Source organism: Arachis ipaensis, chromosome B6 (genome assembly GCF_059453495.1).
Source record: "Arachis ipaensis isolate K30076 ecotype BB chromosome B6, ASM5945349v1, whole genome shotgun sequence".
In the NCBI taxonomy this organism is placed as follows: Eukaryota; Viridiplantae; Streptophyta; class Magnoliopsida; order Fabales; family Fabaceae; genus Arachis; species Arachis ipaensis.
The window spans coordinates 59,479,523-59,551,611 of record NC_142441.1 but is presented as its reverse complement, the minus strand read 5'-3'; the positions used below and the strand labels follow the sequence as shown (position 1 = coordinate 59,551,611).

The 72,089-nt window shown below is 37.2% G+C and overlaps 1 protein-coding gene across 9 annotated transcripts; it reads left to right on the top strand.

Annotated features, from left to right (window-relative positions):
- Positions 1-22,633: 22,633 nt before the first annotated feature.
- Positions 22,634-48,102, top strand: LOC107648729 (ARM repeat superfamily protein). 9 transcript variants are annotated; one of them, XR_001622040.3, is made up of 51 exons: positions 22,634-22,811; positions 22,926-23,016; positions 23,093-23,147; positions 23,290-23,421; positions 25,962-26,033; positions 26,624-26,714; positions 26,838-26,933; positions 27,213-27,291; positions 27,389-27,452; positions 27,951-28,054; positions 28,207-28,312; positions 30,510-30,599; positions 30,710-30,787; positions 31,154-31,221; positions 31,604-31,703; positions 31,808-31,942; positions 32,102-32,191; positions 32,322-32,387; positions 32,500-32,595; positions 32,736-32,810; positions 33,340-33,399; positions 33,666-33,755; positions 34,113-34,234; positions 35,139-35,268; positions 35,362-35,441; positions 35,818-35,953; positions 36,312-36,393; positions 37,154-37,296; positions 37,405-37,485; positions 37,564-37,664; positions 38,023-38,261; positions 38,349-38,458; positions 38,832-38,963; positions 39,076-39,150; positions 39,233-39,366; positions 39,473-39,545; positions 39,726-39,857; positions 40,333-40,508; positions 40,588-40,710; positions 41,778-41,838; positions 41,925-42,020; positions 42,636-42,736; positions 43,456-43,550; positions 43,982-44,095; positions 44,171-44,245; positions 45,783-45,881; positions 46,731-46,802; positions 46,900-46,985; positions 47,074-47,167; positions 47,254-47,361; positions 47,449-48,102. XR_001622040.3 is itself a non-coding variant. In XM_021104492.2 (51 exons), the coding sequence occupies exons 1-51, from the start codon at positions 22,781-22,783 to the stop codon at positions 47,647-47,649; spliced, it is 5,148 nt and encodes a 1,715-aa protein (XP_020960151.1). In that variant the 5' UTR covers positions 22,634-22,780; the 3' UTR covers positions 47,650-48,102. The 9 variants fall into 9 exon arrangements, 6 of the variants coding, with proteins under 6 accessions (XP_020960151.1, XP_016208039.1, XP_020960152.1 ...); XR_002348769.2 differs by having other exon boundaries at positions 43,456-43,561; positions 44,171-44,267; XM_021104492.2 differs by having other exon boundaries at positions 43,456-43,561; positions 47,077-47,167.
- The last annotated feature ends 23,987 nt before the right edge of the window (positions 48,103-72,089 follow it).

Sequence of the window (72,089 nt, the reverse complement as noted above, 5' to 3'; positions counted from 1 at the left end):
AAATGCGTACCGACCTCCAACACCAGGGAAGTCATGGAAGAAGTACACAGTGGCATGTGTGGCAACCACTTGGGGACACGAGCTCTTTCCAAAAAGGTACTACGAGCTGGATTCTTCTGGCCAACCTTACAAAAAGAAGTGACAGAATTCGTTAAAACATGCCCACCATGTCAGAAGCATGCTAACTTCCACATCGCCCCACCAGAAGAGCTCATCAGTGTAACGTCACCCTGGCCGTTCGCAAAATGAGGGCTAGACCTCCTCGGACCCTTTCCCCAAGGATCGGGACAAGTCAAATTCCTTATTGTAGGAGTAGACTATTTCACAAAATGGATTGAGGCAGAGCCCCTAGCCAATGCCACTGCTCAAAGAAGTCAAAAATTTCTATACAGGAATATTATTACAAGGTTTGGAGTCCCTTGCTCCAGTACCACAGATAATGGTACTCAATTTACTGATACAGGCTTTAGGAACTTGGTAGCCGACTTGAAAATAAAGCACCAATTCGCATCCGTAGAACACCCACAAGCTAACGGACAGGCAGAAGCCGCCAACAAAGTCATACTAGCCAGGTTAAAACGGAGACTATAGGACGCAAAGGGAGCTTGGGCAGAAGAGCTTCCACAAGTCCTATGGGTATATCAGACAACTCTGCACTCCACCACAGGAGAATCACCCTTCCGACTTACTTACGGAATGGAGGCAATGATCCCAGTGGAGATAGAGGAAGGATCCCCAAGAATAATCCTCTACCATGAAAAAGCCAACTCCCAAAATCAAAGGGAAGAGCTCGATCTACTACCCGAGGTCCGAGAAAGAGCTCGGATTATAGAGGAAGCGCTAAAATGTGGAATGACTTCAAGGTATAATCAGAGGGTAATCCAGCAAAGCTTCACCAACAACGATCTCGTCCTAATCCAAAATTACATCGGAGCAGGTCGATCAAGAAAGGGAAAGCTAGCAGCAAACTGGAAAGGACCTTACCGAGTTATAGAGGTACTGAGAAAAGGCTACTACAAGGTGTCCGATCTTGAGGGGCGAGAGCTACCAAGGTCATGGCATGCCTGTAACCTAAGAAGGTACTATAGTTAGAAGTGATAAAGATCTTAGGTCAAGGTGCACTCTTTTTCCTGAAAAGGTTTTTTAATGAGGCGCCAAGCCAAGATCTACAAAATTACCCGACAAGGTAAGCACTTATATGTATATATTCTTGTCTATTTTATATATCCTACTTGAATAAAGTTTTTCAGATTTCATAAAAAAGTTACCGACCAAGACGCATTAATCTGAGTGTAAGAATTCATCGCCCGATTACAAAAAGGTCGGCAAGGTGAAAGCAACAAAAACATATTAATGCAAGAAGTTATAAAAAGTAATCCATAAAAAGTGGCATGACGAGGTCTTACTAAAAATGGACTACTAAAAATAACTTAAGAAGGACTGACAAAGAAGAAGTCGGACCAAATCGATCAACGCAAAAAGTTATCAAAAGTAACCCATAAAAAGCGGCCTGACGAGGTCTTACTAAAAATGGATTACTAAAAATAACTTAGGAAAGGACCAACAAGAGAAGTCGAACCAACAAAGCTATAGCTCAGACCGACAAGAGAAGTTGGACCAATGAAAAGCGTGCGCTAAAAGGGACATAGCTTTGCCCAAAAAGCCACGACTCCATAGCAAGGCTATTAAAATTGTTCAAGATAAACTAAAAAAGGTTCCCAAAGAACACTAAAAAGTTGCTGGACAAATTAGCCCCAAATATCACTTCGACCAACCAAGCGGACAAAACGGGAGCTAATCAGAAGAGGTCGAACAACAAAGTACCAACACTCTATAAAACTCCACAAAAGTTGCAAAAGGCATATCAGAAAAAACATATCCATCAAAATAGAAACATTTAAAGACTCAAAAAGGCTACCTAAACGGCAACCTCAAGAGTTCAAAAGTGTTTTGTTTCAAAGTAAAGATGCACAGAGGCAACTAAAAGTCAAGAAGTCCACCACACCAAAAAATTACAAAAGCCAGAGTTTAAAAAACCCACAAGCTGGGCTGAAGAAATAAAACAAAGAAATCATAAGGGGTGCAAAGTGTCCCCAGTAGTAGCATCAGTAGCCGAAGGAGGAGGAATAATATTCACAGGAGTAGCGTCAACAGTTCCGTCCTCCCGATTAAGAATTTCACAATCCAGATCAGGTTGAGAATGGTTGACCTCAGCAGAAGGATTTGAAGAAGTCGTGGCTGCAGAAGCTTTGGCTGGTGGTGCAGGAGGAGGAGGCTCATCATCCTCGTCATCTGGGGCGGGCACTATTTTACCATCCTCCACCACATTGTCCAGGCTAAAGAGAGTCAGGTCGAGTTCAGGAGCAAGAACTTGGACCTGTGCCTTTAAATTCTCATAAGCACCCGTCACACTATCTACCAGATGACCCTGGAGACCGGCGTAATTCACAAGAGTAGATTCAAGCCTCTCCCTCAACTCTAACACCTCGGTATAAGTGCGGGTATAGCTCTCCTTGTATTTTTTGCCGTTTCCCCAACCAGATTGGCAGCAGCCTCAGCAGCAGTAGCCCGCAACTTCTCCTTCTCCAAATCAAGCTCTAATTTGGCCACCCTAGCATCAAGCTCATCCTTCGAACCCTTAATTCTATTGAAATCCAACTTGGCATCCTCAAGAAAAGCTTTCATAGCATGAATTAGGGAGCCCCAAACAGTACGGAATAGAGCTGCTCCCATATGGGCCATCCGAATACTGTTACTGGTGATAAAATTCAAGTGGTGAATGATGGACACATCATCCATTGGAAGTTGACCAAAGGGGGCAATCTGATTATCAACAAATCCCACAGCATCAAAATCTGGGGCATCCAAGTCATAAGGTTCAGCAGTTTTTTGTTTTTTAGGAGGAGGGCCAGCAGTAGAAGAAGTGGCAGCACCAGTAGATGGTCGAACTGGGTCAGAAGGAATAATTCGGACCTGAGGGGTTGGAATAACCTTCCTCGTCCCAGAAGCACTCGATGTTGGTTTCTTTGGAGGAACCTGAGAAGACTCTTTCTCCGCAGTCTTGGCCGAGATATTGGAGGCAGCTGTCGCCTTCTTAGCCCGACGATAGGCCTTCATGGAATCTGCAGACTTCACCATTTCTGAAAAAGAAAAAACAGCAAAATTAAATCACCAATAAGAAAGGTATAGATCGGCAAACAAATACAGAAAAGCTAAAAGGATGTCAACAACTACCCAATTCGGCCTTAAGAAGAGAAGGATCTCCTAGAAACTTTTTCGTGTCAAGGTGGGGAGGCTCTCCCTAATTTTCCTCCAGCACATTCACAAAGGTCTGCTCAACCTCTTCCAGACTTTCCCAAGAGTACCTAGCTACAACTACATTCTTCTGCTAGCAAAGAGGGAAGGTAGGCTCATCATTTTCATCCAAAAAGAAGGGTCGAGCTCCCTCAATAGCTCGGACCTTGAAATAATAGTTTTTAAAGTCCCTAAAGTACTCGTCATACATAGAGAAAACTTTCTTTTCTTGAGTAGCTCGGAAAGAAACCCAGGAGGCTTTCTTCTTCGCTGCCCCAGGCTTCGTCAACACAAAAGGTAAATGAAGAGAGTTTGGGTAGGTCGGATATCCAGTTCTTGGCACAGCAATTGGAAGATCTTTATGAAGCCCCATGAATTCGGATGGAGCTGAGAAGGAGCTACGTTGCAAGACATCAACTCGATCTCAAAAGGGGTAAAAAGAATGGTAATATTCAATTGACTAAAAAAGTAGTCGTAAGCGTAGAAAAAGGGACATTCCCCTTGAGTCAAAGAGGGAAAACTAACCCCCTCCTCAGGGTCAGGTGACACTAACTCATAGTTCCTCTCTTGATCCCTATCACTACAAATCCTATGGTACCTCCTAAGTCCCACACAATACTCAAAGTCAGCAACTGTAACACACATCAACACAATGGAGTCCAGCCAGTCAGACATGCCATACGGGATCTTAGTAGACATCTCAACAATGTTTTTGCGAGAAGACATAGGCCAACTATTCCTACAGGAAGAAAAAGAAAAATGGGTTACTACCAAACAACTCGGACAAATATGAAAACAATTCAGACAATAATATATAGAATTAGACACGGCAGCAGAAGGGAAACCCCGGGATTCACACTAAAATCCAGGGGCACCCTTTGGAGGCAGTAACAAGGTAGGAGCCAGGAAAGAAAGAAATCGACAGTCTATCCCCTAATATTTCTCAACAAGAAAACAAAAATCCTTTTCTGACAATGACACTCCACACAAAACAGTAAGAAAGCCATCATCATCAAACAGACCACGCAAAAATCATCAAAAGCTACAAACCTTCTCTAGCAGCAAGCCACTATCTTTCTCTACCAACAAGATCAAACAAAATAGTGAACCCAGAGATGAGGACATGCAAAGACAAAAGAAACAGAAACAATGATAAAACCCTAAGGAAGCACGCATCGCAGCAAAAGAATGTAGGGATCACCACAAAAAAAGCAAGCTTTTTCAGAAAGACACAATCTTTTTCAAAGAAAGTCAAGATTCTTGGAAAAATCACATGCAACAGTACGATGGAAACATACGAGAAGCGACATAAAAAGGAAAAGAAAAATACTAACCTGTCGAGGAAGAAGAAGCAAGCGTGAAGGAAGAAGTAAACGATCAAAAACTTTCGAGCCGAAGAAAACAGAGAAACTCCAAAGCATGAAAACAACGGACGGAATGAAGAAATTTTCAGGGAAAAACAAAGCAAAGGGAAAAGAAGAAACTGAAAGCAAGTCTTTGAAATTCAAAAATGAAGTAGCAAAGGGGGAAAAAGGAAACGGCAAAGGGATATTTATGAGCTATAAAAAAACACCCTCGCATGTTTCCAAGAAAAGTGCAACGCACGCTACAAATAAAAAGAAGAGAAAACGCTTCGCATTCAAGGAGCCTCAACCAGAGATTGACAAAAGACAAAATGCTCGAGCTCGACTTCTCCAAAAGGGTCGAAGTCTGAAAACGCGGCCCCAAAGAGTAAAAAGACGAACTCGAGCAGGGGCACTGTTCATACCCTAGGTCGAGCTATCCGACTTGGGCTGATTGAAGACAAAGCGATCGACCTCTTCAGATGGGTCTTCCCGACCTCCTCTCAAAAGAGGTCAGCCAAACTGCCACGAGAGGCCCAAACAGGCCCAAACGAAGGGACACAGCCCAATCTAAAGGCAGCTAAAGCCTAGAAAGATAACGGCGGTTTCCCTTAAACATAAGATGACTTCACTAGAAGATAAGATAAGATAACTAACTTATCTTATCCAGAAAGGTAAGCTTACACCACTATAAATACACTGGAGCACCCAGGTATAACTCATACTCTGATTCTACGAAAAACCTGCTTAAAGCCCATGCTAACTTAAGCATCGAAGTCTCTTGCAGGTACCACCACCCTCCGGTGACAAAGGATCAGCAGCATCTCTAGCTCCACCAAATCCAACAAGTCGGACACGACAGCTCCGGCCACCACAGCAGATCTCATCCGAGATCAACCTTCAATTTCAGGTAACCCTCGGAACACTCCCCTCCTAATAAAATTTTCACACTCAAAAATTCGAATCACGTGATATACATATATATATATATATATTCTCCACGAAGCATTCTACTATCAACGTTGTCAACCCAACAAGTTGCCAAGGCATCTCATTCACCATCACCCTACCGTGTCAATGTTCTCTCTTGCCTTCCGCTGCGTCACTCTGATTATCGTCATTAAGAATCCAAAAATTTTCTTAAACTAAATACCGATTTTGTAATATTTTTCGAAACCTTTAAAAGAAGTTCAATCTAAATGAGTCCATTGTTAAAACCTTCTCAAAAGAGTCAAAAATCATTTATTTGTAAATCAATCACTTTAAAGCATGATTTTCCTAGATTCATTGAAATCCTTAAATCAGAACCTTTCAATTTGAATCCCTTTCAATAAGTTACATTACAAATCAAATTCACAAGTTAACCAAATCATAGAACTCACTTTTCTTTTTAAATCGTATCATTTAATCAAAAAGTTCCAATCCTAGTTTCAAAACCAATTTATTTAAACCAAAGTTCCAAACCAAAATTAAAAATCATTCTAAGCTTTAAAACTTTTTCAACAAGAATGGCGATAGTCTATACTATGAAAATAAGTTAAGGTTTGGCTACCGGCTTCATAATTACCTCAACCCTGCTGTTGTGATCGACCCGGCTCATGTGTTCCTCGGTGTGGACAATCTCTAACCAAATGTCCCGGTGCACCACACATATAACATAGTTTCATACCCAACCGACATGGCTTATTCAGATGGTAGATCCCACACTCCTGACATTTCATATCAGGGGAGTAAGCTATTGACCGCTTTCCTTCACCATTTCTCTTGAAATTTTGTCCCCTTGGTCCAAGGTAATCGTCATGTTCCCTATTCGCGTTTCCTCTATGAGTGTCCCTTGACGAGTCTACCATCTTTGTATATTCCTCAACCACTCTCGCCTTGTTCACAAGATCGGAGAAGGTCCGAATCTCCAAAGGAGCCACAGCAGTCATGATGTTATCCTTCAAGCCCCTTTGATACTTGATGCACTTCCAACTTTCATAGGTTTCCGGGGCACCCTGACACACCCTAGAGAACCTACAGAGCTCCTCGAATCGGCTAGTATAGTCCGCCACAGACAAGGAACCTTGCTTCAGTTGCATAAGTTCCATCTCCTTTGCTTCCCTTGCAGATTCAGGAAAGTACTTCTTGTAGAAGGCCGTTTGAAACGCATCCTAAGAGATTTCTGCATTTGGAAGTCGCATCAACTGGCACTCTCCTTGCCACCAATGTTGTGCCTCTCCTAACAGTTGATAAGCCGCAAACTCCACGTATTGGTTAGCCGGGACATGTTGAGCCTGTAGGGCGCGCTCCATAGCTCGGAACCAATTTTCGGCTTCAGTTGAGTTGGTCAAACCTCTGAAAGTTGGTAGATGAACCTTTAGAAACGAAGCCAAAGTCATTGGAGCACCTCACAAGTCATTACCGTCTCCTTCCCCATTATCGTTCCCGCTTCCATCTCCGTTTCTGTTTCCAGTCGGTTGGCCTAACCTCTATATAGCTTGCAGAGTTGCAGCAGTATTTACCTCTGTGGAGTTTGCAAGATTCGCCATTGCCGACATGAACTCGGCATGTTATCGGCCGGTTGCTCGTTTCTACTCTCTCCTCGTGAACATGTACGACCTCGTCCGCAAGTAGCCATTAGGGTTTCTGTCTACACCAAACATTCGATATCAAGGTGATCAGTCTCAATATCAAAAGCCTAGTGCTTCAATTATCCCAAAAAGGCACTCACAAACAAGCATGCTATACATATATCAAGCAGATAACCTAAATAGCATGAAAGAAAAAGACACAGAGTATGCATCGAAGCACAATCGGTCCATCCCTCAAGCTCACGAGGACGAACCGCTCTGATACCACTAAATGTAACACCCTAATTACCCTAAGCCTTACCTCGCATCATAAATCAAAGGTTAATTAAATGTTACGACAGTTCTAAGCTCATACATATAATATATAAAAAATACAAAGTATGCATAGAAGCACAATCGGTCCATCCCTCAAGCTCACGAGGACGAACCGCTCTGATACCACTAAATGTAACACCCTAATTACCCTAAGCCTTACCTCGCGTTGTAAAGAAAAGGTTAATTAAATGTTACGATAGTTCTAAGATCATACATATAATATATAGAAGAAATAATATATTCTAGAAGCCCGATGAAGGATATAGCTCAAAAACAGGATTTGAAAAGCGCAAAACGTACTCAAGAAGCTACAAACTTAACGCACAAGATATATATGTAATATAACAAAATAGAAGAGTATAATAATCTAAAGATCTAGCCACAGCTCGCAGAGTTTAAGCCGGCTAGCTAAAAATAGACCATATAAAAATCTGAATATTAAAACAGCTTATACAAATTTTTCTCTCAAAGTAAGCCTCTAGGCCAAAGTAAGATACAAAAGTGAGAGATATAAACAAAATAAGCCTACTAACAACAAAATAGAATAAGATCCTCTGCTCCACTACCATCAAGCAACTCACTGAGGTAGGTTGCGACTTGCATATGAAAAACAACAACAACGTATGGAATGAGAATCGGAGGTTCTCAGTATGGTAACAGTACCCAGTAACGTAAGATGTAAGTACCTGGGACACTAGATAAATAACTTAAACCATAAATAATAAACAAGGTATCTAATCTTAGGAGATTTCTAACTAAAATAAGTCACCGCTGTCTCACAGCCTTCACCGACCTACCCTCCGTGTGATCCCTTCACCACCGCCTACCTAACCTCCTCAGCACCAGACAAACACAGATAATGCAAGCAAGTAAAACACATATAGTATTCAGATATATAACAAGTAATTCAAGAAGCAAGTAGGCATGTTATACAATTAGACAAACTTAAGTAATCAAAGCAAGCAAGCATATAGAAGATGCATATGATGAATGTCTGTCCTATTAGCTGTGATATCACATGTCAGTTATAGTGTCAAACCCGACACAAAATCTGGATGACAACTCCCAGATTAGTCTCTCTGTTGCGCATACTCAAGAGGAATAATTCTCAGGGATAAGTGTCCTACCACATTCTCCTTTCAGAGGGAAACGTTTCGAGGGAGAGTGCCCTACCACCTTCCTCTGGATGCCTCATGATTCCGTGGGTTAGTGCCCTACCACCTTGCAACCAGAGAGAAACCCATGCTCAGGAGAAAAAATTTCGAGGGATGAGTGCCCTACCACCTTCTCCTTTCAGAGGAAAACATTCCGAGGGAGAGTGCCCTACATACTTTCTCTTGAGTGAAAAATATGAGTAAGAAACCCAGCTTCAAGCCTCACATCCGAACGAAGGAGGGAGACTGCCACAACCCCTCCGACGGAGAACAATGCATATCATAATCACATATTCAATCTCAGAGGCCACTCCTCATAGCATATTTCTGCTCATACTCATTCCATTAACCATAATCATTCATTTCAAAGTTCTCATCTCATCACAATCATCATCAATTCATAACTTTCCATTCCGAACTCATTAGTTCATCAGTTCCTCAATTTGTTGTCAGTAATCACCAAGTTCACTACTCTTCCTTCTCTCTCAACCCAACTCATCATCAATACATCAGAAACTTAAACCTCTGTTCTCTAACTTTTTAAAGTAAAACCCAACTTAAATCTCCTAGGACCTTTCTATTGTTTTGGTACCCAAAAATAAGCCAAAGAGTCTTAAATAGGTGTCACAGAAGTTTACAAGCTTGTTGGGAAGCTGAAACAGTTAAAAACAAGATTTTGGTTGAAAACAGGGCATGTGCGTATGCACAGGGGAGTGCGTGTGCACGCCCAAGGAGATTTTAAAAAGTGTGCGTACGCATAGAGGTGTGCGTACGCACAAGTACAAAATTTTACAATTCTGTTCGCTCGCACAAGGCATGCTAGCGCCTTCAACAGAATGCCCTTCCCAACCTGTGCGTGTGCACAGGGCTGTGCGTGCGCACAGCTTGCAGAACTTCATTGGTTATGTGCGCGCACAGAGCGTGCTAGCGCTCTCATCAGTAGCCATGTCCCCAAGTGTGCATGCGCACAAGGCTGTGTGTGAGCACAGGTTTAAAAATTCACGGGGTGTGCGTGCGCACAAGGCTGTGCGTGCGCACACAAACCAAAAATCATAAAATTCTGCAATATTGTAGAATTCTGATTTTGATACCAAACTTTGAATAATCATAACTTTCTCTACAAAAATCCAAATTTTACATACTTTATATCAATTTGAAGATTTTTCAATGAACTTCAATTCTAAACAATTTTCAACAAATTTTGAAAACTGAGGCACAAGTTATAATCCGTCAAAGTTCACCAAAAATCTGTTTTTACCAAAAATCTCAAAACCTCAATTTTAACCAACTCTCAATTCAAAACTAAAACAAAACCTGCTCAATCATTATAAAACACTATCACATTCAACATCTTACCATTTCATATCATTCCCTTTAATTTCACACCTAAATTACTCAACAATTACACCATATCTCACTACCAATGCATAATTTCCCATTCAATCATAAGTCCACACTCATAATCATCATCAATCAACAACAACCTCAACAACCAAAACAAATCATCATCAATTCCAATAATCATTACCAAACAATATCTAACATTAACCAAATCCATCATAAAACTCATCAACACCAATAATACTCAACAATCATCATCAACTACAATAACCAACAATAAAAAATCATCATCAACATACATCTTCAAATCTCAATACCCACCAAAACAATTCATCAATATTCATCATCTAACAATATGTATATCATCACATTCAAACCCATTCATCCTACATCCAAACCATCATTAAGCATACATTTATATACAATTAATCATACAATCACATCTTTCAACCTATTTTAAGGTCAACTAGTCTAAGTGTCTAGTGATATTACATATTACATAGAGGAGGCCGAAACCATACATTGGCTGCTCCCCAAAATGCACACCACACAAAGATTGGAGTCCAACAAGCTTTCGACTCACCAACAAGCCACCAAAGCTCAAACTAACATCATATGTATATCAAATCCAAACCTAAGATACACAAAATAACTAAACACAAGGGTTTAGTGAAACCTTACCTTATCTAACGAGATTAGGGGTAAAATCCAATAATTACCCGCTACTAGAGATCACCTAAACAAGCAAAACCACAAAATCTACTCAAAACTATAACCCCAAAAATACAAAATTCTAGGGCTGAAAACGGGAGATTGAGACGCAATTTTTTACCAAGTTTGCTTTGATATAAATGTAGAGCTTGACGAGAGCTTCGCGTGGCCATAAACGGCTCGTCAATCGGAGTTCCGTAGCTCAAGTTATGGCCAAAAGAAGGAGGAGGTAAATAGAATCATCCTCTCTCTCTCTCTCTCTCTCTCTCTCTCTCTCTCTCTCTCTCTCTCTCTCTCTCTCTCTCTCTCTCTCTCTCTCTCTCTCTCTCTCTCTCTCTCTCTCTCTCTCTCTCTCTCTCTCTGTGTGTGTGTGTGTGTGTTGAAATGAACTTCTTTGGCTCATTTACTCACTTATAAATGTTGGGCTTTGGGTCTAACCCGAACCAAACCAATGGCTTTTGTTAGTGATTGGTTCGAGTATCGGTTTTGGGGGTGCGAAACCCGAACCAACCCGCGAACCCGATCATATATTAATTAAATAAAAAAATAAAAAAATATATATGGCTTTTTCATTAGACAATGATTATTCATTATTAATATGTTTGGATTTTAATGAGTTTAGTTTTTAATGTATTTGGTGTTTAATATGTTTGGATTATTTCTATTGATGTTAGATGTTTATTGTACTTGTTGAATTTTTAAGATAAAAATTTGGTTTTTTTATGAATTTCAAAGTCATCGGGTACCCAATTATCCGAACCGAACCAATTCGTTCTTAATCGGTTTGGTTTGGTTCGGGTACATGTACAAAAAAATACAAATTCAAACCAAACCAAACCAATTATATTTTAATCGGTTCGGTTCTAATTTTACCATAAACCCAAACCAAACCGACCCGTGCTCATCCTTAAATTGTATACTACCTTAATCTATAATAAAAAAGTTAATGAAAATATGTAACTAATAATTATGATTTGTATATTAAAATTTAGTTATTAAATTAATTATTCGTATATATTACATGTTACAATGTGAAATATTTATTGAAAAATGAGTTAAATAACACATATATTAATATACAAATTTATAATAACTAATTTGACGTTTAATTTGTAATACGTACGTTGCATTTTTGTTAATTAAAAAATAAAAGAGAAAATAATGGCTTTAATGGATTCTTAAAGTGAACTTCGGGTGTATTTATTTTGTGATTTTACAATTTGAATTTTTATATTCAATTTGATTATTTTAAAAATATTTGTAAACTATGTCAAAGTTAGTCTTTTAGTGAAAAAGTTTTGTTTTTTTTTTTCCCCGAAAACTTAAATAAACACATAGTTTCATTATTATGTTATGCCAGCCAGGACAGTTTTTGAACATAATGTTATGAGATTGAGATTTGAGTTGCACTTTCTCTAGGATAGGTATTTTTGTTGATTCACTTGTTTAATAGACCTTTTTTTATCAAAAGATAGTACCATTTGAGTTATACGTCGTAGATTATTGTAATCAAATATATATAAAAGATCAACTGCCTTTAATTTGGACAAAGAAGATGAACAAGGTTTGGCAGTGAAGCATTATCCATCAATGATGAAACGAACTTGACTCCTCAACCACTTGAATCTGTATTATTGGGATTTCACTGCTTTCAGTGCTGTAAATGATTTGCCAAATATTCAGTCTCATATGTTCGTCGTATTCAATTTGGTTCATACTGTAGCATGGCTACCAGTGGTGGAGCTTAGTTCAGACAAGGGGTGGCCATGGCCCCCCCAAACTTTTTATAAAAAACTTAGTAGTACTTTTTCAAAAGATAAAAAATAATTCAATTGACTTAAATACTTTATTATGACTTAAAGTATCTAATAAGTTCAATAAACAACACTCTCTCTATCTTTAGGTTCAAATATAAAAAATTAGATATCTTTTATTTATTTAATTTAATATTATTTTATATTTTATTATTTATTTAATTTAATTTTTTATATGATAAAAAATAATAGAATATTCAAAAAGTATTAATATTATTGTATTTGTATAAATTGATAAAAAAAATTCAATAAATATTATAAATTTTAATATTTGTCCTTCTAACTTCTTCTTTATATATTTTACAAGATATATATTCAAATTTTTATATAAAATAATAATGAAAAATTAAAAAATTGATATATTTTTTAAGAGGAAGGCTAATATTTAAGAAAGAGAACATATAACTTTTACAATATCAACACATGTAGATAGTTCTTCTACTTTAATGAATCACGAAGAAAGCGAGATATAACCTTCAAAATTTCAAAAAGTTATATCTGATGACTTTAATTTTAACTTTTTGGAACGAGATCTTAAAAAAGGGCTTTAAATTTGGCAGTATCACCCAAATCAAAGAGATGAGATTAGACGAGCTTATCTTAAATGAGGTCCATATAAAAAAATATTTTGACAATTATTTTCTATTTGGCCCCCCCAAAATTTTGTTTCAAGTTCCGCCACTGATTGGCTACTAATACAAACATAATAGAGAGACCAAAAATGATAAACACGGGCTTGAATCAGCCAAGAGAGTAAAATAAACAAGAACGAGACGAAAGGGAACATGAGATACTATTGAGGATTGATGTACCTAAAGGATAACTTGATATTATTCACCCACACCCCCACCAAAAAAAGTGGGAGGGCCTTTCAAGTTATTTAAATTCTGGAAAAAGTTTTAATATTTTTTTTAAGTTTAACAAATGTATTGAAAAATTAAATTTTTGTAAATTTTTTAGTTGATAACTTTAATATATTAGATAAATTTTCATTCTTTAGCAACGGAAGATGCAGCTCCAGTTGTTTTTTTTTTTTACACCTAATTAATAAATGACCCAACTGAATAAATAATAATTAATTAAATACTTAATTTATGAATAGACCACTAATCTGACGAACAAAAGTTGAAGTTGAGAGTTAGTGGATTCACATACTTTAATCGATATACTTATCAATTATCATAGCCAACCAAATTTCAGATTACCTATCATTGTATGTAATCTTATGTCTTGTAATTATTATCATCCCAATTCTGAGAGTAAATCTTTTCAATTTTTTTAATTGTTTGATAAAATATAATTTATAATTATTTAATATTTTTTTATATATATATTTTTTGGTTCACTTGAAAAATATAGGATAAAATATTATACTTTATTAAATAATTGTTAAAAAAAGATTAAGAGAATCCATTTCCTACAATTCATTATAGACTACATGACTATAATAAATTTTTAGATTATATTAATCAAATTTTTAATAATAAATTCAAATATTTATAAAACACACAAACATTGTTACATCAAGTACTCAAATACTTTTATTCATACCTTACTTTTAAATTTTAAATTTTAAATATATATATATACCAAGTAAAGTAAGTATATTTTTTATATGATTAAACTATTTACCGTGATTAATTTATAACTAATTTGAAATAAAAGTCCAATCATTCACAACCGAGAATAAGTACCTTTCTTGAACCACAACTCATATAATAAATAGGTATATTTTATCAAACATAAAATTCATTTAACAAACTAATGTTTTACATGTTCTTCCTTCTATTCCTTTTTATATTATACAAAATTGCTCTTTTATCTGTTATTACTAGTAATTTAATTGACCAAAAATATAAAAATTTCTTATGGGATGAAACTAAACATTTTAAGAAGATTTATGGTGCGTTTGGTTTATATTTTTATTTTTTAAATTTTGTAAAAGAAAAAATAAAAATAATAAAAATAATAAAATTTTATTTTTTATTTTCATCTCCTATTTTCATTTTTACTTTCACAAAATTTAAAAAATAGAAAACACTAAAAATAAAAATAGAAAATAAAAACACAAACTAAACGCACCCTTATTTACTCAATTGAAAATATGTTAGTAAACCCAAACCTACAGGAAGGTTAGAGCTTAAAAACATATTAAGAATGTTAACCTGAACTTTTGTGATAAAAATTAGATGCATGAGATTTAGTTAAGAAGAAAAACTCTTTGTAGACAAAAGTTCTCATAGCAAAGTACAATTATGGGAGCAATATTCTTCCTCTGGTTGAGAGAAAAGCTATTTTTTTCTAACCTTTGAAAAGAAATCTGATCCACTTGGCCAAGTATTGAGAAAAATGCTAGCATATTGGTAATTGATTTCGTATCAATTTTTGACAGCACAAATGGATGCACAATGCCAATCGTTCGGCTAACTAAACATTTCAAGTAATTTAAGGCAATTGTGCACAACTATTATGAACTTTTTTTCACTTTAGGTGCATGAGATTAGAGGTGGGGGTCCTAAATTTTAGTTTTTCTTTATAAATTATATAAAAAATTTAATTTAGTTTTCTTAAAATATTTAATTTAATCTCTTCTATATTACAAAATTAATTCTTGTCCTTCCCTAAAGTTTAGTCTAATTTTTTTTGTATGGGATGAAGAAAAACTTTAAAAATGGCTGTAGAATTCCATGTCCTCTGAAATTGCTTTTTTGTACCCCAAATTTGGCAAATTTTTCGACCTGTTGATTATATCCAAGGTTTCTTTTCTCTAAATCTTAGGGAATGGTTTGCTAAGAATCTCTCTAATAATGATAATTGGACTTGCTTGTCTGGAGTAGCAATTTCTTCTCTTTTTTCTACTAAACACTTTGGTCTTTGAAAGAAAGCACACTTTCCTTATAACGACTTCTGTGGCTATAAATGTCTGAAGTGAGGATATTCTGAATGCCTTGAAAAATAAGCTTCTTTTGCAAGCACTGAAGACTATGACAAACAGGTTAATCCGGTGACAACCTCCCCTAGAGTCATACATCAAGTTAAATGTTGATGGTTCATTCTTTTCTCTCTACAACAATCTAGCCTGTGGTAGAATATTTCGCAATCACCTAGGACATTTTATTATAGGCTTCTTGTGTAATTTGGGGAGTTGCACGATCATGCATGCTGACGTATGGGGTATGCTAAAGGATATTTGATGCATGAGCATCTTTAGTTGCTTTTAATTATCATTTCTTTGAATAAAGTTTGTGATTTCTTTGTTTCTACCAAGATTTTTATGCCTTAATCAATGTTTTGTGGGGTTGCTATGAACTTTGATGATTGTAGGAAAATATGAGAAAAAGAGAAGCAAAAGCACTATCAAAGGATCAAGAGAAGCAAAGAGGAAGCTTATGACAAAAAGGAATCATGCTTATGCAAAACTGTAGCAGAAAAGGATGTCATGCGTATGCATCTAATGTGCGTACACACGTTTGTAGTTTGGTGTCCAACACCATTATCATGGTGTACAACACCAAAAGGGAACAGAGGCCACATACTCAGCATGAAGGATCTCATGCATACGCATTTCATGCACGTATGCATGTTTTCAGCTAAAAAGGTCTTAATGCGTACGCATCCCACATGTGTACGCACGATACCCAGTTCGCGTCTAACACCATTATTTTGGAATGAAACGCGAAAATGGAACAGAGGCACATTTTTAATTTGGCTCTCCATGCCATTAGTTTGGCATGCAACGCTACAATGGGCCTAACTCCCAGTGTTCCAAATTCTTCACTAATTCTTCAATTCTTTAAGATTCTAAGCAGTTAAATCAGGATTAGCACAAGCCCATGAGATCAAACTCAATTAAGTTCTGAATTTAATATGAATTGAATTTGAATTTGCATTTGAATTTGTAATATGTTATAAATAGGGAGTGAGAGAACACTGTGGGGCGGCACATACACAGACTATAGACGCTTTTCTTTTCACTTTCATTTTTTTTCGTTTTTTGTATTTTAGTTTGTGTTCTCAGTTATGAGGCACTAATTCTCCTTTATTGAGGAGAAGAGCTCTGTTATCTCTAATGGATTAATTGTTCTTTCATCTCTATCTTTGATTTATGCATTATTGCTTCTTAGGGAATAGTTTTCGTTCTTCATTTTAAGGATTCAAATCTATTGAAAAATAGTTTGAATCTGACTTGAATTATATGAGATACTTGAAAAAGTGATCATACTAATTGAGCTTGAAAATTCTCTCCCCCTGTTCTTGTTATTTTAAATTTGGAGTTGATAAGTGACATATAATCACCTAATATCTAGATCCATAGATTTGTGTGTGCTAAGTCAGAGAATGTGCTTCATCTTTTTTCATGAGCAATTGATCAAAAAATTGGTAATTGATTATGTTAAGAGAAATTAAATCACCAAAAAATTGAGATTCAATTACCTATGATTTGTCAGAGATCTATAATTACATGGTTGGAAAAGAGGTGAAACTCATTGATCTGGAGGATTTAACATATTTGATTCTCAACATTCTATCTCATCTTATCTTCTTAGTTGATTATTATTGATTGTCTTTAATTCCTTTATGAACTTTATTCTTATTTCATTTTCATTTTCAGTCATTTACTTTACTACCAAGTCATTTAGTTTTCTGTTTATGTTTCTTGATTAATCATCATCCAAATTTGAATCGTCTAACTAGAATAATTAGTTAATCATTGCTTGCTTAATTTGTTAATCCTCGTGGGAATGATAATCCAATCACCATGGTATTACTTGATGCAATTTGGTGCACATGCCGATAAAATTGATATCAAGTTTTTAGCGCCATTGTCGGGGAGTAATTGTGATTAACAACTACCACATTATTTGATTACCTAGATTAGACACTTTTTGTTTTTGTTATTTACTTGTTTTTCTTATTCTTTTAGTTTTGGTTATCTACCTATTTGTGTTATTGCCTCATTCGAAATTTTTTTCACTGTGACATGGGGAATCCCAATTTCTCTTTCTCTTGGTGTTGTGTTTTTGTAGAATAATCAAAGAATGATGGAGTTTGAATCACCCATAGAACAAGAACACTATATGGGATATTCCTCAGGACCACAAAATGATGCATATTTTTATGAATTGAGGAATTATTCAGATTCTGATTGAAAAACAAGGCCACAGAATGATTCATATTCCCAAGGGTGGAGCAATTATAAGGAATTTGGTTGGGGAAGTTAAGAACAAAGAATGATGAAGTTTGAGCAAGTAAGCTACATGGGATACTTTCCACCACCACAAAATGATTCACATTTCCATGAACTATCTAGATTGTGGTTGAAAAAGTCAAGAACAAGGAAACTTCAGTATTCCATATCTCATCCATAAAGAACCATCATCTCTTGATCTTGCCTGGAAAGACTACAGCAAATAGCTACTACATTTACACAAGAATTTTCACCCTCACCTCCTGATTATTTATATAAAAAACCTTCACCACTTGAGCTTGCCTTAGGACAACTCTCCCAAACCACATCCACATTCATACAACAAACCCAAAATTTTATGCAAGAAACCATGGCCAACTTTAAGAACCAGGAAGCCTCCATTAGGAATCTAAAAGTTCAAATGGGGCAAATTACAAAACAACTTGCTGAGAGATCTACTAATGCTTTTCCAATTCCTAACCCAACAAATGCAAAATCTTTTCTAAGAGAAATAATTCAATATCCTACAAAAGAATATGAGAAAATCAATCAAAGGAGTTCGTCATCTAGTGAATTAGAGAACACTCCACCCTCACATATCGATAAAAAGAGTGCTTATTGGGAGGCAACCCAATATTTGGTAACTTTTTTTCTTACTCTTTTCTTTAATGTTCAACTAATCTTGATGTGTATTGCATGGAATAAGTTTGGTGTTAGCACACAATAACATGAGTTTTTATCCTCACTGGGTGCTTGGCACAAATTCAAGTTGAATGTGCATCACTATGTTTGGTGTCACCACACCAAGTTTGGTGTTGCCACCTTTTCTTCATGCAAAGTATTCCATATTTATGCACTTCTATTCCATACAATCACATTGAGTAGTTGCATCTTTTGTTTTCATTTAATTTTTTTTGGTAGTCTCTAATATGCCATAGCATGCATCATAATTGTTTCTTAAATTTTCATGCATACAAGGCTCTCATAAGCTTGGTGTTTTTATATATATGCATGCATACAAGGCCTGCATTTGTTTTTAGTGTTTATATATGTTCATGCATGCAAGGCTCTCATGATTATTTGCTCTGTTTTTGCATGTATGAATGCATTTACATATTTGCTAAGGCACACTCACTTTGGTGGCATGCATAGATAAATTCTCATCCATTTTCCTATATTCATATATCACATGCACAAAAAGCAATGAGGTTTAGTTAGCAAAATCCCAAAATGAGTAAGGTACTAAGTTTGGTGCACACTCTAAGTCTACTGGGACTTGGCATACTATTGTACACATTCACACTTATGCATGCATCTTAGTCTAGTTTAGTTGTTTCTTTAGCTAATCCACTTCATGCATCTTACTTGCACCATGCACATTGTGACAATAAGTTTGGTTTTTCCGTGCAAAAAAAAATCTTTAGTTTTTTTTTCACATTTAATTAAGCTCTTGAATCATTCAATGACTTTGACTAGATAATCATGACTATTCATAATTTCATTACTACTATTGTTCTTTGTTGCTTGAAGACAAGCAACTACTCTAAGTTTAGTGTTACTAGAAGGACAAAACAGGAGGTAACTTTGTTTTGAGCTTTAATTCTTTATATATGCTTTTGTCTTTGGTTGATAATCATGACTCATTTCTTTTTAGTTCATCCTACTTTTGAGATTTCTTGCACCCACTATTTTTAAGCAAATGCAACAAAGGGTTTTTGAAAGGAAAAAGTTGAAATTTTTTTTTTAAAATTTGGGACAAGTAAGATTAAAAAAAGTGGAGGTTCTGATAGTGTGATTGTGTAATAAGGCTTCATGCTTGTGAAAACTTGCAAGGAAGCTCTGAGACATGAAATGAAGTTTAGAGAAGTATTATGAAGGTTCTCAAAAATCTATAACACTAAGAAGCAGTAAGAAAAGAAAAAGAGATTGAAAAAAAAAATAAAGGACAAGGCCCAAGGTTCTGAGCACCAATGATTAGGAAGATGAAAAAGAAATAAGACTCAAAGAATTATTCTCCTAATTAAGTGCTTGTGATGTTGCTGTGTCAAGGAAAGAGGCTTAAGTAAGTAAATCTTAAGGGTGCTTCAACACCCAATACCTTGAACCAACTGGTTCGGGAGTGTCGATTGAAATCTCATCTTAAAAAGTCACCTTGAGATAGAGCATTTATAGTCAAAGTCAAGTATCCCAAAAAGAGCTGAAGAAAAAAAAATAACGATCACAAAAGGAGAAAGAAAAGAGAATGATGTCTTCAAGGTGACAATCTATAAAAAGACTTCCATAATATTATCCGAATAAAATTTCTAAGTTCAAAGACTTCCAAATGTAAGGACTAATAAGCACTGGAATCCTTACATGAGTATACAATTTGGAGTTCACCCCACTATCACTTGATCACTTCATCCACTGAGATACCACGAGCAAGTCTTCAACCCATTCCAATCAAGGGAATCTTTTATGCATAGTTTTTTTCCTTACTTGGGGATAAGCAAGATCTTAAGTTTGGTGTTGTGATGCATGAACATCTTTGATAAAGTTAGTGATTTCCTTATTTCTACCAAGATTCTTATGATTTTATCGGCAAGTGCACCGAATCGAATCAAGTAATACCACGGTGAGTGGGTTATCATTTCCATGATGATTAACGGATTAAGCAAGCAATGATTAATTGATTATTATAGTTAGACAATTCATAATTAAGTGATGATTAATCAAGAAACATAAACAGAAAATTAAATGACTTGGCAATAAAGTAAATGAACTTAAAGTAAATTACTGAAAATGAAAATGAAATAACAATTAAAGCTCATAATACAGTACGGCTCTGAAATCACATATTGTTTCGGGACAACAACCCTACAATGCTTGGAGCAACCTCGACACTTTATTGTATGACTCTTTCCAATCTCTGTATATTTGCACAATTGCCTTTTGCTTCACCATCTAGACCTTTCTATACGAGGGTTTAAAGTGATAGCTTTGCCTAACTGCACCTTGTAGAATAGAGATACTGACGGATGGGCTGGACTGTAGTAAGGCCGTGATGACACTACAGATGAGATTGCTGTCCAACTGTCGATGGTGTTGAGACATGGTGGGTGCTAGACACGTATGCGCACCTCCAAACTTACGCACCTTCCTAACGAAATAAAATATACATGGTAGGCATTTATAACAAATATAATCATGATAAATAAGAAACTACACCCAATTAAATTTGAACTCACCAATAACCGAGATTCTGTTAGAGAACAACACGGAGACTCCAAGGACATCCTGCTGCAAATTGCCGACAATGCACATGGTACTTTAATTGATCCAACTCCACGACTCGGTACTCAACACTTTTACGAATGCTGTAATTCTTCACACCATACATTACTACCTCTTTGTTTTTGAATCTGTGGCCAATCCTAAACTCCACACCACCGTCTAGGTTGTAGTAATCTCTACCCATGTTGGAAAATGGAATTTTCTCATGCATCACATTCAGATCCATTATATGATAGTGTCTGGGTACGGCTAATAAGGCCAGAATTAGGTGAGGAGCAGGTAGAAGATACCGAACTGATGCGTCAACTGGCGTCTCTGGTAGAAACTCTTCCTCCCCATCTTCTTCAGAAGAACAACTATCATTGTTATTGGCAACATATTCCTTATCGGACTCCTCACCATCCACGTCCATGTCTTCCACTGGACTAGTACAGTGTAGCGGTGGTGGTGCAAGAGGTGGGTCATCCTATATGAAATTCGAGTAGCCAAATCCACCACCGCCGACGTCACAAACCTCCATAGAAAGCTCTATCACTTGTTCCGCCATGATTCTTCCACGGATGTCAAACATGAGGCACATATGTTTGTCGCCATGAAGCCAAAACAAACGAAACCAAGAAACTCTATTTTCCATCGGTGCTAGCAACCTATGTCCAACCTATTTGCTTCTGCTAGCACAAACGCTCCTCAATATCAGACTCTTTAGCTCGGACAAAGAACTTACTCGCCGAGTGCGCAACAGAATGGAATTATCACACTCAAATATCACCTAGTGTCACTGTTTCTCATATGACAATTGGGATACACACTTACAACTATAAATCCACTATTACTAGACATTTTTTCTTAATTTTTGGAAGAAAAATGGAAGAGAAAAAGAAGTGAAATGTTTGTGGAAAATACAAATAGTTGCAGTTAATTTGTCGTACTGTATCTCGTTTACACTATAACATTGTGTATATCTCTTTTACATTGTAAACAAGATATATATGTTTCACATAGCGTATCCTATCTCGTTTATAGTGTAAACGAAATACACATAATCTTATTTCATTTACACTATAAATGAGATAGGACATAGAATTCAAATCGGTAAAAACGTTAAAAATTACATATTTTCATAATTAAAAAATTTATTTTATTTATTTAAAAAAATCCGTGTTAACCCTTCTTTTTTCACAAAAAAAATTGATTTTTTTCAACTATACTAAAAATATATTAAAATTAACTACTAAAATTTGTAATTAATATAAATTATATATTGAGATATGAAATACTCATTAAATATAAATTAAATTATATATATATTTATCTATAAATACATAAATATATAATAACAAATTTAATAATTGAATTTTTGTGTGCTCATTTATTTCACGGTATTTAACTTACTAATAATAATTATTAATTAATAATAATATGAAAACAATTCCGTTATGTCTAGTAGTCTATAACTCTATATCATTCATACTAGACATTTTTTATATTAGTATTTTTAATAATTAACATACTTTTTTTTTTGTTTTATTAAGTGAAAAATAATTTATTACTGTATTTCTATAAAGAATGTTAAAAGTTTGGCGTACAAATCATATTTAAGTGTTGTTAAAAAAAAGGAGCCTTTTCCCTGGCAATTGTACACAAAACCAGCGCAGCAAGGTGGTGAAAGTCCCAACCGAAAGGGGGCTCGGAGTTGCTTCCTCCTTTTATATAAATTCACATTGGTCACTTTCTTTTCCTATCAATTCTTCTTCTGATAATAATAATAATTCCAATGGCCTCTTCAGCCTCTATTCCCGCTCCTGGTAACAATAAGCTCCTGCTGCGATCTTTTCATTCATTTTCGCTCTCGATCTCTCACACTCTCACTCTCTATCTTCTTTTCGCGATTGTTCCTTTCTTTCTTATCGTTGTTACAGAGGCCGTTCAGGTTCTGGTCTCCTTGCTCGCCGATGATTCCTCCGCCGTCAGAACCGCCTCCATGTCCTCTCTCAAGGACATTGCTGCACTGTAATTCTCTCTCACTGTTCTTCCTTGAATATCCGGTTGAATTTCGGAACTCATGGATGCTTGAACTGTTCTGTAGGAATCCTCTTCTTGTACTCGAGTCTTGCGCCACTGTTTCGCGCGGAGGACGGAGGGTACTCGCCGTTGCTGAGCTCGAATTTACTTATTGAGTTATTAATTTATTCTTTGACAGTGGTGTTTTTGTAACTCTTCCTCTTTATTGTATTCTTTCTTTTTTGCTTGCTTAATTTCTTATTTATATATATATTTTTTCAGCGATTTGGTAACATGGCGGGAGTTTTTAAGGTGATGGCGTTTGGTGTTCATGCTCTTGACAAGGACGACATTGATCCTGCCTTCATGGCTAAGCTTGCTAAGATTGCTACCGCAGAGTTGATTTCTTCTAAGGTGATTTTGTTTTATTTTTTTGTTTGTGTTTTACTTTGGACCTGCAGTAATAGTTGTGTAGCTTGATTTCACTTTGCATCGAATGGTAGTTAATGCTTTCATAGGATGTTCAGCTGCTGCTTAGTTCATCGGAATTAAATGACTTCGGTAAGGTCGGTCCGCATCTACTTAGTAGTTAGTACTAGCTACTAGAAATGAAGTGAGCACATGGATTTGCCTCATGGTCATTTGGAATAAATCTATCAGTTGGTGGATTGCTCTTAATCGTGTCAAGACTCTTAATTGCGGGGAGATACTCCCCCTCCCCCACTCCTTTCTTGAGCTTTCACTAAAACATAAGTACACAACTTCAACAACATTTTACTTTTTAGTAGAGAAGTGTAAGGAGTAAACATGAGCCTATAGCCCAATTAATTAATTCTCACTAGGAGTAGAATTTATTATAAATAGAATAGTAGTAATAGAGTCATGTAACCATGAATTGAGTAATTTGTATCTTTTCTTCTTTGGAATTCCATCAATAGAATTATCTTCTCTCTATTCTCTCCCTCTTCATTCTTCCTAATTTCCCTCTAATTGATTAATTCTTTCCTTATTCAAATTCTTCCCCTTACAAGAAGTTCGATTTATATGATGATAAGACCTATAGAAGTCTCGGTACCATACAGACATAGCAATGTTGGAACACGATAATCTTGTTTGATTTATTGTTTTGCAACTGACTTATATAAGTGGGCAAGATACTGTGTTGTTTGTAAGAGCAATGCTTAACAACATATTACATGATGAAATACAAAAAAAGAAACTAGTCACCATGCTACTATGAATAAGGTAACTAAGAGACTAGGGAAATCAAAAAAGCAAAGCTCATCCATCATGCTGCATTTCGCTAGAAGAGAGCCATAAAGACATCAAGCGGGAAACTTTATCCCATGAATATGGTAGTGGCCAGAATTAAATCCATATATGTATTTACATGTGATTACCATGTAAAATTGATGTATTTTCTTATTTTGAGTCAAATTAATTGCCAAACCAGAGGGTTTGAGAGTTTGGAAGGTATAATAATTTTACCTTGATGCTTTAGTTTATCAAATTTCTTTAATTGCTGTATTAGAAAAGGTAAAGAAGATAAAGGTTTTTCACAATCATTTGTTGATGAAAATTTGAATTTTGGAAGATTATTTCCTGATAAGTAACCATCTAACTCAGGCAATAGTGATTTTAGGTCTCAATTTGGTTGTTCCGTATATATGAGAAAACTGCTTACAGGTATTTCTTTCATTTCCTATTTAAGAAAATAGTGCTGGGGAATCAAGGGGGTAGTAAGTGTGCAAAGGAAGAAATACAAAGACTTGCTTTAAAATGACAGAAGGATTTTTGGGGTCAAACTGAGGTTAAAAGTTACAGGTTTAGGGAAATTTGTGTTACATGCAGGGAATGTTATTGATGGTTTAGGGCTGGTCATGGGTAGATTATTATAATATACATAGGTGGTTAAATAACCCAGAGTTTAGTCACCATGAAATTCACAGAATATGTTACTGAATTTAACATTGGAACTTGCATGGATGGACAAAGGAGTTGTTCTTGGTCTCTGATTACTCATACATACCTTTGAATATGTTTGCATCATTGGTAATGACATTGGACATTAAATATTGTATGTATCAAAGGAATGGGTGTATGCCTAGGCTTGTTAGGATCTAGCTTGACAGCTTTTTGTTGTGAGTGAAACTAATTAAATTGCTCAAGAAGAAGGATGGGGAAAATTTTAAGATACTTCCATTTATGAGTTTGTATTAACGTTTGAGAAAGTGAGATAAGACAGAGGAAATCAGAGAGTGTAACGTGAACATTGTTCATTCTGAATTTTTTGTTTCAGCAAAGCCCTGAATCTGTGCTTATATACCTAGAGGAGAAGCTTGTTCAGCAAGCTAGTGTAAAGGGTCGAAGAGTCCTTACATGCATAAGTTAGTTAGGGGAATATAAAATGTATCCTAGCTGGCACCTGCTCTAACTGCTTGACAGATCAGCTTAACTGTTTATAACTGTTTCTAACTCTTCTAGACTCTTACTCAGCTAACTCTCTAATTGACTAATGCATCAAAGCATATAAGGTATCTAGATCATGAGCATTTGGTTTATGATTGTGTATGGACTAATATGGTGAATTGTGTGGCCCAAATGCATTTTAGCTGTTTCTTATAGTGTGACTCATGACTACGTTGCTTGTTATGATAAATTTAATTTTGAAGACATGAAATTTGGATGTTGAATAAGTAAATGTCGAAGTTGAATTTCCTTCCGAATAGCTGTAAATCCTTATGAGCATTTCCCACCAATTACTGTAATGTCTGTTACATTTAGTAAAATCAGCATACAGGCTGATGGAGGGTAGGTCCACTATAATTGATGAATTTCTGTCTTCCGGGTCATTATTGGTACTTTTTCTGTTCATCTTGAGATATAGTTGATAAGATGTTGTTTCTTACTTTATTGCTTATGCTTTATTGATTCACAGTGATTGCCTTCTGCAGGAATTCAATTCAGATTGGCAACGAGCAGCAACAAGCTTACTTGTTGCAATAGGCTCACATTTACCTGATCTTGTGAGTTATATTTTTCTTTCGAACTTTGACAGTAATTTTATATTATAAAATTGTTAAGTTCAATAAAGAAAGGAAAAGTGAAGTTACATGGTTAAAATGGAGTCCTACTGCCTCTTTGATTGCCTACCAACAAGATAAATTAAGCAGAAAACCTTTTCTTTTTGTTCTATAATTTTTTTATGTTTTGATTTTATTTTTTTAGATTGCCATTGCATAATTTATCAAGTGTTGATTCTTGAAATATTCCAAACTTGGAATATAGCGATATTTTTCTATCTTGCCAAAGTATTATCTCCAAAAAAAATCCTTGGGGTAATGGTTGTGATTTCTTGAGGTCACAGGTTCAACCTATGGAATTAGCCACCGATGCATTTATTATTTTAGGCTACTTACATTATACAGCTTGTGCACCAGGCTGCCAAAGTATTATCACCATTTCTTTTCAACTTCATTTAGCATGCTGCCCTGCATCATGATGATTATTATTATTATTATTATTATTATTATTATTTGCACTGTAGCTAGTTTTCCTGGATGCTGAGCTCAGTTCACAGCCTTCTACCTTAATCTCTTTTAATTTGGTGTTACAGATGATGGAAGAAATCTTTCTTCATTTATCTGGCACAAATTCAGCATTACCAGCTATGGTTCAAATACTTGCAGAATTTGCTTCAACTGATCGTTAGTAATCAAATTTTACTATGTGCTTCAGCTTTTGTTATGAAATTTTCATTAGCTTCTTTCCAGGGGAAGGATCTTGTGGGAAAAAACTGATGTATTTTCTTTCTTTTAAATCTTACACAGCCTTGCAGTTCATTCCACGTTGGAAAGGTGTACTTTCACGAATTTTGCCAATTCTTGGAAATGTGCGCGATACGCAGAGGCCAATTTTCGCAAATGGTGTGGTGATTTTTCGGTTCCTTTGTTTATGATTTCATTATATGTGGTTTCAACGTTGATATCTTTTGATGATTTATCTAAAATTGTTCAATGTTGCACACATAGCACTTGTCTTAATTTTGTGGCCAATTCAATTGCATTTGCAATTACTGCATAGCACTTGTCTTAATTTTGTGGCCAATTCAATTGCATTTGCAATTACTGACTGATGTAAAATTGGTTATCTGTATATAATATATTATATTCTCTAATCTAACCAATAATTTGTATTCTTTACAGCATTTAAGTGTTGGTGTCAAGCTGCTTGGCAACATAGTATAGATTCTCCTTCACATTTTCCCTTGGGTGGTGATGTCATGTGAGATCAATACATAATCTTCCAGTTTGTTTTTAGTCTCTACGTATGCTTATCTTATTTCTTGTCTAAAGGTGAGGGATGTGTCCATGTAGTGCAGGTCATATCTAAATTCCGCTTTTGAACTTCTATTGAGAGTTTGGGCAGCTTCACGGGACTTAAAGGTTTGCTCCTAATCTTTTGTTCTTTTGTTTGTGTCTTTTGCAATGCATGTACAGATTTCTGTATTGATCATGGAAAAGTTTTTATTTGGTTTGCTTGTGATATCTAACTCCGTGTTTATACTAAGTAAATGTTTAATCTGGTCTTTTGATTTAGAAAATTATCCTTAGTAGAAGAAAATTATATATACTTTTTCAATATATTTTCTTGCTTGGATGACAGTGGCATGTTGTATGCCTTTCCCCCTAAAATTGATTGGATCCATTATGGATGTTCCTATTGCATTGCATAATATCCAAAAACAAATTTTGAAAATAATGTGATTTTAACTGTTGATATGTAGTATTGCCTCAGACCACTGTAAATTTTGCATTTCGGAACACATATTATGTTCTGCAGATGAGTTGACCGTACATAAGTAATTTAATGCATCATTTACATGGTCTGATTGTAATGTATCGTTTTCTTATGTGTTTGCTTATTTCAATATTTAAATTTAGGTTCGTGTGGCGTCTGTGGAAGCACTGGGCCAGATGGTTGGTCTCATAACACGGACACAATTAAAGGCAGCTTTACCAAGGCTTGTTCCTACGATATTGGACTTGTAAGATTGATCTGCATAGTACTTTTCAGCCAACGGCCTTATTATTACTGTTCTCTATGGAAAAAACGTTAAGCATTCTATAATATATAAAGAAGGCTCATAATGTCAACATATGTATAGTATAGATTCATGTTCATCTTTTCTGCTATCAGGTACAAAAAGGATCAAGAAATCGCTTTTCTAGCAACGTGTAGTCTCCACAATCTCTTGAATGCCTCTTTGCTGTCAGAAACTGGCCCTCCTATGCTTGATTTTGAGGTAATGATAACATAATGCCATTGTCTATGTCTACAATGCCTACTAATTTTTGTATAGCAATCTGTAATTAGTAGTCACAACTTACCATTTGAACCTGATTTCTTTTTGTATCATTTCATTGTTGGGACTGTAAAGTGCTGAGGTTAATCACGTAGCTCTTACAGATTCTTAAAGGAGTGCAACTTCTTAGTGCTTCTTGTTCTACTAAGAAGTAGGCAAGTGTTGAAGCACAATTTTTTGTCTACATCCCATTAGGGAGAGTGGACAGTTTATAGGCATAGAATATACTACGTCTGTTTGTTTACAGTTGCTTGTCATTCTATAGTTGCCCCTGGATGCCACACTGAAGTCAATGTGTCACATTGGTTTTTACTGGTGTAGCTGTCACTAATTATAGCTGTTGTAGTCAGTAGAATCAATGGTGCAGTATCCCCTTCCCATTCATAGGTTCTGTTCTGGCCAAATTTCAGTAGCCCGAGATCTTCCAGCCATATTCCGTTATCCACTATTGTTCTAGCCAGGTCCTGCTGTGGTTGTTCTGATTTGTTTGGGCATTGCAACCTCTTTTTCTTTGATAAAACTTTTAATTTAAGAGTATGTTTGGTTGGGATTGAATTGGATGGAGTTTTATTTATATATTTGTACTGTAATTGGGGTGGAAATTTTCATCAATGAGATATATGTTTAAACACACACACACACACACACACACACAGAGCATGCACCAGTTGTGGTTTCTTTTAAGTTGCTGCTCTATTCTCCACAAGTGAAATGTGAGAACTAGGTCCTATGAGAAAGATACTTTTTGTGTTGTGCCTTAAACTCTGATGTCCCCATCTTGTTTCTTCCCCCCAAACTAGACTAAGACCTATGCGATATGCGGGGGCTAAATTAATTATGCTATATAGTATAAATTATAATGTGCTATATTGTTTTTTAATAGGTAAAGTGTTATGTTGTCTAGAGATTGATTAGATAGTATGTAAATTAACTTGAACTTGAAGGCTGGTTTGTAAAAAATATTGTACAGAGCATTGATTTAGCAATTTGTATATAATCCAATATAATTATACAACAAAATTTAAATGAGAGGAAATATATTTTATCTTTTAGGGATGTAAATTTATTAATTTTTAAGAAGACATTTTTCTTTTTATATTGTATTTGTACAAAGCTACATCTTTGTTTCTTGTTTCCATCTTTACCTTTTGTTTTGTTTACAGACTTAGTCTTATGTTGTTTTTTTCTCCTTTTTTTATTTTGGCTTCCTGTTGGAGTAGTTTCTTTTCCTTCCTTTGATATGTTCCAATATGGTCTTGTTTGTGTTTTGTAGTGTCTTTTTTGCTCTACATTAAATGCAAGTTCTTCATCTGAAAATGTCTCTTGGATTTGTTTATACTTCTTTCTCCTTCAAGTTTTGATTGGTGTGTTATCTTTGTCTGATGATATTAGTATCGGTGAAGTTGGTTCTTATACTTTTCTAAAGAAAATGTTAGTAATATAGGAACTTTATTTTAAATCAACAATATAAATAATGTTTTGAGGAAGAGGTAGTATGCATTCTTAACATTTGTAACTGAAAATTGTTAGTATTATCAAAGTTTTAATGTAGATGTTAATTGCAGTTAACCGTTACTTTTTAATTCAATTGAGTAATGATTCATATTCTTTGTATTGTTAATATGTAGAAATCCAATTCTCTTTTTATTGCATTGATTCTTAGTTAATTGTTGCCACCTATGCAAAATTGCTGACATAGCACAACTACAAAAGCAATATGGCAGAAGCTTATTTTGTAATAAGTTGGTATCGACTTTTATATAATATAAATAGATAGATAAATAGATTTGCATGCTTGTAGATTGCAATAGATTTGTTCTGTATATATGTGTGTGTTGTGTGCACCGGTGCACGCATGTGCAGAAACATATCCTGTGTTTTTTTTTTTTTTTGTGTTTAGTTGATTCTGCATCGTTTTACTGTATTGTTATAGGTTATATGTTCCTCTTCTGTTAGTTGGATTAGTTATATTTACTGCAACTTTTGGCATTTGTAAATGTTTCTAATTTAAATTGTATGCTTTTCTTTCTGTCGGTGGGTTTGTTATCTGTATTTATTGTTTCTAATTACTTCAGAGATTTAAAACAAAACACCCTTTTCATAAATAAAGTTAAAAATAAACACTCGTTATTTGCAGGATTTGACGCTTACTCTGTCAACACTTCTACCTGTAGTTTCTATAAATAATGACAGCAAAGATCAATCAGATTTCTCAATTGGACTTAAGGTAACACTATCTGTTCTTACTGTAAGATTCCAACCTTATTGAATATTTATGACACTGATTGTTGATGAAAAAGGTTAAATGTTCTTTTTTAATTCAATAATGTTTGGCAGATGTATAATGAGGTGCAACGTTGCTTTCTCACAGTTGGCTTGGTGTATCCAGATGATTTGTTTCTGTTTCTTGTAACTGTAAGTTGTTGAAAATCTAGTTGAAGTGAATTTTCTATTCTGTTGACTTGATAAAAAAGGAAAAGAATAGTAAGCTGAAGGGAGATTAAGTTATACCATGTAAAGCTAAATAACTTGCTAGAAGAAGTTAGACCCAGACTAAATATTAGATGAAGGAAGGCGATCAGTTGAACTAGTTTCTGGTTTGATTTATAGTTGAATCATGTCCTATTTCTTTTACGTATTTTTGTTAGCCTGTGTGTTATGTTGAGGAAGGTGCCTTATTTGCACTGATGTTTCTTCCTTTTCCAAGGAGAAAATTATTTTGTTTCTCCTAATATGATATAAAAGTGTTGCCTTTTTGGCCTACTTTTCTTTTTCTTTCAGAAATGCAGGGTGAAGGAAGAACCATTGACCTTTGGTGGACTTTGTGTTTTGAAGCATCTTTTACCAAGGTTCTTGCTTTTCTGTTGCTGGTGATAATTGTCATGAATCATATTTTCAGAAAGCTTAATTTGTTCGGTAGATACATGAATAGCTTTATACCTTCAAATCGCATCAGGCAATAACATTTTTTTGGGGCTGCAGCCCTGACAATGCTTGGGCCCACTGTATCTTCTACTGAAATTCAGCTTTTATTTGGAAGATTGAGTCGTAAACAAGGATTGAACTCTTGGCCGCATTTGGTTATAGGAACTCTAATACCACCAGGCCATGAACTACCTTACCAAAAAGCTTAGACTATATTTGGGTTGAGGGATATGACTAATTTGGTACCTTTAACAGTTACTGTGTGTAATTATCTTGTGTAAACTGACCTACAATTCTTATCTGAAGGTTATTTGAAGCTTGGCATAGTAAAATACCTCTACTTGTTGAAGCTGTAAAGTCCTTGCTAGAGGAGCCGAGTTTAGGTGTTCGGAAAGCACTTTCTGAGGTAATCCATTATGAACCATGTTCATGTAATTTACTTCTGAACTAACACAGTTTCTTACCCTTCACTTTCTTTTGGTTTTTTCTGCCTTCCTTCTTTTCTTGTAGTTAATTGTGGTTATGGCTTCACATTGTTACTTGGTTGGTTCATCTGGAGAGTTGTTCATTGAGTATCTTGTACGGCACTGTGCTTTAACTGACAATAATCGCAGTGATCTTGACATCCTGAGTAAGAGAGTGGAGGTAAAATTTCTCCCCAATCCTTGCTTCTCAATAAACAAGTGCCACTTGTGTACATATAGCCAACTTTACCTAGTCGGCCAAGGCTTAGTTGTTCTTAATTTTTAGTTTGTGTCATGTTTTTATCTTCTGTCATACCCATAAATTTTGGATTTTTGACAGATGAAAATTAGGGTTGTCACTCCAGGGGAGTTAAGGACAGTATGTGAAAAAGGCCTCCTTCTAGTAACTATCACAATTCCTGAAATGGAGGTTTTTCATTCATTCCTTATCTATCCATTTTGTGCTAGTGATTTCACTTATTTCCTGGGCCTACTGTTTCTGTCAGTTATTTTACGTTGTTGCCTTAGAAAACCTTCTGAATCCATATTGGCTTTCACAGCACGTTCTTTGGCCTTTTTTGTTGCGAATGATTATTCCACGGAGCTACACTGGCGCTGTTGCCACGGTAAAAATTCTTTTACGACTTTTTGTAGGGATATGTGCATATGGGGTGAAAATGAAGGTTAACTGTCGCACGCTTTTCTCAGAATCAGAAGCCATTATCATTATTATTACAGGTTTGCAGGTGTATCTCAGAATTGTGGCGGCACAGATCTTATGGCAATGATATGTTGAGTGAGTGTAAAACACATCCTGATATACCAACTGCTGAGGTAGGATCTCTGGTTGATCTTATTCAAACCCCCTCCCCCCCAAACACAACACACACACCTCCTTCTATATTTATAATTTCATGTAATCTTGGTGAAAATTGTTCACTATATTCAGATCATATTGGTTGACATGTGTATAGGAACTTCTTGCTCGTTTGGTGGTGCTTTTGCATGATCCTCTAGCAAGGGAGCAGTTGCCTACCCAGATTTTAACGGTTAGTATATCAAGTCCATGTGCATCACGCATTTTTCCGTGTGGATTATTCTTTGATGCAAACTAAAACGCAAACTTTTAGCGTGTCATGTGACTAGAGAAATTCTGGTGGTATTGGGAAGGTGATTGTTTTACAATGTTCTAAGCTGTGAACATCAACATTTATCAATCCTGTTTGAGTTTTCAGATGAAACTAAATATATTTACTTGTTTGTTCAGTTTCCTTCCTGGTTTCCAGTACTTTTTTTCTTTCCTTTTTTCCTTTGTTTTTTCAGAACAAATACTAAAACCAAGTGAGAAAGTTGAGGTTTTTTGTAGGATAAGAGGTAACATGTACTTAAAAAGGTTAAAAGATCTGACTAGGTAGGTTCAACTTTAAGATGTATATAAACTATCCTTTTCATAATACTTCCGATATGATCTGATATATTTACTCATCTTACACTCAATATTGTACAATATATTTACTCTTCTTATCACTTGATCTAAAATTCTTGCATTTCCTTGTATGACATACTTTTTGTTTGTAGGTTCTGTGTCTTCTAGCACCCCTGTTTCCGAAAAATGTCAATTTGTTTTGGCAAGATGAGGTAATATTTTATGCGAAACTTGTTGATAGATTGGAACTTAGCTCTTCTTTTGTTTGTTTGTTTTCTTTTAAAAGCCTTAACACGGCAAAGAACAATTTAACATCCCCAGAACAACAACTTTATAAATCAGCAAAAATCCTAAGAAACCATTTTTCATTCTGTATCTTTTTGTAACATAATTTGTCATGGTACTTGTTAAAACTTGCAATTCTTAGATAGCCATTATAGATTAAAGTGCAATTAATTGTGTTTTTGGTAAGCTCTAGATTCCGAAGATGAAGGCCTATGTTAGTGATACAGAAGACTTGAAACAGGATCCATCTTGTCAAGACACTTGGGATGACATGATAATAAATGTGAGTGTCAATCTACTCAGACCCGTTATTATTATGTTACAGTTTTACAATTTGAAAGAAGTGTAAGCAATGTAGTGAAACTTTTGGTTCATTGTATGAGTCTTATAATTTGGGGGACTTGGATCCTTTCATTTGTTCCATATCTCCTCAATTAGTTAAAAGCAAGCAACAAAATAATTTTGTTCTTGAAATGGTCAAACAAGCTTCTGAAATTAACCTGGTTGTAAAAAATTCGCACTGGCTGATAAGTATATTTGATAAGGTTATGTTATGTAAAGCTAATTCAGCTCAATATGATGTCCTAGACTTTCCTTTCGTTATGAAATTTTAATATCATTTATTTAATTTGGATGGCAGTTTCTTGCAGAATCATTGGATTTCATTCAAGATGCAGATTGGGTTATGTCTCTTGGAAATGTGTTCGCTAAGCATTATGAGCTCTACACTTCTGATGATGAACATGCTGCTCTTCTTCACCGGTATAAATGCCCCAGAAACATGCCATGCAAAATATTGCTTTTTATTTGTATTAAAAATTGGTTTCTCCTTATAACAAAGCAAAACAGAAATGGAATCATGTGGTAGTAGATTTTCAACAAAACCTCATGTTATATAACTTAAGGTTCAAATTTTCTATAGTAATAGAATATTATATCCCATTAGTCTTGTTTAGGCAGTTTTTAACCCTTTACTCAAGTCTCAAGGGCATTTCCCGTTCAAGAAAAGGATATTTGTTAGAATCTATGTCTAGTTTAGTTAAACCAGAGAGAACTCGGAAGGTTGGTAGTTCATGGTTGAACTCAGGCCAGTTCTACTGGTTGAAGTTTTCCAGTTTTGGGGTGAGTATTTCTAGTTTGACCCATACGCTTGTAGGGCTCTGGATGCAATTGTGTCAGTTCAATTGTCGTGTACTGGTTTTGGAACACTGAAATCTGTTGCTTTTGATTTATTTACAACTGAAAAGAAGAAATCTGTTGCTTTTGATTTATTTACAACTGAAAAGTAATCTAGTGGATCCTAATTGGTGAGACAAGGTTTTGTTGTTGTTGAAAGCCAATCTAAAGTTGGCATTCAGTCCTTACTGTTTACTTCATTTTCCCTCTTTGTATTCCACTTCCCTCTTTTTGTATAGGAACCTCTGCTGTGTGTCTGTTAGTCATCATGATAAGATTTGGGTTTATGTCAATTGCCAACAATAAGCTGAATTTGCATCAGAAATGGTTGATTCTCTTGCTTATTCTGATGCCACCATTATTTTAGTGTGCATTTATTGGCACTATGGATTTTCCAATCTGGTTCCCTCTATATCTGTGCTGTGAAAAATCTTAGTTGGCATTATCCAGCACTTAAGGGGGTGAAAAATGACATTGATCTTGACCACAGGTGCTTGGGGATTCTGCTTCAAAAGGTTAATGACAGAGCTTATGTCAGTGATAAAATAGATTTGATGTATAAGAAAGCAAACATCGCAATTCCTACAAATAGGCTAGGGTTGGCCAAAGCAATGGGTCTGGTAATTCATTTTTTTTTTTTTCCATTCTTTTGGATTTGTTTCTTTTCCCATTTCCTGTTGTTTCTAAGCTGATTTTCTTTTCTATGTTTTAAGGTTGCTGCTTCTCACTTGGATACAGTGTTGGAGAAGCTAAAGGATATTCTAGACAATGTTGGACAAAGCATATTTCAGAGGTTTATGTCAGACTTATAGGATTGAGTGTATACACTTTCTTTATAGGCTTGCACTAACCTGTTCTTCTGCAGACGAATATAATTTCTTGACCTTCTACAATTCTACCGTGTGTCATGCAAAATGTTCATTGATGGTGTTATAAAATTTTTGTTTCTTACTGGATACAAATATAATCCACTTTTACAACTCTTTTATGTTGTCCCTTCCCAAATCTGTAAGTAATCACTCAGTAGTCTGCATCTGAAAAAATAACAACAGTGCATTATTAACATTTGACATGCTTTTAGAATATTTCTTCTTTTCTCTTCCTTTTAAAATGATTAATTAATTTGAGAATTTGTCTGACCTGACCTGTTTGAAGCTTTCATATTGCAGGATTATGGCATTGTTCTCAGATAGTTTCAGAACAGAAGATTCGGATGATATACATGCTGCTTTGGCTCTAATGTATGGATATGCTGCGAAGTATGCACCATCAACTGTCATTGAAGCTAGAATAAATGCCCTTGTTGTAGGTCATCTTTTCTCTCTGCTTCAGATTTGGTATTCGTTTGAGTAGATCCTTTGTTTCCTTTATTTTTGACCATTCAAAGTGGAAAGAATGTCTTAAGAACCATTCTGGATTTTGTTTTTTGAAGTCAGTTTTAATAATAATGCAGTAAAATAGATTTTAAGACACAAAAAACAAAGAAACATATCTCTTTTGAAATTAAGATGGGAAAAACTAGGGTTTTCTCATGTCCCCCTGAGAAAGTATGTTAATAAAAAATAAAATTACTTAACAGAGTGAAATGCTATGCTTTAGTGTGTTTGTGCTATTATTACAATCAGATAAAGTTGATTTGATTGTACTGTACATTTGTGGACAGGGCACCAACATGCTTTCAAGGCTTCTTAACGTCCATCATCCCAGAGCAAAGCAAGCTGTAATAACTGCAATTGATTTACTAGGTCTGTAATGATCTCATCTGAACTTGAGTATTATTGGATATCATTATCCTTCTTGTCGCTGTAAGCCTGTAACTGTGTCCTTACTACTCTTTTCCTTTTTCTTTTTTATTTATTGTTTTTCAATTATTATTTTTACCTAAAATTGTTGCTTATGGGTTTTCAAAAATCTTCAGAAAGTAAAATTTGGGAAAGTTGCATTTATTTTCCCCTACAGAGGTCTGTAACTCTTCAGAACTTAATTGTTATCAGATCTCATTATCCTTCTTGTTGCTGCAGCTGTGTTATTAGAACTCCTTTTTTTATTTTTTACTTTTTATTTCTTATCTTATCTAACATTGTTGGTTATAATGGCTTTCCAAAAGGATCTTATTTAATGCCCAGTTTTCATGTATAAAGAAACTGGGACGCTTTGTTTCATTTCTTAGCTATTTTTGCTGCCTATTTCATTTTTGTTTTTAATAATTTTTTGGCTGACAAGTATTGCCATCAGAGTGTCATTTCAAGATGTATCTGTGTAATATTTGAGTTGCTTTCAAATTATCTAGTCCTTTCACGGTTTTAAAATTAAAGAAAAGCCCTCGGACAATCATTCATCGCAAGGAACATTTCCAGTATGTTAATGCTCTCTCATTGTCTGTTGAATAGAAGCTGATTTCCAGATCTGTACAACGTTTACTTGAAGTTCAACAGTCAATAATCAAATATCAATTTGATATTGCCTGATATGTTTGTGAGCATGATGTGATTTTCGATGATATAGGTAGTGCTGTCATTAATGCTGCTGAAACTGGTGCACCATTTCCACTGAAAAGGAGGGATGTATTGCTTGATTATATCTTAACTTTAATGGGACGGGATGATAACGATGGCTTTGCTGATTACAATGAACTTCTGCGTACTCAGGTCTATAAAATGATGTTCAGTGATTTCTCCTAAGGTGAAGTCACTTGTGAATTTAACCTGGGAATGTTTTCTTTTTTTAATTTATGTTTTCTATTATATTTTATTTAGGCCATCGCAATAAGTGCCTGCACTACGTTGGTGTCTGTAGAGCCAAAACTTACAGTTGAAACTAGAAACCATGTATTGAAGGTATGGACTTTCATTTGATTTTGTGAACGTACTGTTGGCAATTTTGCTGCCATCTGAGTTTGATGATGAATTTGGCAGGCTACGTTAGGGTTTTTTGCAGTACCAAATGATCCAGTTGATGTTGTCAATCCCCTGATAGAAAACCTGATAACACTCTTATGTGCAATTCTTCTTACTAGGTAATTTAAGTTAAAAACCCTATTTGATATAATTTTCTGGTCTTCTTGTCATTGTTTGATATCCTCTGCTTCATTTTATTTTCATCGTTCCCATAGTTTTCTTTTTCAAAAAAAATAAAAAATAAGAACTTCAGCAGTACTTATTCTTAGATCTGTTTAATTGTACTGTGAGCACTTTTGTCTTGCATTTTAACAAAATGATCTCGGTTGCCTCTCACTCTGTGTCTCTATATGTCATATGACACATGCTCATTCAATGAATCATTGAAAAGTTGATGTTTGCCCATGATATCTCTTTTGTGTAAACTTGTTTTTCGTTTGTGCAAATTAATAATAACAACAAAATCCATATTTTTAGTGGAGAAGATGGAAGAAGTCGAGCAGAGCTGCTACTTCTTATGTTGAGGCAAATTGATCAATTCGTCTCTTCTCCTATTGAGTACCAAAGGAAAAGAGGTTGTCTTGCAGTCCATGAGATGCTTCTCAAGTTTCGGATGATTTGTGTTAGCGGGCATTGTGCACTGGGATGCCAGGGGAGTTGTGCACATAACAAGCAAATTGACCGAATTGTATTTGGGAATTTTTCAAAGCTACCATGTAAATATATTCCTTTAAACCACTTTGAAGTGTTTCATTGATATGCACTCTAGTATATACTTAATTGTATCGCTTCTGAACTGGCAGCTGCATTTGTATTGCCAAGTCGTGAAGCTTTATGTTTGGGAGATAGGGTAATTGTGTATCTTCCACGATGTGCAGACGTGAATTCTGAAGTCAGAAAAATATCTGCAGAAGTAAGCAACTGAGGCTTTTGTCTCTTATGTGAAAAGGCACAGCCTCTCATTAAATTTTTGTGTAGCTTCTGGATTAATATAATATTTATATGAAATATAAAACCTTGCTTTCTAGTGTTTGCCTTCTGTATTAATAAGGTAGCTGAATGTAGCTGAATCAGTTTTCATCTTATATACAAGATGAGAGTAGCTTATTGGAAATACAATGATAAGTTAGTTACTGATCTGTCCTAGCCGGCGGAGGTGGTTACACTGCCCTAGTTTTACTCTACTTGGACTTACAGTCACTACAGCTGCTTCTAAATTGCTCTATTATGCACAGTGCATTGTTATATTGTTCTTGAATAATCTCATTAATTGTTCTGTTGTGCAGATTCTTGATCAACTCTTTAGCATCTCTCTTTCACTTCCGAGACCTGCTGGTTCATTGATATCTTCTGAAGATATAGAATTGTCATATAGTTCTTTGTCCTCTCTTGAGGATGTAATAGCCATATTGAGGAATGTAAGCTCATTAGCTACCTGGTGTATTGCCTCGCTTCTCCTCATTTTTCTTATATAAATGCTGATGGGCAATATTGCTACTAATGATTTTCATGGTTCTCATTAATATACAGGATACTTCTATTGATCCATCAGAAGTTTTCAATAGGATTGTTTCCTCGCTTTGCATTCTGCTGACAAAAGATGAGGCAATTGTTGTATTCTCTTGTCATATGTCTGTCTCTCTGTTTATAAGGTATAACTAAAAATTGTCTTTATGTTCTCTTACAGCTGGTAGCTACACTGCATGGTTGCTCAGTAGCCTTAAATGATAAGATCAAGCAGTCAGCTGAAGGGGCTATTCAAGCCGTTGTTGAGTTTGTTTCGAGAAGAGGGAGGGAGCTTTCTGAGTTTGATATCTCAAGGTTTGAAGCAGACCTTGTATACAAGTTATGTTATGGAACAATCTTAAACTCATTTTCTTGTGAGGTTGATTGTGAGCATAAGTTGTGGACATATATGTATTTACAGGACGACACAATCATTGATCTCTGCCACTGTGCATGCAAGTGATAAACACTTGCGTGTGGAGACCCTGGGAGCTGTATCCTTGAAATTTTTAATTTGATAAATCTCAGTCTTGAAAGGGGTAAATTTTTTTATTACTAGTTTATATTATTTGAATCATAGTTTTTTTTATTTTATTTTTTGTGAAAAAAGGTTTCTTATGGATGTCCTTTTCAAGTTGTTTGCCTCTGGCAGATTTTTCCTTTACTGTAGAAAGATTTCTTCTTTGGCTGAAAACACTAGTCCAAGTACTGTTTTTGATGAAGTTCTGGCTACGGCTGGCAAGGATATAGTCTCGAAGGATATATCTAGGCTACGCGGTGGTTGGCCTATGCAGGATGCTTTCTATGTAAGTCTGCTGATCTGCTTTCATGTGGCGTAAGAACACTTAGTTCAAACAGAAGACCATGCTGTGGGTGACAATATTTTTGATAGAACTCAAAAGCATCAATTTATTCATGTAACGAGAACCATTCTAACCCAGTCAGATTGTAGAACACTCTTGGTTCCTATTGCTTAGGATTTCATGTTCTTGCTTAAATTGTGACTGAGCATTGCTGATTCATTATATCTCTGTTCCTACTTTTCCTTTTGTCTTTCTCAGTATATTATTCTTTCAAATGCCATTGGTTTTGTTTTGCTTTTGTATAGGGGAACCCTTATCCCCAATTTGTATTACCCTTCTCCTCATCTTAATATAATTCTTTTTTTGTCAAAAAATAAAAAAATAAAAAAACAAAGAAAAAAGATTAGAAGAAGAAATGTGATCTTGTTTGAAGGATATGTTTGACATAGTAATTTGTTTGGGGAATTGTTTCTTGCAGGCATTTTCTCAGCACATGGTACTCTCAGTTACATTTCTAGAACATGTAATGTCTGCCCTTAGTCAGACTCCTATCGTTAAAGGTGATGCATATAGAGTTGAGGATAGCCAGGTTGACAATAATATAGAGAATGGCAATCTTCAAGCTGCAATTTTTGCCCTTACTGCTTTCTTCAGGTTTGTATTATCACCTACATCTGTTGGATTGAGTATATATAGATGACCCAACAGCTTCGCAAACCTTTATTTGATTTAGAGGAGGTGGAAAAATTGGGAAGAGGGCTGCTGAGCAAAATTATGCTTCTGTTCTTTCTGAGCTTACGCTGCAACTTGGAAGCTGCCATGGTTTAGCTAACTCTGGCCAGCAGGAGCCATTGCGGTGAGAATCTAGTATTATTATTTGCATGCTGGCGTCGACATTGTGCTGCATGTCAGCTATTCTCTTATATTTAGGATTAGCTAAAAGGTGCCCTAAGGACACTTGTTAAAAAAGACAATAATGTAAACTTTTAAAATTTGTTATGTCTTTAATGCATTGGAAATATACAAAACTTTTCATTTCCATAAGTTTTAATGAGATTTTTCCGTGTTGTGTAACGAGCTTATTTCCTTTATAGTGTAAACGAAATACGTGTAATATTATTTCGTTTATACTGTAAACGAAATAAAACATAGAGTGCATTTTCATAAAAAAGCTTAAAAATGTTTATTTCGGTAAATAAAACATTTATTTAATTTACTTAAAAAAAAATCCATTTAAATGACAGAGATAATAAAATATACAGAAGTAAAGAAAATTATTTTAGTAGATGGTTGAATTATCTCTAGGGGTGACTCTACCAAGGATCCTTAGCATGAATAAGCATAAACTCTTGGATATGTTAAGTGAATCATTATATATTTTAGTATGCCCCCGTATCGAAGAGTGGCTTTGGCTTGAGCTTTTAACAATACACAGCCCACCTAAATCGTGCTGAAAGTCAACTTATTCTATTTAGAGAAAATGAGGTGTTAACTCTAGACCACTACACTCTAGAGATTCTGATATGTTATGAACCATATTAATAGAGTGAGCTGAGCCTTAGTTCTAGAAGACTCTAGAAAGTGTAGGAGGGTCAGAATCTGTTAGACTAGTTAGGAAACTTAACTAAAGAGCAGTTAGAGATATTGTAACTAAAGATTAGAATGACTTCACACCTCTATATATAGTGAACTGAGCACAAACTCAGTAACAATAACAGAATTTAGTTTCTCTCTCTCCCTCCCTCCTCTCTCTCTCTCTCTCTCTCTCTCTCTCTCTCTCTCTCTCTCTCTCTCTCTCTCTCTCTGTGACGACTAGTAAACATAGAATTTGTATTTAAAAGTTATGTTGCCACTCTTATATAACTATGAGTGCTATTCCACTTGTGAATCCTGTGTTTGATTCCCTTTTCTCCTCTTGTGCAGGAATCTTCTAACTGCATTCCAAGCATTTTGTGAATGTGTTGGTGACCTCGAGATGGGCAAGGTATACGTTTTCAAATTGCTCCTTTTTAGGGATTTAAGATATGGTCTTGGAAGTGAAAGAATATGACAAACTATTTCTTTGTTCAGATTTTAGCGAGAGATGGTGAATTATCTGAAAATGAGAGGTGGATTAATCTCATTGGAGATATAGCTGGCTGCATATCTATAAAACGACCAAAAGAGGTTATGCCATATATCTAATTACATTCCTCTTTATAATAGTCAGATACGTTGCACAGTGAAAAAGAAATTTCTGATGTTTAGTATTAGAATTTTTTTACTTAGCTTTATCAGTTGATAGTTTTGGAAATATAAATCAAAACCATTCTAGATGTTCTCTGACAGCTGAAGCTTTTAGGTGGATTTAGGATTTTGAATTGTATGATAAACTATTCTGTCTTTTGGTAAGTTATTAGGAGTTCAATCCTAACTTCCTTTTTAATTCTGGGTGAACTTATATTGTTCTGTGTTTTCTTATCATCTTCCTTAGAAGGGTACCTGACTTTCACTATAATCATCTTTTCCTATAATAGTCCAAAATTGACTGAAGTTTCAAGTAATGAGTAGGAAGACATCCTTGGAACATTCTTACCACCAGAAGTGATTATGGTGTTTTATTTTTTGAATTTAGTCCCACCTTCTGTTTTGTGCCTGCAATGTTATTAACCTTTTTCTTCGTTCTCCTCCTATTTTTAATAACTTGTGTGGTTGTCTTATCACCTTTTGTTGCCTTTAAAAATTTCCTTCTATAAAATAGTGGAAAATTTTGACAAATTTCTTTTCTGGATGAAAACATAGGTGCAAAATATTTGTCTAGTTTTGACGAAATCATTGGATCGACCACTGAAATACCAAAGAGAAGCTGCCGCAGCTGCATTGTCAGAATTCGTTCGTTATAGGTGCATATATAATGATAGTTTTAATAAGTTTCCTCATGGTGGTGCTGGAATATTTTACTTGTCGATGTTTTCCAGAACATTACATGTGTCTTTTATTTATAAACTTCTTTTTAGACAATGGGTTCATCATCTCAGCATGCAATAGAGCGTGGAGGTACAATAAGATCATAACAAAAACAAATAAGAGTTGTAATTGTAATGCATGAGCTATTTACCCCCAAGGCCAGTCGTGACAAATTTGTCATCAATAAGAAAACTCAAAGATATTTTAGTTACTCAAGAAAAACCACGCAATCCTTCACTTATACTATTGCATGCATAGCAACATAAATATACTGAGAATGATTGAATTTCAGGAAAGGATTATTGTCCCTATATTGGATTGTGATGGCTATTTCTGTGTGTGCATAAACAATTGCTTTTGATCGTTGAAGATATTAAGGAGTGCTATTGATGCCAGACGTGATCTTTTTTTGGTTTCTGTTAACATATCAATATCATTTGTGGTGCTCAGAATAGTCAAAGCTTTTGACAGGGTTGGTTGTTGACATGGTATTGATGTATCATGTGCTTAGGAGTTTTGATCCTTCCCATCCCCTATCTTTCATAACTTAGGACTATTAGTTATTGCAATTTATGGTCTTAAAATTACTGCTACTTATTCACATTTTAAAGTTGTTACGTGGATGTTCTTATTGTTCTCATTATCAATTGTACAGCGGAGGACTTGGTTCTTGTCTGGAGCAAATGGTTGAGGTTTTATGTCGACATGTATCGGACGAGTCCTCAACTGTTAGGCGTTTATGTTTGAGAGGTTTAGTGCAGGTCTCATCTTTCAACATATGATATAGTGTTTACAGTTATAATGTTGTTCACATAGATTGGCTACTTTTAAATTGTTGTTTGTTTGCTAATTATAGTGGGTTTCATATTGATAGATTCTTTTTAGATGTTTGATTGCTTGCTAATTATATGCTCTTTTTCCAAGAGCTGGGTGTCCTATCCAAGGGAATCTGCATATACTGGCCACATTTTCCTGTTTGTCAATTTTGGAAGATTCACATTTATTTGAAGAGTATAATAAATAAAAACTGTATATACTGTTTTAAACAACAAGCCCCGGCTTTATTGTCATTATTGATAAGCTTATTGTAGGGCAATCTTAATAATCTACACATCTGACCCGTAAACGTGTCTTCATTTGGTCGTTGGTCATGTCTAACTCCCCAAGTGTTTATGTTGCAGATTCCATCTATTCATATCCTGAAGTATACATCTCAAGTCTTGGGTGTTATACTAGCTTTGCTTGATGATTCTGATGAATCTGTACAACTGACTGCAGTATCATGCTTACTGATGGTATAGTTCTCGTCCTGTTACTTGTCCATCCTATCTAAATTCTGTTGCTTACTTTTGCTTTTTGGCTTATTGCAGATTCTTGAATCTTCACCTGATGATGCAGTTGAGCCCATTTTGCTTAATCTTTCAGTACGGTTGAGGAATCTTCAAGTGGGTCAATTTACTATCCTCAGTACTACCATCTTCCTCTCCCCTCCTCCCCCCCCACCCCCCTTTTTCCCTCTTTCTCCTCCTAGCTCCCTCTTCTCTTTTTTTTTTTTTTGTGTGTGTGTAGGTTTCTCGTAATTACCATGATGTAAGGAACCTAAACACTAATAGAGTGTATGGAAATGAAGCGTAATAGGGGAAATGGACTTATAAAGAGAATTAGAGAGTAGGGGGTATCAAGTGCAACCAGTTCTGAGAAAAAGGGAGCTCTTCATTTTGGGAACCATCTTAACAGAGTGGGAGCTGCTATAGTGCTCAATTTGGGTTTCTTTCAATTTCTGCATACATATAGTCATATCTTCTTCCTCATAAACTGATATTACACTGATAATGTACATACTGTATCACCCTTGGTGTAGTTTCTAGTAGATTCATTAATCATTTCCCCCCTCTTGTGCATGTTCACTTAAGATTTTCTCTTAGTCTTCATGTCTAGTTGTAGCATTAAGCAGACTGGATTGGTTTATTACTTTGTTTTAAATATCTTTATTGGTTTCGTTTATTTTATATATATTCAGGTTGTATTTGGGTGATGGATTCTCAAATTTAAGGAAATTTAGAACTTGGAATTCAAATGCATCAATTTAATTCCCATCATTTTGAGAAATATGTTCTCAGAAAAACAAGACATTCACTCCATTTAAAAATATACTTTGATTGGATAATGAAAATAACTCCATAACTTTGGACAATGGTCGCCGTGGACAATTGTCAGGGAACGGGTGGTGAGCAGCGGCAGGGAGCATTGACGGACTGCATCAAGTGTCGGCAATGGGCAGGCAGAAGCTAGTGTGAAAGAGTCATGAGAGTCTTAAGGCATGGAAGAGAGGAAGTAATGTTAGAATTCCCTTCATGATGGTGGAGTTTGAAATCCACTATTTTAGGGGTACATAAAATAGCTCATAGAAATCCTTGGGATTCGTAAATTCCTTTGGAATAAGTATCCAATAAAGGATTTCTCTCCAAATCAATTTAAATGATAAATATCCTAAAAATTGCACTCCCTCTAGAATACTCATCCAAACACAACCTCAGAGTGTAGTCTGTTTCCCCAAAATTTAATTATTAGTACAAGATTCCTAAGATAATTTAATCTTTCAGGTTGTAGTATTTAATTTGGTTTTATACTCATCCAAACACAACCTCAGAGTGTAGTCTGTTTCCCCAAAATTTAATTATTAGTACAAGATTCCTAAGATAATTTAATCTTTCAGGTTGTAGTATTTAATTTGGTTTTAGTTTAGAAACCACTGACCACTCTCTCTTGTCGAGTTGTTTAGTTTGTACCTCTCTTATGTCAGGATATGAGGCAATCCTGTTGTTTCTGGATATCTTATCTTCTCCAGTTTTTTTTGTTATCCGTCAATCTAATTCTTCTTTTATAAAAGGGGAAAACTTATAACACTGTTAATTTGTTTAGGAAATAATAGCCACTTCTAGACAGCTTTAACCAACTTGGTTAAGAAATTGTTAAAAACAGGCAAGCATGAACGTCAAGATGCGAGCAAATTCTTTTGCGGCATTTGGAGCTCTTAGCAGCTATGGCATTGGGGCACTAAAGGATGCCTTTGTTGAGCAGGTATATTTCTAACTCTTGTTGTTTTGTGTTTTATTCTTTTCTTTCCCTGACTCTAAATCTAGTTCCACCTGTTCAATAGAGAATTAGTATATCTATAGTTTCAGGAATGGGTATCGTAGCTGTGGAACAGCAAATGGCATTTACCTTTCATAATAAGATCTTGTTCTGTCTGGTTTTTCTGGCTTTGATGTGATTTCCCATTCTGTTATGTTTCTTTATTTCCACGAACTATTTGGTGACAACTAGGATATTGCACTCTCCATGATCTGTAGTTAACTTAGCATAGTGATATAACCAAAAAAAAAAAAAAAAAAGAAAAGTAAAGAAAAAAAAAACGAGAATAAATAAAAAAGGAACTTATAGCATAGGAATAACTGCAGTTTGTTCACTTAAATCATTGGTAAAAAGTTTACCAGGTGGCCATACCACTGTTAAACAACAATCCTTTTCTTTCACACGTTGAAGCCCTAGCAATGCCAGCACTTTTCTCCTTCATCTTGACAAATAAACCATAGTTTAGTTTCTACTTCTATTAGAAGGTTTGCTCAAATCTGACAGTATTTGACTCCTTTTGGATTTTTGGCCTTCAAGACCTTTATGACAGTATTTGACTCATTATGGTTTTGGACATTCTTTGATAAGTACATGCGTCTCTTACAAATATAACGTCACCATGTGTCAAATCTTTTTGGGATAAAATAAGAAGGAAGAAAGTTTCACATATTTTGACTTCATATGCCTCGTCATTTGAAGATTTTGGTTGCGTAATTCCCCCCTGAAATGATGTCATATAATTATCTTTCCAATATGTCAGAGCGCTTATTCATTGCCATTGATGGTCTTTTCAAGGTACATGCTGCTCTCCCTCGTCTGGTTTTGCATCTTCATGATGAAGATGCTGGTGTTCGATTGGCCTGTCGGGTAATCAGCTACTATCTTGGAATTTCTTGAATTGGAGACTTGCAAAGAAGCTTGTAATGGAATTAATTATTTCTTTTTGAAACATGCTGACTTTCAGAATACACTGAAACGAGTTTTCCCTTTGATGGAAATTGAAGGATTGCTTGCCTTGCTCAACACACAGAGCTTTCTTTCTGATCACCGGTAGGTTTTGACAGATCTTAAATTTGCTTTGTTTTTGTTGAAAGAATTTTCTTTTTAGAATTTATCAAACCCATGTTTGTGACTTCAGAAGTGACTATGAGGACTTTCTCCGCGACATTGCAAAACAATTTATTCAGCATCTTCCCTCCAGAGTTGATACTTATATGGCAGCAACAGTGCAGGTTCATAAAAGCTCATATCTCTGTTGGACTTAGGTTATCTTATGCTGCTGCTATACGCCATAACTTACTTATCCTGGATGACGCAGGCTTTTGATGCACCGTGGCCCGCAATTCAAGCAAATGCTATATACTTCTCCAGCAGCATTCTTTCTTTATCAGACAATCATCATATTTTAGCTATCTACCATGCACAGGTCTTTCCTGTATATCTTATACCATTTTCAGGCTCTTAATTATTAACTAAATCTGAAGTTTGACAAAGATGCGCCCATTGTTTTTAGGTATTTGGTATGCTAGTGGGAGACCTGAGTCGATCACCTGATGCAATTGTTAGAGCAACGTGCTCTTCTGCTTTGGGCTTGTTGCTGAAATCCTCCAACACATTATCATGGAGAGCAGTTTCCCCTGATCGGTCAGACTCAACTTCCAGGAACCACGATTTGGAGTCTACACCGAACCAGCAAATACAAACTGAAACTTAAGAATACCGGATTCATGAATTGGCTATGGCCTATGAGCTTGAAGCGATGTGATTGAAAGTCATGTGTCTTGGTCTCGCTATGGGTAGATACCGTTCTCCTTCATAATATGTACAGCCTTTCTGTCAAATTTTCCCGTGGCCTTAGTTGTAAAGTTTGAAGAGCTCTTCTTTTCTTTTTGGTGCGTCTGAAGTAAAAGAAAACAAGCCAAGGCAAGACTAGAAGCCCTAGGGAAGCCAATACCTACGGCAACTGCAAGAAACACTGGTGTTCATTAATGGTGTTCATTGTGCAGCCAGCAGATTCTAATGTACATTAGCTATCCAGTCGTCGTAATTTGTGTATATTGTTCTATATTGATTACATTTTCATGTAATATAACTGATACACTATTTGGAGGCGCTATCTTGTCATTGATTACATCAAGCAGCTTTTCTAAATTTAAGCATTTTCCAATTTTGACGGTGTTCTGTGATTTGTTTATAACTTTTTTACATGTATATTATGTAAAGAAATGTTTCTAATTTCTAAACTTAACCAGTTAATTATGTTTCTAAACTATTTTCTCTTTCAGAGAAAGGGCATGGCTAAATCATATTTATATGGACACTAATTCGGCTTAGAGTCGATTGGATTATATCAAGGTTTTGAAAATTGGACTGGTCATTGGTGCGTGAAATTGAACTCCGCAATATTCGCACAGAACGACCGGCAAGTACACCGGGTCGTCCAAGTAATACCTTAGGTGAGTGAGGGTCGAATTCCACGGAGATTGTCGGATTGAGCAAGTAATGGTTATCTTGTAAATCTTAGTCAGGCGATTAGAAAATATGGTTGTTGGTTGAAAGCATAAACGAAAAGTAAAGCAAACGAAATACCAGATTAGTGTAAGCAATAAGAGGTTTAGTTAAGGCTTCGGAGATGCGTATTCTTTCTGGATTAACTTTTTTCATTGTCTACTTCAATAACGAATGATTCATTCAATGGCAGTCGTAATTGACTAACTCATGTAGCATCCTCATCAAATTAGTCTCTTCTAAACCATAGCAGTCCACCATATCCGAGCAACTCATGTAGCATCCTCATCAAGTTAACTCATGACTTCCCACTATAGCCGAAGGTGAAGACCTAAGCAATCCACTCCCCTTCATGATCCTACTCAAAACGCCACAGACAAGGTCGGATCTTCTGGATCAGGGAACGCTGTTTCTCAGACTCTAGCCTTAACGCCACAGAGACCGCGGTAACCCACGGTCAACGGAATTTTATGTCACTTATTCAAAGTCGCCCAGGCACGCTCTTGGAATCTGCAGTGCACTCTTTAGTTGTGGTTCAATGCTATTTGGGTCTGGACTCACACGGAACCCATGTAGAACAAGGATGATTGTCACGGGTCATCCTTAATTCATGAGATGGAGAACGAAAGTGCACAAGAGAATGGAATCAAACGTGTATTGAAATAGAAACAGTAATATTATTAATCCAATAGACTTAGCAAAGCTCCTAACCCTAACTTAGGAGGTTATCGACCCATAGCTTACAGAAAATAGTAGTTAATTTCAAAAAGTGGTGGGAGAAGATCCTAAACAAGGGTGATCTTCTCCTATATATAATAACCTAATGACTCCGAAGTACAAAAAGTATGATAGACTAGACTAAAGGTACGTAAGTCCACTCTTAGGCCCACTTTGGTTGAGTACTTGGGCTGAGCTTGGCATCCAACTTGAGGAATAGGTGTTAAGCCACGCTACCTTGTGCTTGGGATGGTGTTGAACTCCCCAAAGGGGGTGCTTCTTGGGCGTTCAATGCTGGCTTGTCTCCTTGGGGCATTGAACGCCAGAAAGGGGGTAGGTCTTAGGCGTTCAACGCCCAGTATGGGCAGACTCCGTCCAAGAAAAGTATAGACCATCATATATTGCTAAAAAGCTCTAAAAGTTAACTTTCCAACGTCGTTGAGAACGCATCATTTGGACCTCTGTAGCTCCAAAAATGCTTGTTTGAGTGCATGGAGATCAGAATCAGACAACATCTGCTACGCTTTCCTTGTCTCTAAATTGGACTTTGCCAAAGCTCCTTAATTTCAGCCAGAAATCACCTGAAATCATCATAAAACACAACAACTCAAAGTAGAATCCAAAAATGTGAATTTTGCACTAAAACCTATGAAAATGTAATGAAACTTAAACAAAATATAACTAAAACAATATGAATATGATGCCAAAATGCGTATAAAATATCCGCTCATCAGAACTCCAAACTTAAACTATTGCTTATCCCCAAGCAACCAAAAATAATCTAGGATTAAAAAGAAGAGAAAGGCACAATAAATCTCAGAGTTTCCAATGAAGCTCGGTTCTAATTGATGAGCGGGGCTAGCAACCATTTACTTCTAAACAGTTTTGGCATCTCACTATCCTTTGAAGCTCAGAAGTGTTAGCACCCTTAGGAACTCAGAATCCGGATGATATTATTGACTCTCTTAGTTAGTTCTTCTTGATTCTTGAACACAACTTTCATTTTGAGTCTTGGCCGTGACCCTAAGCGCTTTGTTTTCCAGTATTACCATCGGATACATAAACACCACAGACACTTAACTGGGTGAACCCCTTAGGATTGTGATTCAGCTTTGCTAGAATCCCCATTCAGTGGTGTCCAGAGTTCTTAAGCACACTCTTTTGCTTTGGATCCTAACTTTAACTACTCAGTCTCAAGCTTTTCACTTGACACTTTCACACTACATGCATTTGGTTAGGGGGAGGAGCTCATTTGAACTTTTTAGGCCAAGATTTTGTTTCTTTTAGGCCTTCCTAACCATTGATACTCAAAGCCTTGGGTCGTTGCTCTTGCCTTTTGGTTTAAAGAGCTATTAGCTTTTTCTTTTTCTTTCTTTCTTTTTTTGTTTTTTTTTTTTTGCTTTTTCTACCTTCAAGAATAATTTTTTTTTGGATTTTTCAGATCACCAATAATACTTCTCCTTTTTCATCATTCTTTCAAGAGCCAACATTCTTAATCCAAGATCAAATATGCATTGTTAATTCATGCATTCAGAAAGATAAAAGTAATACTACCACATCAAATAATTGGACTATTCTTATTATATAACTCGAGTTCATGCATCTTCTCTTTTTCAAATAAAATTTTATTTTTAAGCATGGTGAGAGATATATGGAATATTTTATAACTTTAAGATATAGACAAAGATGATCATGCACTAAAAACAGGAAACAAATAATGAAATACAATGGAAAATAGAAAATAACATAAAAATAACATAAGTAAAGGGGTAATGGAACGTGACCACCTTAGTGACGGCGGCTACTACTTCTTCTAGTGGGTCCAATGGAGCGTTTAAGGTCCTCTATGTCTCGTCCATGCTTCTGTTTCTCCTCCCTCATAGCTCTTTGATCTTCTCTTATTTCATGGAGGATGGTGGACTGCTCTTGGTATTCCATCCTCAACTGATCCATATTGGAGCTTAATTCTGCTAGAGAAATATGCAATTGGTCTCAAAAATTTGGGGAGGAAAACGTATCTCTTGAGGCATCTTAGGAATTTCTTGTTGAGGCGGCTCCACATGCTCTTGCTGTGGTTCATGTGCCGGCTCTCTAACATGCTCCGTCCTTCTTTTAGTGATGGGCTTGTCCTCCTCAATGGGAATGTCTCATTCTATGACAATTCTAGCTGAATTGCAAAAGTGACAGATAAGGTGGGGAAAAGCCAGCCTTGCTAAGGTGGAGGGACTGAAACTTAAGAATACCGGATTCATGAATTGGCTATGGCCTATGAGCTTGAAGCGATGTGATTGAAAGTCATGTGTCTTGGTCTCGCTATGGGTAGATACCGTTCTCCTTCATAATATGTACAGCCTTTCTGTCAAATTTTCCCGTGGCCTTAGTTGTAAAGTTTGAAGAGCTCTTCTTTTCTTTTTGGTGCGTCTGAAGTAAAAGAAAACAAGCCAAGGCAAGACTAGAAGCCCTAGGGAAGCCAATACCTACGGCAACTGCAAGAAACACTGGTGTTCATTAATGGTGTTCATTGTGCAGCCAGCAGATTCTAATGTACATTAGCTATCCAGTCGTCATAATTTGTGTATATTGTTCTATATTGATTACATTTTCATGTAATATAACTGATACACTATTTGGAGGCGCTATCTTGTCATTGATTACATCAAGCAGCTTTTCTAAATTTAAGCATTTTCCAATTTTGACGGTGTTCTGTGATTTGTTTATAACTTTTTTACATGTATATTATGTAAAGAAATGTTTCTAATTTCTAAACTTAACCAGTTAATTATGTTTCTAAACTATTTTCTCTTTCAGAGAAAGGGCATGGCTAAATCATATTTATATGGACACTAATTCGGCTTAGAGTCGATTGGATTATATCAAGGTTTTGAAAATTGGACTGGTCATTGGTGCGTGAAATTGAACTCCGCAATATTCGCACAGAACGACCGGCAAGTACACCGGGTCGTCCAAGTAATACCTTAGGTGAGTGAGGGTCGAATTCCACGGAGATTGTCGGATTGAGCAAGTAATGGTTATCTTGTAAATCTTAGTCAGGCGATTAGAAAATATGGTTGTTGGTTGAAAGCATAAACGAAAAGTAAAGCAAACGAAATACCAGATTAGTGTAAGCAATAAGAGGTTTAGTTAAGGCTTCGGAGATGCGTATTCTTTCTGGATTAACTTTTTTCATTGTCTACTTCAATAACGAATGATTCATTCAATGGCAGTCGTAATTGACTAACTCATGTAGCATCCTCATCAAATTAGTCTCTTCTAAACCATAGCAGTCCACCATATCCGAGCAACTCATGTAGCATCCTCATCAAGTTAACTCATGACTTCCCACTATAGCCGAAGGTGAAGACCTAAGCAATCCACTCCCCTTCATGATCCTACTCAAAACGCCACAGACAAGGTCGGATCTTCTGGATCAGGGAACGCTGTTTCTCAGACTCTAGCCTTAACGCCACAGAGACCGCGGTAACCCACGGTCAACGGAATTTTATGTCACTTATTCAAAGTCGCCCAGGCACGCTCTTGGAATCTGCAGTGCACTCTTTAGTTGTGGTTCAATGCTATTTGGGTCTGGACTCACACGGAACCCATGTAGAACAAGGATGATTGTCACGGGTCATCCTTAATTCATGAGATGGAGAACGAAAGTGCACAAGAGAATGGAATCAAACGTGTATTGAAATAGAAACAGTAATATTATTAATCCAATAGACTTAGCAAAGCTCCTAACCCTAACTTAGGAGGTTATCGACCCATAGCTTACAGAAAATAGTAGTTAATTTCAAAAAGTGGTGGGAGAAGATCCTAAACAAGGGTGATCTTCTCCTATATATAATAACCTAATGACTCCGAAGTACAAAAAGTATGATAGACTAGACTAAAGGTACGTAAGTCCACTCTTAGGCCCACTTTGGTTGAGTACTTGGGCTGAGCTTGGCATCCAACTTGAGGAATAGGTGTTAAGCCACGCTACCTTGTGCTTGGGATGGTGTTGAACTCCCCAAAGGGGGTGCTTCTTGGGCGTTCAATGCTGGCTTGTCTCCTTGGGGCATTGAACGCCAGAAAGGGGGTAGGTCTTAGGCGTTCAACGCCCAGTATGGGCAGACTCCGTCCAAGAAAAGTATAGACCATCATATATTGCTAAAAAGCTCTAAAAGTTAACTTTCCAACGTCGTTGAGAACGCATCATTTGGACCTCTGTAGCTCCAAAAATGCTTGTTTGAGTGCATGGAGATCAGAATCAGACAACATCTGCTACGCTTTCCTTGTCTCTAAATTGGACTTTGCCAAAGCTCCTTAATTTCAGCCAGAAATCACCTGAAATCATCATAAAACACAACAACTCAAAGTAGAATCCAAAAATGTGAATTTTGCACTAAAACCTATGAAAATGTAATGAAACTTAAACAAAATATAACTAAAACAATATGAATATGATGCCAAAATGCGTATAAAATATCCGCTCATCAGAACTCCAAACTTAAACTATTGCTTATCCCCAAGCAACCAAAAATAATCTAGGATTAAAAAGAAGAGAAAGGCACAATAAATCTCAGAGTTTCCAATGAAGCTCGGTTCTAATTGATGAGCGGGGCTAGCAACCATTTACTTCTAAACAGTTTTGGCATCTCACTATCCTTTGAAGCTCAGAAGTGTTAGCACCCTTAGGAACTCAGAATCCGGATGATATTATTGACTCTCTTAGTTAGTTCTTCTTGATTCTTGAACACAACTTTCATTTTGAGTCTTGGCCGTGACCCTAAGCGCTTTGTTTTCCAGTATTACCATCGGATACATAAACACCACAGACACTTAACTGGGTGAACCCCTTAGGATTGTGATTCAGCTTTGCTAGAATCCCCATTCAGTGGTGTCCAGAGTTCTTAAGCACACTCTTTTGCTTTGGATCCTAACTTTAACTACTCAGTCTCAAGCTTTTCACTTGACACTTTCACACTACATGCATTTGGTTAGGGGGAGGAGCTCATTTGAACTTTTTAGGCCAAGATTTTGTTTCTTTTAGGCCTTCCTAACCATTGATACTCAAAGCCTTGGGTCGTTGCTCTTGCCTTTTGGTTTAAAGAGCTATTAGCTTTTTCTTTTTCTTTCTTTCTTTTTTTGTTTTTTTTTTTTTGCTTTTTCTACCTTCAAGAATAATTTTTTTTTGGATTTTTCAGATCACCAATAATACTTCTCCTTTTTCATCATTCTTTCAAGAGCCAACATTCTTAATCCAAGATCAAATATGCATTGTTAATTCATGCATTCAGAAAGATAAAAGTAATACTACCACATCAAATAATTGGACTATTCTTATTATATAACTCGAGTTCATGCATCTTCTCTTTTTCAAATAAAATTTTATTTTTAAGCATGGTGAGAGATATATGGAATATTTTATAACTTTAAGATATAGACAAAGATGATCATGCACTAAAAACAGGAAACAAATAATGAAATACAATGGAAAATAGAAAATAACATAAAAATAACATAAGTAAAGGGGTAATGGAACGTGACCACCTTAGTGACGGCGGCTACTACTTCTTCTAGTGGGTCCAATGGAGCGTTTAAGGTCCTCTATGTCTCGTCCATGCTTCTGTTTCTCCTCCCTCATAGCTCTTTGATCTTCTCTTATTTCATGGAGGATGGTGGACTGCTCTTGGTATTCCATCCTCAACTGATCCATATTGGAGCTTAATTCTGCTAGAGAAATATGCAATTGGTCTCAAAAATTTGGGGAGGAAAACGTATCTCTTGAGGCATCTTAGGAATTTCTTGTTGAGGCGGCTCCACATGCTCTTGCTGTGGTTCATGTGCCGGCTCTCTAACATGCTCCGTCCTTCTTTTAGTGATGGGCTTGTCCTCCTCAATGGGAATGTCTCATTCTATGACAATTCTAGCTGAATTGCAAAAGTGACAGATAAGGTGGGGAAAAGCCAGCCTTGCTAAGGTGGAGGGCTTCTCAGCTATCTTGTACAATTCTTGAGGTATTACCTCATGTACCTCTACCTCATTCCCAAGCTTGATGTAATGAATCATGATGGCTCTGTCAATAGTCACTTCTGACCGATTGTTAGTAGGGATGATAGAGCGTTGGATGAATTCCAACCATCCTCTAGCTACAGGCTTGAGATCAAGCCTTCTTAGTTGGATAGGCTTGCCTTGAGCATCCCTCTTCCACTGAGCTCCTTCCACACAAATGTCTGAAAGGACTTGGTCCAGCCTCTAATCAAAATTGACTCTTCTAGTGTAAGGTGTGGGTCTCCTTTCATTAATGGTGGTTGGAGCACCAACCTTACACTTTCCGTGCTGAAATCTAAGAGATGCCCTTGGACCATGGTGCGCCAATTTTTGGGATGTGGGTTCACACTAGTGTCATGATTTTTAGTGACCCAAGCATTAGCATAAAACTCTTGCACCATTAAGATCCCAACTTCCGGGATAGGGTTGGTCAGAACTTGCCAACCTCTTCTCCGGATCTCTTGTTGGATCTCCGGGTACTCATTCTTTTTTAGCCTAAAAGGGACCTCGGGGATCACCTTTTTTTTGCCACTACTTCATAGAAGTGGTCTTGATAAACTTTGGTGATGAATCTCTCCATCTCCCAGGGTTCAGTGGCAGAAGCAACTGTTTTTCCTTTCCTCTTTCTTGAGGATTCTCAGACTTTGGGTGCCATAAGTGTGAATGGAGAGAAAAAAGCAAGGCTTTTCCAATATCAAACTTAGAAGCTTTTCTCGTCCTCGAGTAAATATGCACAAAAGGGAAGAAAAGAGTAGAAGAAGAGAATAGGTAGAGAAAGAGGAAGATAGAATTCGGCCAAGTGGGAGAAATTGTGTTTGAGGTGTGTGTTTGAAGGGTGGTATAAGGGGGTATTTATAGGGTGGGATAGGGTTAGGTTCGAAAATGGAGGGTGGAATGGGTGGGAAAGTTTGAATTTAAAGTGGGTGTGGTTAGTGGGACTTGATGGATGAGAGTGATGAAGGGTTTTAGGAAGAGAAAAAGGTGATGTGGATGTGATTGGTTGAGGGTGTATGGGAAAGGGTGTTTGTGAAAAAGAGAGAAAGTAAGAGAGAGAAGAAGGTGGGGTAGGTGGATATTCTATAGGACCCACTGATCCTGAGAGGCTAGGAAATTTGAATTTCCTGCCCCCTTGTGGGCGTTGAACGCCTAGCCTCTGCCTCCTGGCTTAGAGTTGATTGTATTATATCAAGGTTTTAAAAATTGGACTGGTCATTGGTGCACAAAATAGAACTCTGCAATATTCGCACAGATCGACCGGCAAGTGCACCGGGTCGTTCAAGTAATACCTCAGGTGAGTGAGGTTTGAATCCTACGGAGATTGTCGGATTGAGCAAGCAATGGCTATCTTGTAGATCTTAGTCAGGCGATTAGAAAATATGGTTGTTGGTTGAAAGCATAAACAAAAAGTAAAGGAAACAAAATACCTGATTAGTGTAAGGAATGATAGAGATTCAGTTAAGGCTTCCAAGATGCGTATTCTTTTCGGATTAACTTTTCTCACTGTCTACTTCAATAACGAATGATTCATTCAATGACAGCTGTAATTGACTAACTCATGTAGCATCCTTGTAACGACCCAATTTCTGGTACGTCATGATCATACTAGAAACTGAGCGCTACCAACTTGTGTTCCTAATTATTATCTATTATTTATTATATGAGCCTGATTCATTGTTAAAAACGTAGTTATTTTGCGAGGTACTTTTTTTTTTTAAAACATTTGGATTAATAAACAGAATCATTCATAATTAATTCACAAATAATAATATTAGACTATAGACTTTTAGTTAGACCACCCCTATATATATATATATATATTCAACCCAGGCCCTGACCTGTTCAAGAAGTCCCTAAGCTGGCGCCCAGGCTAGCCTAAACTCTATACTCACCTAGTCCCTCTAAACTACTAATGCGAGGAAAAGTATGTTCTAAGTCTTCAAAACTCAAGTCAGGAGGAACGTTATCAAAAGATGGAACATCATCTACTACTCCTCTGCACGATCAGACATTGCCATATGACGTCTCTCTGGTACCTCATCAAGTAGTCACATAACAAGAGTCTCGCACATAGGATTTAGGCTAAAGTTCGCATACAAATGGGGTGCAGATGTTGGCTGGTCTCATAGTTTATACATATAAACAGAAAACAGAGTTCACTCTAGACTCGAAAGACTACCTAGAGCGGAATCCTCTTTGCAGAACGATCATCAAAGAACTACGAAAAGGTACTCTTGCTTCCATCTGAAGGGGGAAGGGAGAGAGAAGGGGTAAGAACTGGGGAGTTCTTAGTAGGGTCGGGGTTATTAGTTAAGCTCATTAATTCTGTATTGCTTCACAGACGAATAGCAAAATACAGAGAAGTAGTAAACAGAAAATACATATAAATAGAGAAAAAAGAGAAAACAAAAAGCAGAATACAAATAGAAGAATACAAGAAAATAAAACACAGATACAAAGAATAAAATACAAAAAAGGAAAACCATACATTCATACAACAATCGTAACTGAGAAAATGCACAACCAAGTATGATGCATGTCTAGCCCTAGTGCAGGTAATGAGCTCATTTGTCGGTTACTAACCCACTCCCGACATTACCCAGCAACCTCTGTTTGGATAAGGCTTTCCTGTTGGCAGTACCCACTGCAAGCAACCTTTGTCTTGCAGGGCGGCACTTATTAGCCGATATACGCCCAACACACTTACTGTAAGCAACCTCTGTCTTACATGAGTACAACACACTCACTGTAAGCAACCTCTGTCTTACAGGAGCACACTGATATCGATACCTCTGTAAGCAACCTCTGTCTTACAGTAAAGCATTATAGCAAGGTATGTCAGGAACGCATTCTCAGTGGTCGTACCACCATCTGTCTGACTGCTTAAATGCAGCAGATGAACACACAAAAATCTCCAGAGTTGCTTTAATGCAACAAATGACCTTTCAATAGGCCCTCTGCTTGTTCTCTATTCTCTTTATCATATTACTCTTTTCTCTTTATCTTTTTACTCTGCTCTGATTATTCTTTTCTCTGCTTAACGTATGTGTTTAAAGCTTATGTAAATTTTGGTATGAATAGTTAGCGTGTCCCAAGTATAGGTCCATTAAGTCTATATTGAAACAGTTTAACTTTTCATATTATACCTAACCATAGCCGCAACTCAAGGACTAACTAAGTTGCCCTAGTTCGTTCAGTAATCCTCGTCTATTTTTCTGTCATTAAAACTTTACAGACTTTTCTTTGGTTTTTACTTTTTCTTTAACATTTTATATTTGCCTCACTAACATGTTATTACCACTCCCTAAGTGTTTTATGAAGGTAATTATGAGATTCTGCGCTTAAAGTTGTCTTTCTAAAACTTTTACGAAAAACTGCCTTTTCCGCATTATTTTTTTATTTTTATTAAAATATTATTTTTAATTAAATATTATTGTTTAATATTTTATTATTATTTATTATTTTATCATTAAATTTTCGGAAATTACCCCACTTTAACTTTTAACCTTTAAAATTTACTTTTTACCACCTGTAACTTTTAATATTTCTACTTTAACCACCTTAACTTTCAGAAATTATCAAATAACCCCCTAAACACCAAAAATTTTACTTCTTTGCCCTTTTCAAGATCTATTCATACCCTAGGTCGAGTTGTCCGACCTGGGATGATTTATGACAAGGCGACCGACCTCTTCAGGTCCGACTATCCGACCTCTTCTCAAAGTGATCGGCCAAATTGACAGGAAAGCCCAATAAAGGGCCCAAATAGAGGAACACGACCCATATCCAAAGGCAGTCCAAGCCTATAAAGATAAAGGCAGTTCCATTAAAAATAAGCTGACCTCACCCAAAGATAAGATAAGATAAGATAACTAACTTATCTTACATAAGAAGGTCAGCCCACAACCATTATAAATACACTGGAGCACCTAGGTATAACTCATACTCTGATTCTACTAAAAACCTGCTTAATACCCTTGCTAACTTAAGCATCAGAGTCCCTTGCAGGTACTACCACCCTCCGGTGACGAAGGATCAGCAGCGCATCCAGTCCAACAAGTCGGACACGACAGCTTCGACCGCTACTCACCAGCCGGACAAGTCAGCACCGACCAGTACAGAAGATCTCGTCCCAGATCGACCTCCAGTTTCAGGTAATCCTCGAAACATTGGCGCCGTTTTTGAGGACCTGAAAGTCATCCCATTGCCATGGCGGACAACCATGACAACGACCACGATTCAGATCTAGAGGATAGAACACCGCACAAAAACGCGGACACTACACTGAAAGATACCCCGGAATCTAACGGGGACAAAAACACATCAAATCTGGGAGTGATAGAAGCACTTCAAGATCGTTTAAAGCAACTTGACAAGGAAACCCAGCATCAACGAGAAGTTGGGAAGGATCTACAAAAAATAAGTAAGGCGACGCCGAGAATTAGAAGATAAACTTCTAAAACTCGAAGCCGATCTCAAAGCCAAAACTACTCAGTCCACCCCTGAGGACGAACTCTCGCAAGGATCAAGATCCATTCACTAGGGAGATCATGAAGACCAAAATCCCTAAGGACTTCAAACTTCCGGATATGACTTTGTACGATGGCACTACAGATCCCAACCATCACCTCAGCAATTTCAGAAGTAGAATGTACCTCACCGATGCTTCAGATGCAGTTCGCTGCAAAGCCTTTCCAACAACTCTTACAAAGACAGCAATTAGATGGTTCAAAAATCTATCTCCTAGGTCCATCTCAAGCTTTGACGACTTAGCCAAAAAGTTCCTGGCTAGATTCTCCATCCAAAAAGATAAGGCTAAGCACGCCCCCAGTCTATTAGGAATCAAGCAAGGAGATCGGGAAAGTCTTTGCAACTACATGGAAAGATTCAACAAAATATGCCTAGACATACAAAGCCTACCAACAGAGGCCGCCATCTTGGGCCTCATCAATGGCCTACGAGAGGGACCTTTTAGCCAATCTATATCAAAGAAATACCCCACATTTCTGAATGAAGTGCAAGAACGAGCTGAGAAATACATCAACATAGAAGAAAATTCTCGACTAGGAGAAGCCTCAAAATCCGGATTCACCTATCCCCCTCGGGACAAGGATAAAGAGTCCAAAAAGAAGGAAGATCGACATGGGGAAAACATTAAAAAATATCATAATTATACTCCTCTTCAGGTGTCCCTTGTAGATGTCTACAAAGAAGTCTGTCACACAGAAAAAATATCCCCAGCTCGACCACTCAAAGGAAAAAAAGGAGGAGAAAACCGGACCGAATATTGTGAATACCATCGGGTCCGTGGGCATTCCACCAACGAATGTTTTGACTTAAAAAATGTCATAGAAAAATTATTAAGAGAAGGAAAACTAGATCGTTATCTGGCTACCCGGGATGTAGAGCAAAGAAAAAGGAGAAGGGATGAGGATGTCGGACGAATCGAGCGATCACTTCGTACACCAGAAAGACATGTCCATATGATACACGGAGGGTTTACAGGAGGAGGAATCTCCAAATCATCTCGCAAAAGATATCTCAAAGAAGTATATCATGTTGAAGGGAATGAGGAAGCACCCGACATCCCTGCAATTACGTTCACCAAAGAAGATGCATCCGGTATCATCTCGGGACATGACGATCCCATGGTCATCACCATTATACTAGCAAATGCAAACCTCCATCGCACACTAATAGACCAAGGGAGCTCCGCCGATATCTTATTCAAAACCTCCTTCGACAAGCTCGGCTTAGAAGAAAAAGAGCCTAGAGCATATCCGAACAGCCTGTTCGGACTGGGAGACACCCCAGTGCAGCCACTTGGATACATCTCACTACACACAACCTTCGGAAAAGGAAACGAATCCAAAACACTCAAGATAGACTACATCGTGGTCGACGTAAGTTCAGCCTACAATGCCTTAATAGGTCGGACAACATTGAATCAACTCGGCGTAATAGTCTCAACTCCACATCTATGCATGAAATTCCCAACTCCAGAAGGGATAGCTATAATAAAAGCAGATTAGAAGATGGCGCGCCACTGTTACAATGAAAGTCTAAACCTCAGAAGCAGAGGAGAAGAGTTCCACACAATCGAACTTGGTGGAGTTCAGAAGCGAGAAGAACTCCACCCATAACCTGAAGGTGAAGTAGAGAAGGTCCAGATCGGAGACATCCCGGACAAAACAACCAATATTGGTACGATTCTAAGAGGAGACATAAAAGAACCGCTCGTACAGTTCTTACGAGATAACGTCGATCTCTTTGCATGGAAAGCTGCAGACATGCCAGGCATAGACCCCAAACTAATGTGCCACAAGTTGGCGGTCTACCCAGGATCTCGGCCAGTACAGCAGAGACGAAGGAAACTTAGGCCAGAATGATCTCAAGCTGTGGAAGAGCAGGTACAAGCCCTGCTGGAGGCATGATTCATAAAAGAAATAAAGTATCCACTGTGGCTAGCTAATGTCGTCTTGGTGAAAAAGTCAAACGGGAAGTGGCAAATGTGCACTGATTACACTTATCACAACAAAGCCTGCCCAAAAGATCCTTATCCACTCCCAAGTATCGACGCTCTGGTGGATGCCTCATCCAGATATAAATACCTCTCATTTATGGATGCATATTCCGGATACAATCAAATCCCAGTGTATCCACCTGATCAAGAAAAAACCTCGTTTCTAACACCAAAAGCAAACTACTGCTACATCGTAATGCCTTTTGGTCGTAAAAACGCGGGAGCTACTTATCAAAGGTTAATGAATAAAGTCTTTTCAGATCATATCAGAAAAATTATGGAAGTCTTTGTGGATGACATGTTGATAAAGACACAAAGTGAAGAGACATTATTGTCTGACCTGGTCCAAGTGTTCGACACTATAAGAAAGCATGGCATGCGACTCAATCCTGCAAAATGCACCTTTGAAGTAGAAGCTCGCAAAATTTTGGGTTTTATGCTCACACAAAGAGGAATCGAGGCAAATTCGGATAAATGCCAGGCCATACTCGACATGAAGAGCCCAACTTGTGTCAAAGAGGTACAACAACTCAACGGGAGGTTGGCAGCCGTGTCCAGATTTCTAGCGGGATCGGCAATAAGGTCTCTCCCCTTCTACGCCACTCTAAGGAAGGAAAAGAAGTTTGAATGGACAACGGAGTGCGAGCAAGCCTTCCAAGATTTTAAAGGATTCCTGGGACAACCACCTATCCTAACTCGACCACGAGAGGGAGAGCCACTCATATTGTACCTTGCAGTAGGAAGTCGGGCAGTAGCCTCAGCACTAGTTCGAGAGGACGACAAGGGGCAACAACCTGTATACTTCATCAGTAAAGCACTACAAAGGTCCGAGCTGAACTACCAAAAAGTAGAAAAATTTGCCTATGCTCTCATACTAACATCTCGACGACTTCGCCCGTACTTCCAAGCTCACATCATTAAGGTTCGGACCAATCAGCCCATAAAAGGGATATTGCAAAAAACAGATCTAGCAGGCAGAATCTTGCAATGGGCAGTCGAGTTGTCTGAGTTCGACCTCCAATATGAAGCTCGGACAGCCATCAAATCACAATACTTAGCCGACTTCATTGCAAAATTTACAGACACCCCGGAAACCCCACAGAATGGTATCTCTACGTGGACAGTTCCTCGAATAAGACTGGAAGCGGCGCATGTGTGATAATTGAAAGCAACCAAGGAACCCAAATCGAACTTTCCCTCAAATTCGGGTTCCCTGCCTCAAACAACCAGGCGGAATATGAGGCACTACTAGTTGGTTTGAAGCTGGCTAAAAAGGTCGGAGCTCAAAGACTCATTATCTTCAGCGACTCACAGGTAGTCACCTCATAAATAACAGGGAGCTACCAAGCCAAGGATCCCACTATGAAAAAGTACCTGGGTAAAACCAGGGAATAGCTCGGACAACTCCGGGAATATGAGATCCACCACATACCCCGCGAACAGAATGTCCGAGCTGACGCACTCTCAAAGCTAGCCAGCACCAAACCAGAGGGCAATAATAGAAGCCTCATCCAAGAAATACTGCAGAGTCCGTCAATCTCGGAAGAAGAAAAAGTCCTAGCCATAACAAGTCAAGATCAAGGATGGATGGTCCCCATAATTAACTACCTCAAAACAGAAGCACTCCCTACAGATTAAAAGGAGGCATAGAGGTTAAAACGAGAGGCACAATATTACACCATCATAAACAATACTCTATACAAGAGAGGAATTTCAATACCTCTGTTAAAATGTGTGCCGACTTCCAACACTAAGGAAGTTTTAGAAGAAGTACACAGTGGCATTTGTGGAAATCATCTCGGAGCACAAGCTCTCACCAAAAAAGTACTTCAGGTGGGATTTTATTGGCCAACTCTACAAAAGGAAGCTACAGAGTTTGTAAAGACATGTCCACCATGCAGAAACATGCCAACTTTTACATCGCCCCGCCAGAGGAACTCATCAGCGTGACCTCACCATGGCCATTTGCAAAATGGGGACTCGACCTTCTCGGACCCTTCCCTCAGGGATCGGGACAAGTTAAATTCCTCATAGTAGGGGTAGACTACTTTACGAAGTGGATCGAGGCAGAACCCCTAGCTAATGCCACTGCTCAAAGAAGTAAAAAATTCCTATATAGAAATATTGTCACAAGGTTCGGGGTCCCATACTCCATCACCACAGATAATGGCACCCAATTCACAGATGCAGGCTTCAAAAAGTTAGTGGCCGACTTGAATATAAAACACCAATTCACTTCCATAGAGCATCCTCAAGCCAATGGACAAGCTGAAGCTGCCAACAAAGTGGTATTGGCTGTGCTAAAACGAAGATTACAGGACGCAAAGGGAGCCTGGGCTGAAGAGCTCCCACAAGTCCTATGGGCATATCGAACAACACCACATTCTACCACAAAGGAATCACCCTTCCGGTTAGCATACGGAATAGAGGCAATGATCCCAGTGGAGATCGAAGAAGGGTCGCCTAGAGTGATCCACTATAACGAAGAAGCCAACCCCCAACTTCAAAGGAAAGAGCTCGATCTACTTCCTGAAGTCCAAGAGAGAGCTCGGATCAGGGAAGAAGCACTAAAACGTTGAATAGGATCCAGATATAATCGAAAGGTAGTGCCACGAGGTTTCACTGAGAATGATCTCACCTTAATCCGAAATGATATAGGAACAACTCGACCTGGAGAAGGAAAGCTGGTAGCAAACTGGAAAAGACCCTACCGAGTCATAGAAGTACTTGGGAAGGGCTACTACAGACTGTCCGAACTCGATGGACGAGAGCTTCCTAGGTCGTGGCACGCCTGCAACCTAAGAAGCTACTATAGCTAGGGATGGTAAAGGATCTCAGCATAAGATGCACTCTTTTTCCTGAAAAGGTTTTTTAATGAAGCACCAAGCTGATATCCACAAATTATCCGACTTAAAAGGATAAAAAATCCTCATGTACATATTTGCGTTTTCTTTTAAATAAAATATATTAGATGTTCTACAAGTTTTCAAGATGCATTAATATGAAAAATTCATCGTCCGATTATAAAGCAACAGATCGGCAGAAAGTGAAAAACAAATTCACTGCACAATCACGATAAAGACCAACCGAGATGAAAACCAAATTCATCCAAAGGTCGACCAAACAAGGATTGAACCCAACTTCTACAAATCGGCAAAGATGAAAATAGAATAATGTAAGAAGTTATCGAAAGTGATCCGGAGAAAGGACCTGACGAGGTCTTGATAAGATGGATTGCTAAATACTAACTTAAAGACTGGCCGATGTTAAGAAGTCGGACCAGTCGACCAAAGTTATAAGTAAACCCTGGAAAGAGGTTTGGCCAACCCTATAAAAGAGGATTATTATAACTTAGAAGGGCACGACATGACGAAGTCGGCCCAAAATATAAAGTTATAAAAAATAATCCTTGAAAGAGACCTGCACAAGTTCCAAGAAAGAGGATTACAAAAATAACTCGGAAGGGCCTGACATGACAAAGCCGGCCCAAAACATAAAGTTATAAAAGTAATCCCTGAAAGAGACCTGAACAAGGTCCAAGAACGAGGATTACAAAAATAACTTAGAAGGGCACGACATGACGAAGTCGGCCCAAAACATAGAGTTATAAAAGTAATCCATGAAAGAGACCTGAACAAGGTCCAAGAAAGAGGTTTACAAAAATAACTTAGAAGGACACGACATGACGAAGTCGGCCCAAAACTTAAAGTTATAAAAGTAATCCCTGAAAGAGACCTGAACAAGGTCCAAGAAAGAGGATTACAAAAATAACTTAGAAGGACACGACATGACGAAGTCGGCCCAAAACATAAATTTATAAAAGTAATCCCTGAAAAAGACCTGAACAAGGTCCAAGAAAGATGATTACAAAAATAACTTAAGAAGGACCCGACATGACGAAGTCGGCCCACATAAAATGCTAAAGTTATAAAAAAAGTAATACCTGGCAGAGACCTCATAAAAGGTCCAAACAAAACAGGATTACTAGAAATATACTTCAGAAGCCTCAAAGGAATCAAAGCCACAAATACTAGAGCAATCCAAAGAGGTCGAGCAAACGAGGCTCCAACATTCCCAAAACATAGAAAGGTGCCAAGTCGAGTACAAACAGACATAATATAGAAACATAAAGTTATAACAAGCCTCAGAGGCCACCAAAATCAGCCCCAAAAGCTTGGAAACTACTTTTGTATTTCAAAATAAAGTTGCTAAACAAGCAACTAAAGGAGTGTCGATAGTCAGCAAACATCATTTACAAAAAGAGTTTTAAAGAGCCCACAAGCCGGGCTATCTACACAAGTAGTTAAGAAAATTCAACTTACATCCAAGGGCTTCTCGGCAGCATCAGTACGGGGCGAAGGAGGGCGAGTTTGGAGAGGCACTGCATCCACAGTCCCATCATCCCAGTTCAAGATTCGACAGTCAGGTTCTAACTCGGGATGACCGGCACCAGCTGAAGGAACTGAAGAAGTCAGTACCACAGAGGTCTTGGCAGCAGGCACTGAGGGAGGCTCAACATCTTCATCATCAGGGTCGTCAGGGACAATCTTGCCATCTTTCACAATATTATCCAAAATAAATAGAGCAAGGTCGACCTCCGGGGTGAGAACCCGAACCTGTCCCTTCAGGTTCTCATAAGCAGCATTCACGCTGCCTATAAGATGATCTTGGAGCTCAGAATAATCAACCCGGGCCGACTCTAATTCCTCCCTGAGACGCATCACTTCCCGGTAGGTCGTGACGTAGCTATCTTTATGCCTCAATGCCGTGTCCTCAGCCAACCTCACAGAAGCCGACAAGGCAAGGGAGCTAGCCTTCTCGCTCTCCAGCTCCTTCTCCAGTTTGGTCATCTTCACTTCAAGCTCCTCCTTCAGACCCTTCATCCAGTCGAACTCTAGCTTAGCTTCCTCCATAAAGGCCTTGGTAGCATGTAGAGGAAGGTTCTGGGCAGTTCGGTACAGGGCAGCTCCCATATGCGCCATCTTAATGTTACTCCGAGTTATAAAGTCTAAATGGTGAAGGAGTGATACATCATCCATAGGGAGGGTACCGTAAGGGCCGATCTGCTGATCTACAAATTCAACAGCGTCAAAGTCAGGGGCATCAAGGTTAAAAGGCTCAGTTGTTTTTTGTTTTTTGTTGGGAGGAGCACCAGAAGTGGCAACAGAAGCTTGAGGAGGATCAGCCAAACGGACCCGGGGAGTAGGGATTACCTTCCTTGCCTCCGTTGAGCTTGGTACGGCCGGCTTCGACTGAACCTAGGACGATCCCTTCCCGGCCGCCTTGGCTGAAACGTTTTGGGCTGCAGTAGCTTTCCTCGCCCTTTTGAAGGCCTTCATAGATTCATTATTCTTAATCATCTCTGCCAAACAAAACATCGTAGCAGGAAACCAAGTTACAAATATGAAAAAAGAGCTCACAAAGAAATAAACTCGACAAGACAAGGAAAGCCAAAATTGAACACTACCCAGCTCAGCCCGGAGGAGTGAGGGGTCCCCTAAGAATTTCTTGGTATCAAGATAGGGAGGCTCCCCCCAATTCTCCTCCAACACAGTCACAAAAGCCTGCTCGACCTCGTCTAACATCTCCCAGGAATACCTCGACAGAACAACGTTCTTTTGCCACTCTAAAGGAAAAGTGGGCTCATCATTCTCATCCAGAAAAAAGGGATGAGCTCCTTCAACAGCTCGGACCTTAAAGAAATAGTTCTTAAAATCACAAAATGACTCGTCATACATTGAAAAAACTTTCTTCCCTTGTGAAGCTCGGAAAGAAACCCATGCAGCCTTTTTCTTCACTACCCCAGGTTTTGTCAAGACAAACAAATAAAAGAAAAGGGATTGCAAAGCAGGGACGTCAAATTCACGACACAGCAATTGAAAAATTTTTATAAAACCCCAAGAATTGGGGTGAAGTTGGAATGGAGCTACATTACAAGACCACAATAGGTTGGTCTCAAAAGGAGTAAAAGGAAGGGTGATATTCATCTGGCCAAAAAAGAAATCATACGCATAGAAAAAAGGACGGTCTCCAGCAACTCGAGTAGAGAAACAAACTCTCTCTTCAGGAGTGGGGGGTACAAGCTCATAATTCTTTTCCTCACTACCGCTACTACAAACCCTATGAAATTGCCTAAGCTACTGACAAAATTCGGAATCAACCAAAGAAACACACAAAAGAACCATCGAATCTACCCAATTAGCCATGCCCTCAGGGACTTGGGAAGATGTCTCAACAACGTTCTTGCGAGAAGACATGAGGTCAACTAGTCCTACAGCAAGAAAAGAAGAAAATAGATTACTAACCCAAAAGTCTCGAAAAAAGTCAAAAATAAATAATATCAAAACAGCTTGGAAAAGCATGACACAGAGCAATACAAGCAACAAAAGAAACCCCAGGACCCACATTAAAGATCCAGGGGCACCTTTTGGAGGCAAGTTATGGAACAGGGACTCAGGAAAACCTACAAGTCTACATCTCTACGCGTCCTAACAGGAAAATAACACTCTGAGAAGAAAGCCACGAGCTACAAATCAAACGAAGTCATCAAAATAACTACCTCTCAAAATTCACAGTCGCAGACGGGACTACCAAGCAATGAAAGTATCAAGAAGAAGTCATCAAAGATGCCACCTTTTTCAGAAAATAAACACCCCAAACCAACAAAGTTCACGAAGAAAATCAAAACAAGCCACTGGAAAAAATCGTTACTTTCTACAAAGGTTCATCAGTAAAATCATCAACATAGTGAAAATCATCAACCTTTTGGGTAAAGTAAACAGCTTCATAAAAACCAAAAAAACATGCAGCACAGCGACAAGCGAGCACGATGGCACAAAAAGATTTCAAGCTTTCCAACATACATTCAAAATCAAAGTTTTACCAGAAAAATAGTGAGAACAAGAAAGTAAGAAGAAACCAACCTGGAAAAAGAAAGCCTCGAGAGAAAGTTGAAGAGAGGAGCAGAATCTGGAATCGCCCTTCCACAGTCAGAAGGAAACAATGACCAAGCAATGTCGCAAGGAAAGAGGCAAAATCTACAAACTCCAAGCAAAAACAGAAAGAGAGAAAGAACAGGGAGGTTACGGAGAAGAGAAACTATTTTTCTAAAATGTGAGATTCAAAATAAAGAGGCTAAGAGAAACGGGGCAATTAAAACCAATTAATGAGGGTATTAAACCCTCGCATGTTCCCAAGAACGGAGCGCTAATACAAAAGTGCGCGCTTTTAGAAGAAAAGTTCCGCATTCAAAAAGGAGGATTCTACAAAGAAAGAAGTCGACAAATGCTTGAGTTCGGCTTCACCCAAGAAGGATCGAAGTCCTAAGACTAAGACTCGATCTCAAAAAGAAAAGACCGAGCTCGAGCAGGGGCACTGTTCATACCCTAGGTCGAGCTGTCCGACCTGGGATGATTAGTGACAAGGCGACCGACCTCTTCAGGTCCGACTATCCGACCTCTTCTCAAAGAGATCGGCCAAATTGACAGGAAAGCCCAATAAAGGGCCCAAATAGAGGAACACGACCCATATCCAAAGGCAGTCCAAGCCTATAGAGATAAAGGCGGTTCCCTTAAAAATAAGCTGACCTCACCCAAAGATAAGATAAGATAAGATAAGATAAGTAACTTATCTTACCTAAGAAGGTCAGCCCACAACCATTATAAATACACTGGAGCACCCAGGTATAACTCATACTCTGATTCTACTAAAAACCTGCTTAATACCCTTGCTAACTTAAGCATTGGAGTCCCTTGCAGGTACCACCACCCTCCGGTGACGAAGGATCAACAGCGCATCCAGTCCAACAAGTCAGACACGACAGCTCCGGCCGCCACTCACCAGCCGGACAAGTCAGCACCGACCAGTACAAAAGATCTCGTCCGAGATCGACCTCCAGTTTCAGGTAACCTTCGAAACAAGATCTAAGGCCTGTTCTTCAATGTTCTTCATCACACTCAAAGTGTTCTTCGTGTTCTTCGTAAATTCTTCAGATTCTTTCTCTATTTTTACCTGTTTTTCAATCTTTTCAGTAACTGATTTTTACCATAATTCAAAATAAAATTGCAACCAGCAAAGGCCTATCTTTTCTACTTTATTTTAAAACAAATTGAACCTCAATTTAAGGCCTAGGGTTTTGTTTTTCCAGCAGCTCCAAGAACATAAACTCAAAGCTTGAATTTTATCAAATTTCATCAAAATTTTACCAAATTTTAACCAAGAATCAAACATATATGCAACCAATTTTTAGCACATCCAAATCAGACAACATTTACACAACTCAAACACGAATAATCAAGATTAATTTCATCACAACCTACCTGGTTTTGCTGTTCCAAAATCGGTTATACTTTCAGGTGGTCCTTAAGCACTTTTTCCTCCTAAATCACATCAAGGACAACTTTAAATCCAAAAACCCTCAACTAACCGAATCTCACTCAGCATGTTTGGAAGGGATTTCTCACCTTAGACTTGTTGGAAATTAATGTTTCTTGGCCCTCGAATCAAGTTAAGCATGGTTCCTAAGGAAGAACATCAAGAAAACACATGTTTAAACATGTTTCCTTGAAACTGAAGCAAAAGGGAGATGGTGCAACCAACTTACCTTGATTCCAGCTTTGATAAGTAGTGCGGTGTTTTCTAAGATAGCTACATGATCTTAAAAACAGTAAAAATTTAGTAAAAATCAAATAAGTAAGAAAAATACTACTAAAAAAAATAAAACAAAATAAAGCTAAGAATGAAAAGGAATGATCATACCACGGTGGGTTGTCTCCCACCTAGCACTTTTAGTTAAAGTCCTTAAGTTGGAAATGTGGTGAACTTCTTGTCATGGTGGCTTGTGCTTGTACTGATCCAGGAATCTCCACCAATGTTTGTAAATCCAATGGCCACTGGGATTCCAAACTAAGCGCATAACTTCTTCGAGCACGTTGAAGCAAGTGACAAGGCCCCATGAGTGTTGATTGTGGGAATGAATTCCAGAGTCCCAAACCTTGCTTTTATACCCGTCTCCTTGTGGATCACTATTGTTCCCACCGGGTGGCAAGCGATCTGAATTCCCACAGAGACATCCAAACAACCTTCTAGACCCATTCAATTGAGCTCTACACCAATCCTTGCACTTCAATTTGGAGGATGCAACCATATTGAGCCTTGCTTGACAACTCTTACCACTAACCATCTTCTTCTTACTCTTAATGCCACAAAGAGCTCTAAGTTGACCATCCGTCTCCAGTAGCCCATATTCAAGTGGGAAAGTAAAGGTTAAGGATAGAAATTTTACCCACTTGAATGTTGTATTGGATGGTGATGGTTTTGGGAGAGGTCGTGCAAGCTCTACTCCCTTGTGTTCTTCTTTAAATTCTACCACTTCTTTGCAAGCTTCCTCAATTTCAACCTCTTCCTCCTGGTAGCTTTCTTCTAATTCAATCTCTTCTTTATTGCTTACCAAGGGCATGTGAGGTTGTGCATCTTCCTCTTCTTCCATGTGTGAGGATGGAAAGTTCTCTAATTCACTGGAGTATGAACTCCTTTGATTGATTTCCTCACTTTCTTCTATAGGATCTTGTATTATATCTCTTGGGAAGGAATTTTCTTGCTCCTCTTCTTGTGGCTTGATAATCGACTGCCATGTTTCTCTACATTTTTGACACTCGTCTTTATATCATGTAAGAATTCTTTCATGAGAAGCTTAAGATCTGATGGTATTTGAGATGAATAAGGAGGAGGTGATGGTTCTTGATAAGTGCAAAAAGAGGATGGTTCTTGGTATGAATAGGGAGATAGTGGCTCTTGATATGGGTAGAAAGATGATGGTTCTTGATATGGATAGAGAGGTGGTAGTTCTTGGTATGGATATGGAGATGGTGGTTCTTGATATGAATATAGAGATGGTGGTTCTTGATAGTTGGAACATGGAGCATTGAAGTTTCTTTGGTTTTGACTTTGTCAACCAAAATTCGGGTAGTTCCTCCATCCACAATCGTATGAATTACTACTTGGGTGGGAGTAGTAACCCATGTGATCTCTCTATTATTTTTCCTTAGCACAACACACCAAACAGAATTAAACACACCATATGGTAAACAGGAAAGCAAAGAAGAAAGAATCGAATTCTAAAAATTAAAATAAGAAGAATTAAAATAAAACTAACTAGGAAACACCAAACTTAATTTCAGGAATTAAGAAAAATATTAGTAATATTTATTTATTTAAAAATATATTTTTATTATTATTTTTTTATTTTTTTATTTTTTTAAAAAAATTAAAGACAAAAATAAAACAAAACTAATAGAATATATAAAAAAATGGAAGGAAACAAAAATGAAAATGAAAGGAAAAGAAAAATAAAAAGGAAAATAAAAAAAGGAACG

Bases quoted from the DNA above. Each gene is read 5' to 3' on its own strand.
- LOC107648729 (XM_016352553.3), top strand. From the start codon at position 22,781: ATGGCCTCTTCAGCCTCTATTCCCGCTCCTG. The intron at 30,600-30,709 runs GTAACACTATCT...AATGTTTGGCAG, and splicing joins ATTTCTCAATTGGACTTAAG to ATGTATAATGAGGTGCAACG. The intron at 36,394-37,153 runs GTCTGTAATGAT...TCGATGATATAG, and splicing joins AACTGCAATTGATTTACTAG to GTAGTGCTGTCATTAATGCT.